We start from the raw sequence: 72,089 nt of genomic DNA on the forward strand, positions 1-72,089 counted from the left end.
GACTGTTGCGACCTCCTATCTCTTCTTTTTCCCGAGCGCACCTCCTGTGCCGCTTTGGATAGCCTGAGTTGTGTACTTGATCACCGAATAACTCATTATCTTGTTGGACATGAGTCCCTCTTCAACCATGCCGCCCATTTTTACTACTTCATTGAAAGATTTACCAACTGACGTCACCAGGTGACCAAAGTAAGTTGGCTCTAAAGTTTGTAAGAAGTAGTCCACCATTTCACCTTCCCTCATTGGTGGATCGACTCTTGCTGCTTGTTCTCTCCAACGAAATCTGAATTCTCTGAAGCTCTCTCCAGGCTTTTTCTCAAGTTTCAACAGTGTGAGACGGTTAGGGACGATCTCAAGGTTATACTGGAAGTGACCTACAAATGCTTGTGCTAGATCATCCCAGGTATACCACCTACTAGGATCCTGCCTCGTGTACCATTCTAGTGCGGACCCGCTTAACCTTTGGCCAAAATAAGCTATCAACAGCTCATCCTTTCCGCCTGCCCCTCTCATCTTAATACAGAAACCTCGTAGATGTGCCATGGGATCACCATGTCCCTCATATAGATCAAATTTTGGCATCTTAAAACCTGACGGCAATTGAACAACGGGGAAGGGATACAGATCTTTGTAGGCTACACTAACTTGGCTGCCCAATCCATGCATATTCCTGAAGGATTGCTCCAGGCTTTTCACTTTACGAAGCACTTTGTCCTGCTCCGGATTCTTAGCCGGCCTCTCAGTTTCTGCCGGGAGCTGAAGGTGAGGGGTGTAAGTATATGGCTCGGGTGCTTTGAAGGTGAGTTCAGGAGGATAGTATTAGTTGTCGTGAACCTGAAACACTGGTTCATCGGGTGATTTTTGCAATGTGGCGGGTGGAAGTGCCACGAAAACAGGAACAATTGGTGGAGGAGGGTTTTGTTTGGGTGGTGAAGCTTGGGGATTATAGGAAGTTTCCCCCTGATAGTATTGGGCAATGGGGAAGCTCGTTGATGGACCAGAGGAAAGGTGTTCCGGGGTCCGATCCGGTGAAAAGGTAGAGGTAGGGGGAAGTATTGTTGATGTTTGTCCCCTAGCCCAGGCTAGGTGCATCCCAGCTATCTCTTGTCTCAACCTGTCTACTTCCTCCTTCATCATTTGCATCTCTGTCTTTTCCTCCTCAACACTTTTGTCCGAACCAGACATACTTTCCAGAATGGGCCCTTTAGATCTTGTGTGGTAATGGTAATCTGCCAGAACATTCTAACGAGCTAACTGTTTTGAAACCTCTTTCTGAATAAACAACAAACTTGTTAGCGTTATAGTTTAACACATATTGCAATTTCACATTGAGGAATGCAATGTTACTAGGCAGTTTAACCATTTCTAACATGTTTTTGCTTCGACTGCATGTGTCATTCCAGCTTATGTCCTTTCTTTTATTCACTTTGCCTTTTTTTTTCTTTTTAGTGGTGGTCGAATCTTATGTGGATTGTCTACGTATCATGTTCCCGCATGAATCAGACCGGGCGTAGTTCTGCCACAAGTGCGGAAAATAAAGACACCATTTTTTGGATTTTTCAACCTTTACTAGCAAAACGTTTTATTATAAGACAAAACATTTTTGAAAGGAAATTAACAGGCTTGATACAAACTACAGAATTTTATGCCAAAACGGGAAATACAAACTCCTACGGACAACGGACTCTAAAGACAAGGAAGATACAGACTCAAACTATGAATGTTTCAGAGATTTGAATTTTGGCGCCCGCGGGGCGTCGTTTGGCTTCGCCGCGGGTTTTGGTGTAAGGCCCCTTCGCAGATCTTTCAAATCTTCCATGATCTGGTAGATATAAATCATTATTGAAGCAAGGAAGGTGGTGCGGGACATATCCTCACAAGCTAGGCACTTTATGGTGATCTAGTGCCCGATATCGTCGATTCTTCCCTTGATTCTGTCCCTTTCCATAAGCAATCGCTCTATTTGTTGATTCCGCGTCCCTAGCATTTGAGCGTTGTAAAGGAGTTGATCCTGAAACTCATTCATCTATTTCTCCATTCGGGCCATTAGATCATAGTAGTGCTTCCTATCTGCTCTGGCATCTCGGGCTTGTCTGACCATCCGCTCTTCGAGAGTGGATATTGTTTCTCTCAATAGAGCGATGCTCTTTTCGTAGTCCCTCTTCATTTGTTGCATAGACAGTGCTCGATGTTCTGCCTTCTTTATCCATTTCACCTGGATTCTCGCTAGACCAGCTTTAGATTTTTCCAGGTCTTCTTGATACTTGAGGACTTTCTTCTTCAGACCGTTTATGAGCTTTTCATCAGCCCGACTTCTCTTCGGGTTTCTGGCAACTATTTTCATTTTCCGGATTTGAGCTTTGAGGATCTCGCTTTCCCGAGCTAATTTGTTCTTCTCTCCTTCAGCAGCAACTTACACCTTGTTCTCAAATTTTAGATCCTTAATCTGTTGTTTAAGCTTGCCTATTTCGGCCCGGTATTCGCGCTCTTTGGACAACCAGTCCCATGGTTCTTGCGACGCTTCAACGAACTCTTGAATGTGAGGTTTTTTGGCTGGTCGTTCTGGATCATCTCTTACAACATCTCTCTTCCTGTACCAGGCGATATAAGCCGGTGAGACTTCACCTCTGGATAGGTCGCGCACTCGAGTGTTTACCGTTAAATACTGGCATTCATTCCATATAGAACGAACGACTTCTTCATGAAATTGGCCTTTGGTACCAACCTCGATTGCATAAATACCGAGATCTTCATCTGGGTGTACCACCTGATACCTCTCTAACTGCCTCATCACCCGGTAAGGCGCATAAGGCTGAATGCCTCGGAGTCCCATTAAGAGAAAGTAAGGACCCGTGGCGGGCATGTACACAATTTCTTCAACAGGAAGCCAACCTAGTGTCCACCCTATTCGTGCTGTTGTGATGGCGCGAAGGCAAGACACCCAGTCTTCAGACCCTTCTGGCAATTTGAGCCCTGAAACCCTCGTGTTATATCCTTCAATGCAACTTTCGTTTGTAGATCTATAGCCCGTATACTGAGGATGATGACACAAGTGCTCGATCATCCACATCTACAATAACAAATTGCATCCTTCAAAAAAATCTGCCCCAGCTTTACAGGCTGTGAGAGCTCGGTATATCTCGGACACTATCATAGGGGCAAGCGTGCTTTTGTTGTTGGTAATCAGGACCTTGACGACTCCATCCACCTTCAAATCAATATTTCTGTCTTTCCGAGGAAACACCACAATGCCCAAGAATGCTACCATGAAGGCTAACCGCCTATGTTCATCCCATTTTGTCCGATTCCCTCTGCTGCAAACCCCGCTTTCCAGATCGTTGAACCCTCCTATATGTCCATACCTCTGGTATATGAACTGCAAAGTAGAAAAACCCCAATCCAATTCAGAGTACGGGACTCCCTTGCTTATCTTCAACAGATCCATGAACTTGTGCGAATTGACGGCTCTTGGAGCAATCAGATATTTGTGTCTTAGCCCCTCAGTAATGTCCATATAACCTGCTACCTCTTCTAAGGTTGGGGTAAGTTCAAAATCCGAGAAGTGGAATACGTTGTGGGTCGGGTCCCAAAATGTAACCAAAGCCTTTATGATGTCACATCTGGGTCTGACGTTCAACAAACTGGTGAGACCTCCCAGATGTAGTTTGATCTTATCTCGCTCTGACTTTTCCAAATCCTCCCACCACAAGCGCAACTCCAAAGGGATCTTGCTCCTAACTGTTACCGGCAAACTTGGACCCGGGCTCATTCTGTATGTTTGTTTGGGGTGATTAACACTCATTGGACTCAAAGAAAGAATAAACTAAAATTGACACACATTTAAATAAAACTCCGGTCTTGCCAATACGACCTTTCAGCACTTCGAAGAAGATTTAAAGGCTGTGTTTTACCAATCGGACAAAACCTTGAAAATGACCAAAAAATGGTTATTCTCGCAAAAACAGCCTTCCGACGTCTTTTTAGGGACATTTGACTATTTTCACAAAAAATGGAATCACCCGACTTATTTATGACGAAAAATTAAAAATTTTGATATGTTTTGGCTATTTTTGCAAAAGGAGAGGTTGGACCCGATGAGGGTTGCCTACGTATCTCACATCCGATGAGAATCAAACCGGCGTAGTTCGGGCCATGAAAATAAACTAATTCCGACAACAAGACTTGTTTAAACAAATTACACTAAAAAAGACATTTTTTTTTCATTTTCACAAAATTTTGGGCAGAGTTCGCCGGTAACTCAGAATTATCTCTCTACACTGCTATTTCTTTTTTTTTTTTTAATATTCCAGTATTTTCAGAAGCCGGTCAGCATGCAAGTGTGCAGCAAATAAATGCGTAAGACAAACAGGATGCAGCAGGATGGTCTTTTCATTTCAGGTTGCTTGTCCTAGACGGACCCAACTCCTGTGTTGAGTCCCCTAAGTTGAGTGCACATGATGCAAATAAGCGTTCCTACTAGGGATCCGGCATGAAGTTTTGTTATACTAGGTTTATCCTGGGTGTTTGTTCTAGACCTGGCTTACCCGAGCGGACAACTCGAGCTGAGGATGGGAACTGCGTAACGGTAACCAAAAGATCATCCGGTTTTGCAACTCCTCTGAATCCTCGTTCTATTTTGGGATATGACACTAACAGAAAGAAGTCACGACCAGCATGCACTCCTCAAGAAAGAGAAGAGAGGGATTTCGTAGCAGTTTATATGTACAGTTCATATCAAAGCGGTAAGAGCAACATTTTGCACATTTAGGCTAAAACATGTAATAAAATCAGATAATAAATAAAGCCAAATAATAACAATTATTCTAAGCTCGAATTTTTTGAATCCTGAACCAGAGATTCTGGGTCCAATCCCCAGCAGAGTCGCCAGAGCTGTCACACCTCCTTTTTCACCTACACCCCCGCTAAGGGACGTAAAAGGAGTTTTTCCAATTAAAGGACAATCGAAACGGGATTTATTTAAAGGTTCAGAGTCGCCACTTGGGAGATTTGCAGTGTCCCAAGTCACCGGTTGAATCCCGAATCGAGGAAAAGAATGACTCTATTTAACAGTCTGCGCACTAGAAATCCGGATAAGGAATTCTGTTAACCCGGGAGAAGGTGTTAGGCATTCCCGAGTTTCGTGGTTCTAACACGGTCGCTCAACTGTCATATTCGGCTTGATTATCTGATTTTATACAATTATGAACCTACGTGCAAATTTTAACTGTTTACCGCTTTTGTTATTATTTATTCAAAGAATTACAACGTCGTGAGAATGCATCTCGAATTGCGCCACATAAGTGTACCCGCAATTTTCGATACGTTCCAACTTCGTTGAGATTTGGATTTGGGTCACATAAATGTGCACCCGAGTTTAGAAAGATAACATTATTAAATACGCGCCTAAAGATACTAACACGTTGTTATTTTGAGAAAAGTTGTAAAGTTCACTATGCAACCTGTCTCGAAATCTAAGTATTTTAATACGAACCTTGAAAGAAGGCCTCGCAAGTTAGGCATTTTATTTGGCGAAGCTCATGTCATTTGTTTTAAAAGGGTATCCTAAAACAAGCTATAATTTTCTACTTAACTTGTCTCTAATAATAAAAATAAAACCTAACTAATTGTTATCTTTTAAGAAGTACTACATCTAAACCTGCAAACTCCAAATAGTCTGCGTGAGAGAATCATAATCCAGGCCCAGCACAAACTGGACCAATCGCAGATATGGGTCCAGGCCCCAAACGGATATGCATGTCAGACCCAAGCCTGGGCCATTTTTTTCGGCCCTGAAGCTTACACTTTATGCAAAGGGGCTGTCGAGCCCCAGCCGTCAAATTAATCAATGCTTCAGTTCAATTGTGCACAAGTGTTCATTGGAAGTTTTAAACCATCAAGTTTAATTAACTAATTCAACGAATAATTATTCTAATTTTTTACCCCAGCCCTTATGCTAACCAAAATTACCAACTCGAGTTCATGTGTCTATCAGATTTAGAGCCGTTGTTCATGCTAGGAATTAACACGGACAATCATGAAAAAGCTTAACTTGTTGAGGTGATTAGCTACTATACCATGTTGTTCGTACAATTAGTCATGTCTAATTTTATACCGGTTTGAGATCCCAGCACCCTAAATATGGAAGCTATAGTAATTGACTATTACAATCCAGATTCACCTTTACATTAATGTCACAGTTAACTGAATTTACTATAGCAAATCCGAGTAGCTCATACAGTCCAATACATATTCATGGTCATATAATCAATGATCCACAGTCTCTCTAGTTTAATTACAAGACAAATTTCAGAAATTCTAATCGATACTAATGCGTATTTGAAATCTATAACTACAAGCTATACTAATAGTGAAATACAGAAGCAAATTCATATGATAACAGTGCCACATCATTTGATTTCATAATCGTTCAGATACATCGAATGAAACTTCAAGGCATTAGAGACAACAAGGTACTTGGTATTGATAATATAAGAAGAGGAAGAAGAGGGTCAGCAGCAGTAGCGGCAACAGAAATGGCAACTAGCAGTGCAGCCACAAATATCCAGCAACTATATACTTCCCCAAGTATAGAGCAGGAGTAAAAGGAAGACAGTTCTAGCTAATTTCAAATCCTAAACCAGACAAATAATGAAAAATAGCTATTCTTTTTTCAACTTTTTCAAGCTTTTTAGAATTCAATTTTTTCTTCCAGTTGAGTATTCAAGTTTCAGTTTTTTTTAGTCCCCCTAGTCTCCAGACCTGATCCCTCTCTTATACAGGTCTGCCCTCCTTTCCAACTTACTGCCCAACCCCCTCTTCCCACTAAAATCTGAATCATTCCACTTTAAACCCATTGTCGCACCTCCTTTTTACCGCGCTCGCGGGGCGCGTGGGGAGTTTTCTCCAATTGAAGGACAGTCGAAACGGGATTTATTTAATTATTTCAGAGTAGCCACCTGGGAATTTTAAGGCGTCCCAAGTCACCGGTTTTAATCCCTGAATCGAGGAGAATATGACTCTGTTATTTATTCTGCGAACCAGAAATCCTGAGTAAGGAATTCTGTTAATCCGGAAGAAGGTGTTAGGCATTTCCGAATTCCGTGGTTCTTGCACGGTCGCTCAACTGTTTTTATTATTGGCTTAATTATCTTGACTTTTACTAAATACGTTTTTATTGCCTGATTTTACTACCGCTTTTACTTATTGTTTATGACAAATTACACGTACGTATATTCGTATTATATATCTTTTATAATTACAGAGGATCATGCCACGCATACGTGTACACGATAAAATTGTCCATGTTATAGTTTTATTAAAAAATATATGTTCGAAATTTAAAATAAAATCAGGAACATCATCACCCTTGTATTTAGACAATGAACTGCACATCTCGGGTTATATTGAAATTATTTTTTGACATCCGCGGAGAAATCCTTTTTATTAAAATATTCGCTCGAAATTGCGCGTACGCATAATCCGAATTTGCTTTTAAAATATAATCAGGGTACGCGAACGCATCCCTAATTGTGCAAAATATTTGTAATGGTATTATGGATTTTCCACAAATTATTTATTATATCTACACATTTTATATGAAAATCCTGAGAAATTCACATTTTAAGGATGCCTTTAAATTATTTTTTTAAAAAGATTCACAATTTATTAAATGTTGCCCGTCGATTATAATTTCCGGGTATAGATTATATTCATCCCAACTATTCAAATTCAAAGTAAAGAATAGGAACATGATTAATACTATTCTTCACAAATACATTATATACATATACCAAAGGATGAATTGCATATGAAACTTATAAAAATGATTTATGAAGGGAAGAAGTATTTTTGAACAACTTTTATTTATTTATTTAGTGCAAATTCTATCTCTAATTGCCATTGATATAAAGTGTTGCAATTTGTGCTTGTACATCTCATCTTATTCTCATATATTTGCTTTTAATCTAACAGGCCTAATTATTTAGTTGATTCTGCTTATGGTTAAACGTAAGATATATATATAATCAAACCGATTGGATTCTCAATTTATGAGAACCCTTGTTACTAACTTTCACATTATAACATTCCTAGGCCATTTGTTATTTTAAGAAAGAGAACAAATCTACCTAATTGACTTAATAAAGTAATATTGCATACAACATTATTCACCCCTATTTTGACGTTTGCAAACATAGTGGAGGATACTAATGCAACTTCCAACTATTGATGTTAACCATAATCATTATTACGCCATATATGAATAAAATACAACCAATCATCATCTAGCCTTAATCCACAACCAAACAATCGAAATACACTAACCACTCATTTTCTTGATATTTCCGGAATACTTTATACCTGTCTAACAATGTCGTAAGACTTAATTAATAGCCAACTTCATGCCATATTCCCTATCTTAACAATTCAACCATAACTATACCTTAATGAAATTCTGGAATAGGTAATATTATTACAACACTTGTATGAATTTCAAAAGAGAATGATCAACTGATAATTAACATGTCAAGCATACTTCTATATGAAACAACATGAAACGAGAACTGAAATTTATAATAACAAACTTAGATAAATGGAAAAATAGAACTGCAATTCAAGCTTCATTGATTTATCATGCTGAATCTCTTTCCAACATAGAATTTAAGAGATAAGTACCTGGAAATGAAGGTAGAAGAAGTAAATTTTCAGCAGTTGCAACAGTAACAAAACCAGCAGAATATACCAATAACACAGCAAGTCTGAACAAGACCCGTTAACCCAGATGAACAGTGACAGAAACTTGAGGGAAAGATTTCAGATTCAGACTGAATAATATCCACAAAAACAAACAACGGACAGATTCTAGAAGGATAACATTTTTTTTCAGATTTTCAGTTTCTTCCTGTTTCGGATTCCTATTTCTGATTTTTTTTCTGTTTCTGTTTTCTTTTCAAATTTCTGTTTCTGATTTTTTCTCTCTTTCCTCTTCTTACAAAATAATCTGATTTCCTTTTCTTTTTCTTCCTAATCTGAATTTCAAAATCAGTTTCCTAAAAAAATCTGCCCCTCTCTTAAAAAAACTCTCTCTCAAACTCTTATCTTCAGTCTTAAAATCTGATCTTCAAATCAGATTTTTCTCCTAATATGACCTTAAAATCTCTGTTTGAAAACTGATTTCTCTCCTCCTATTCCCTCCTAAAATCTGATCTTAAAATCTGATTTTTCCTCTTCAATCTCACACTCTCTTTTTCTTCTTAAAATCTGCTTTCAAATCTGATTTTTTTCCCTTAAAGTCTGTCCAGCCCCCTCTATTTATACAAGGCTGCCCCTTTCTTTTTTAAGTGCTGGATGGACCCTTTTTTGTCCTTTTAAAATCAAAAAGTTTCCATTAAAAACTGCTTTTGAATAATTTAAATGATCCTATCCTGATTTTAAGCAGTCCATTACCCTTTGTTTCCCATTATCCCATTAAATTAAAAGCCATTAACAATCCATTTTCAGCCCACTATTATATCATATTACCCTTACTGTTTTATCCCAGAAATGTCCCTGACCTACTGTTTTCTACTGTTATTACTGCCTTAAATTCATAATCTAACAATACAGATTTAAAAATCTGTTTAAACAGCTATAACCAATCCTAGGATTAACACAGATAAAAGAAAAACATTGGATACCATGTCAGAATTGTTCTTACAGAGTTTAATAGGGTAATTAACAATCAAAAATTAAAACCAAACAGAATGTTGAAAATGATTCAGTTTATACAGACAGAATAATCAATGAAACTTAATCAGATGATTGTAGTTGACATTGATCAGCAAATAATGAAAGCAAGCAAATCAAATAACTTTAGGATTATTGCTAGACTCAAGGATTTTACAGAAACTGATTAATTGACATCAATCATTAATCGACCGATTAATTACCATAATTGACAAACAATCAGTTCTTCAAGTAGATGAACAGGCTGGGTCAATCAATATTAGTGGCAATAAGAATTCACAAAACAACTAATCGACGAATTTAATCGAGTCGATTACACTTATTATAAACACTCATAATCAACAGAAACAATGATATAATTTTGATCAACTAATGGAGTACAAGGTAGAATCACAGAATTAACTAAACAAATATGAAAAATTAAATGAGCTACTGAAACAGGCAATAATTTATACATAGGATACAAAAGAAATCAGAAGAATACCTTTGAATCTTCAAATCTATACGGACAAAAGCTTAACTTTGAATTCGGATCTTTTTGAGGTTGAACAGACTTTATTCGAGGTATTCTCAATTGAGAATACCTCGATTAAATTCTCTTAGACCTCAAACCTTCAATTAACTCGGACAAATCCCACGAGTTGGTATTTCAGTGTTTCACTTTTCTTTTAGGGTTCGACCAAATTTGGGTAGATTCGAAGGAAACTAAGGATGACTCAAAGGTGAGGGAGGCTTAGGGGTCATTTGGCGTTAGTTTGGTACTGATTAGAATGGCGCCGCCACCAGGGCATTTCATGGCGGCGCTAGGGTTCTTGATTTTGATTCGATATTTGAGGGGTTCCAGGCTGATTCGAAGGAAACTCATAAGGCTCTAGTGGTGAGAGAGGTCCGGAGGTTGAAAGGTGTGAGTTTGGTGGCTATTAGATGAACTAGGTTTTGGACTGCATCTTCGATCGGAGATTCGAAGACGTTGGCTGATATTTGGAGGATAAGGTTCAGGGATCTAGGATTGGGAAGTTGAGGTGAGTTCGGGGTGTGAAAATGGGGAGGTATGATCATCGTTCTCCGCCGTGAGGGCGGTGGCTTGAGTTCCGATCCTTTGGAGACTCGGGGAAGAAGAAAGGAGAGGGGGGTCTTGCCTGGGGTGTGGGGTGGGATTTTTGAGTTTATATACTAGGGTAATCAGTGGATCTTGGCCGTTAGATCAAATGCAATTTACGGCTGGGATTGCTTATTGAAATGAAACGACATCGTTTCATTTCCTTTAAGATCGGATCGGTCTATGACGGGAAACGGGTCGGGTGGACATTAATGCTTTTGGACCGTTGATCAATTTGAAATCAACGGCCTTCATCAAAGTTTCCCAAAACGGCGTCGTTTGGGGTATTTTTGAGACGGACTGGACCTGGGGTCGTTTGGTTTGGGCTGAGGGGGGGTAACTTGGTTTTGGGTCTGGATTTTAATCCAGGTCCAATTTTTATTTTACAACTTGTATATTTTTTATTTTCTAATTTTATTATTAATCAAAAATCAAAAAAATATATATATATCCTAATAAAAATTATAAAACAATTTTGAACCTTACACAAAGTATTAATTACTTTATAACATCTGTTTAACACATAGTCAAAACATTAATCACACAGTGACATATTTAAAATGGAACTAATGCATATTTTTTGTGATTTTATTTAAATTATCTTTCAAATGCATAATTAAATCCTATATGCATGCAACATGTATTTTATTTTAATTTTCATTTTATTATGACAAAGTAAACATTTAAGGACATAACACAAATATTTAACACCACGCAAATTCAAAAATTACACAGTAAAAGAAATTTATTTTATTTTTTGATTTATTTTGGAGTAGTTTTCGTAAGGCAAAAATCACGTGCTCACACCCACTAAGGAAAAACTTTTCCTTATTTTTAGCCTCCTCATTCCCTTTTGTTCCCCATTAATACTAATCAATTCATTAGTTTAATGGTATTTTAATACTTAGTGGACAGAACACTCAAACCACTCATCTCTCCCTGTTTTCAATTCCCAAATTACCCCCCTAAAATCTTTGAAATTGCAGCTATAGCCAATGCTCAATGCTCCTAAGTTCTGAATGCAGCCTTATGACTCACTACTATCTAGTTGACATTATCATACCAATACTGAATTCAAATCAGTTGTCAGATTCATTTCAGACCCTAGACAGTAGGATTCGATTCATCAATTGCTTAACTTGAATCAAACAGCAACAAAAATAAAGGCTAAGGCTATTAATGACCCAGAACACTCTTACAGGGCATGACACAGCAGGTTTAGGTGACAACCAAAATAGCAGCTATGATGAAGCAGTTCGATTGACCAAGCAATTCAGAACATTTCAAATGATCAAGCAAAAATAATGTGACGAACTGAATATGCCTACAGGCTCAGTACTAAGTTCAACTATACCAACAGGCTCGTTTCAATACAACATTTAGGACAGAAACAAAGTAGGAGGGGAAACAGACTAGCATGAACCATGAAATCAAAACCAACATTACACTACTATCATGTTAAATTAATATTCAGGCCTACCGGACTAATCGACGACACTTATTCAATCGATTACACAAATTATAACACATAACAATTACAGCAAACAGAAGCAAATGATAGAATTGGACCAAATAACAGGTCTGGTGGAGAAGGACAGAATCAAACGACAAGAATTGAAAAACCCATAAAACTACACTCAACAAAGTAAACAGAATAATCAAAACCAAAAACGGAATAAACAAAACAAAGAAAAATACCTCCAGAATTCGGAAACATGGGCAACCCTGATTTAAAACCAAACTCGAACTGTTTGGGGTCGAACGGACCTTAATCGAGTGTTTTCAACTGAGAACACTTCGACTAAGGTCCACTAGACATCCAACTTCCTTTGATTTAGACAAATTTCAGTTTTTGGTTTTCTAGGGTTCTTGGGGGTTCGATTTGGGGTTCGAGTGTTTCCAGCCAGATTCGAACCAAACCCATGGTGGTTTGGTGACGAGGGAGGTCAGGGACATGTCTGGTATGAGTTTGGGATTGGTTGGGGTAGATCTAGTTTTGCTCGAATCTTCGATTGAAGATTCGAGGGGTTTGAGGGTGATTCGAGGCCAACGGGTACTAGATCTGCAACGAGGGTGGTCAGATGGCTTTGGGGTGTTAATTTGGTAGTCATCGGAAGAGGTGAGGTTTTAGGCTGATTCTTCGCGTTAAGATTCGAGACGTTGGGTATTGATTCGAGGGAAACTGATACAAGATCTGGAAAGAGGATGTCGTGGGGAGGCTATGGTGTAATTTTAGGCGTGTTTGGACCACCGAAATCGCAGTGAGGCGATTTCCGATGGGCGGAGGACGGTGGTTGAAGGTGGCGGACATGTTTGGTCTCTGAAGATCAGAGATGAAGGTGGAATGGGGGGTATGGCTTTAGGGGCGTGGGGTAAGGGATTGGTCTTATATACGAAGGGGGTGTTTCAATCTCGACCGTTAGATCAATTAAGATCAACGGCCAGGATCAAGGAGGTTAAACCATACGGCGTCGTTTGGTTTAAGTAGGGGGGTCGGACTGAACCGGGTAATGGGTCGGGGTCGGGTTTGGTCAAAGCTTTGGGACCGTTTGATCAACTGAGATCAACGGTCCAGATTGAGACGCCTGAAACGGTGTCGTTTGATAGAGGCTGGAGACGGGTTGGATTGGACCTGGACATGGGGTGTGACTTTGGGCCTGAACATTTCCCTTTTTAACACTGGCCCAGTCCGGTTTCTTACCCTTAAAACTTGTTCCTTCTTTTTCTTTTATTTTCTTTTCCTTTTAAAAAAACTAAAATTCTAAGTTGAATTATAAATTAACTTATTAAAATACTAATTAGCTCTTAATAATAATTATCAAACATGATTAAGTACCAATTAAAATATATGATCACACAACTAGACCTTAAATGCCTAAAATGCAAAGTACATTATTTTTGTGATTTTATTCTTAACTTAACAAATAAACAGGCACGAACGAATGCAAACAATACAAAAATTCACAACAATTGCAAATAACACAAAATTTATTTTATTTTGAATTTTTTGGGAGTAGTTCTTGTAGGGCAAAAATCACGTGCTCACACATCTAACTTTTTTTTTTCTTTTTTTCCGGACAATACCATCTAACTGAATCAAGAAGAAAGAATTCTCTACTGACAGTCTCACATTGACAAACCATAACTTTGTGGTATATCGTATTAAATGATTTAGGGTGTGTGGTACGAAGGTAAATGTTTTCATGGAAAATGAGTGGTTGTATAACTTATTTTTCCCTTGTTTGGTTGGTGAATGAAAAGCTTTTTCCGAAAAATATTTTTTAGTGTTTGGTTAGAGAGTAGAAAATATTTTATAGGAAAATAATTTTTTTTATGTTACTCTCTTCCCCCTTCCCCCAAGTCCCCATGTTTCTTGTGCTCTCCCCCTTATTTCCAAACACAATGGTTTTTATATAATTGAGATAAATAAATAGAAAAAGGTCAAATATACCTCTATACTATTCGAAATAGTTTAGATAAAGCATATGTTTGAGTATCTATTCAATTATACTCTTACCGTTATACTATGACACCAATTTGCTACTAATTTAGACAAAGGGACACGCGGCAAGCTAAAAAACAAATAACTGACCCTCAATTTTAATACCTGAAAATCGGTAAATTACCCGACCCATTCCCCTCCATTGACAAAGGGATAAATAAACGAAGAATTGTGAAATTCTTGAGCACAAAAAAAAACCTTATTTGATGCTTTGTGTTGAAAAAACTAAAAATAGAAAAACTATTTTTAAATAAAGAGAAAGGAAAAAGGAACGGTGTCGCTACAATGAAAGATCTGTAATCATGGAAAACATTAAATTTAATAAATCGAATTACACAAAAATCTAATGATGGCTCAACATGTGACATATCGTGTAATTTGACATTTAAGACTTGTAGCCCATTTGGCCAAGTCGCAAAAATCAGCTTATTTTAAGAAGTGTTTTTTTTCAAAAGTATTTTTCTTAAAAGTATTTTTGGTGAGAACCAATTTGTGTTTGGCTAATTAGTTTGAAAAGCACTTCTGAGCAGCAATTAGTGTTTGGCCAAGCTTTAAAAACTGCTTCTAAGTGTATTTTTCTCAAAAGTGCTTCTCAAACAAGTATTTTTGGAGAGAAACTACTTTTTTCTGCTTCTCCAAAACTGCTTCTGTTTCTCCTCAAAAGCACTTTTTTCCTTCCAAAAGCTTAGCCAAACACCTCAATTTTTGGCCAAAAGTGCTTTTGACAAAAAAAAAGCACTTTTGGTCAAAAAGAAACTTGGCCAAACAGGTCGTTTAATACCAAAGATTAATATTTTTAATTTTGTATTAGATAGGTTTACCTTGACCCCTATTTCTTCCCAAATTTGGATGGTTGTTACCTATTGTATTATATCGTATTGTTACTTTAAATACAATGTTTATTTTGATTATTACTTAAATTTTATTGTATCTTATTGTTAAATCGGAAAAGGCCTAAAAATGTCACTCAACTTTCAGAAATGGTCTATTCATGTTATCCGTTAAAAAAATATTCATTTCATGCCAATGCCGTTACATATTTGGCACATCCATGCCATTATTAACTAGCAGCAGTGACATGGACGGGCCAAATAAAAATTGAGTCGTTAGTCAATAATGGCATGGATGAGCCAAATGTGTAACAGCAGTGGCATGAAATGAGCATTTTTTTAACGGATGGCATGGATAGACCATTTCTGAAAGTTGAGTGACATTTTTAGGCCTTTTCCGTTGTTAAATTCATCATTACCTAATGATAAAAAAATGTCACTTTATGAAACGACGAATTTGGTGTGGTAGCATCGTTTCCTTATTTTTTCCTCTCATCTTGCCCTTTATTATTATTAAATAATCATATTTTATCATTTATCCCTTTTTATATAATAATTCTACTCGGTATCCTATTTTTTCTTTATAATGTTGCAAGTTTATTATTCATATTGTTGGTGCATGACATCATGAACTGACGACAAATGAAACAATTTATCCTAACGTTGTATTCATCAAACAATACAATGCAGTACAGTATAATACGATACATTATGAAACGATATGTAACAACAATCCAAACAAGTTGTAAGCTATTTTTCTATTACTCGAGTGAATTAGGAAAGGAGAATGAAAAAGGAGACAATGAGAATAAAATTTATTACGAAATATTAGATAGAAACTCAATCCCCATTTAATTAGTGAAAATTAATTTCTCACCTTATCGAATCTATTATACCCAAAATGCACAATTAGTTTCCTAATCTAGGATAAGAGTTTCCCTTTTAGAAGATTAGTTTATTACAAGATTCGAGTGTAAATACACAATGATAATTTAAGTTTAAATATGTCAAATTATAACAGTCGTGATTTATTATATTCTTATCTATTTTCTAAATTTGTAAATATTATATTAAAGCGATTAAGAAATTAAAGATTAAAAGTAATTTTCATCATATTGTTATTAATTATTCATTAAATGAAAACTTAATGATAATATACTCAAATTCTTCTCATAATTACTATATAATTTTCAAAAGTTTTCTTAATTAGTGTGCCGGAAAAGTAATTTATAGAAGTTTATCTACTTTAAAATTACATAAATTTTTCTTTAATATGATTAAGAACATTATAAATTTTATCTCCTACTTTATATTCTTTTATTCTTTTTGAAACGAACAAAGTACTATTTTCCAAATTGATTAATCCAACGGTGATGATCAAATCTCAAGATGAGGTAAAAGACACAAGGGGATGGACCAAGCAATATTTTTTTCCCATCCTCATTATAAAACTTTATATATTCTTTTACCATTTTCTACAATATTCTAATTGTTAGGGTTCAATACTTCATTGAGGTTTTTATCAATCCCTAATCTTTCATTTTCCTAATTTGATTTTTTTAAGAATTGTTTTGTTGCAAATTCACAAAATCTCAGACATCAAAAAACCCTTAAAACACCTGTCAACAACATTTATTGAGCTGTCAAAAAACCAGCAACTTCTGTTCATAATAATTTTCATAAATTCTTTAACCCCCCCCCCCCCCCCCCAAAAAAAAAAAAAGAATAGTTTTTCACTCAATCTCAGCTGGGGTTCTTGTATTTTCTCCATAGCTGTTCAAGAAAAGGGAAAAATATAGGAGTATATTACAAAATGAAAGGTGGTGGTGGGCTTGAAGAAATTTTATAAACAGCACTTGCAAAGGTAAATAATTCCAATAAAACAGCTTAATTAGTATAGATTGCCATTACTTTTTTTTTTTTTGTTGATCCTTTTTCAGCTTTTATCAACATTTATTTAGCCTATCTATTTTTTCTCTCTCTGTATTGGTTCTTGCTATGTAAATGGAATTAGTCATTTCCTGATTAATGTAGGTTGTGCCTTGAAAACCCCATAAAATTATAGTAATCTTTTGAGTTAATGGAAGCTTTGGTCAAATTTAAATGATGAGTCTCAAATTTATTTCTTTTATTTTTTATTATTGATGACGGCGGTGTCCCGGCCAGCTTGCGTGCACCTCGACTATTCCACCGGTTATTTGCTATCTCCGACCAGCCCAACACAGGTACCGGGTAACTCTACCTCAAGGTTATAGATTGTATCACTTTTATTTTATCCTGTTTTAACTTTTCTTTTCCAGGTTTTTATCAGCATTTATGTAGCCTTTTTTTTTTTTTTGGATTATGGATTTAGATTTCTTTATTAATATAGGCTGTGCTTGTAAACCCCAGAAATTATACAATCTTTTCTGAGTTAATGGAAGCATGGTCAAGTTTAAATGATGAGTCTCAGGTTTATAAAGGAAATGAGAGTGGTTCTGGTATTAATCTTACAGTAGAAGTAAATGGCATTGATGGCTGTAGTAAGAATAGGCTAAAGAGCTTGTTTGATCAAGTTTTTTCTGTTTTTCTAAGTGAGGTAACTGAGAAAAAATGTGTAAGGCCTCTTCCAGTTATGACCGGTAGCGGGCAGCCTCTGGATTTGTTTAAACTTTACTGGATTGTGAGGAAAATAGGTGGATATGACCGCGTTTCGAGCAAGAATTTGTGGGGTTTTATTGCAGAGCATTGTGGGTTGGATGTTGGGGCTGTTGCATTTGTGAAGTTGGTTTATGTTAAGTATTTGGCTGAATTTGATCATTGGCTAAGGCAGTTCTGTAAAGATGGAAACTTGGAGAAAGGAGAGGGTGGGGTTATTCGCCGACTTGATTTGTTGTCAAAGGAGTTGGAGACAAGGTTTAGGAGGTTGTTGCTCCGTAGGTGTCAGAAAAAGAAAGATACTAATTTGCTTCCTTCGAAAAATGGTCAGGTTGATTTTGAAATGTTTACTGCTGAAAATGTTAATAAAACCAATGGTCACACAACACGAAGAAGTTACGGTGCTGAAAACAGGAACGGTAACCTTTACAATAGAGATGAAATATCCATTTCTAAGATGGACGATGACTATGTTTTTTTGGTATCTGCCGAGGGGATTGTCGAGAAGGTCCTTTATAAAGCACCTGACAAATCAAATAATGAATATGATGATGACGAAAATTTCTTTGCCCGCGATGGTAAAAATAAAGTGACATCTAACGGAGAGGTGATTCAGAGAGCTGCATCGGCCAAGAGTGTTATTGAGAATGTATTTGATTCTCGCAAGAGAAAAAGAGAATCTTCATGTTTCTCAGGAATGTTGAATTGGATTAATCACGCGGCAAAACATTCGAATGATCCTGAAATTGGAGAAGTCCCTGAATCTTCCAAGTGGAAAGGTCATACAAGCAACGAGTTCTGGTTCCAGGTCTTGTTGGTTAAGGAAGCACTGCTGAAGAGAAGGCATATTGATACAAATGCAGAGGAATCTAACCCCCAGGTATTTATCTGATCCTTATTCAATCTAATTGGGTGATCGGCAAATGTTTTTTTCACTATTGCTTTATCTTCCATGATTTTTTGTAGCATTGGCGAATTGCTTGTTACATGCCAGGGGCCTTTAAATATGATTTCTTTGTATTATTTTTCTCAGAAGTAATCAAAATGGGAATCACATCTATGGCTCATTTTACTTGTGGTCGACCAATGCCTTGAATTGGTGTTACATATATGTTACCCATGTTCTATCAAAGACTAGATAGTCGTTGTAGCCTTACTATCAGGGGCGATTACACTGTATATATAGGATAAATATCAAGTTTTAGAGGTATATAACGTGTATTGAACACCCTTTGTCGGGGATTTTTTTCACTTCTTTCAAGTTTGAACACCCTTGGGAAAATTTCTGGTTTCGTCATTGCTTACTATAACCAAGTCACTTGGCACATATTAGGCCAAAATGGTAAAGAGGTTCATCACTTCTCATAACAAATTTAGCGTATCACAACTCCAAGAACCAAAATTGATATTTTCCTTTAAAAGTTCCCCAAGGCAAAAGATCGATCCATATTGCCGGTATTTGGAGCTCTTTTCATCTTTTTTTTTCCCGTGTGGCTTTATGTCAGTTGTTAAGCACAACAACGGGTAAAGCTAAACAGATGTGGCTAAGTGATATTACCAACTCGGGCTCATTCGGGGTATTTGAACTTACAAATATCCTTCATAGTTGAATTTCAAAGGCTAGAACTACAGCTTATGCTCCTTCAGATGGGCTTCAACTTTTGGCTTTTATGTTAATCTTTACAAACCTAACTTTTCTTTGTTGCTGCACTTTCCTTTTTCTTTTGGCAACTTACTGATGTCCCATTAGTACGTAATCTATCTCAATGTTCAAAAGGTACATGCTACTAGACAATTTCCAGGTTAAGAGAGGTCAAGTTTGAGATGCACAAATTTCGACTTGAGTTGATGACTTACTTTTGTTTTCTGTTTCAAGTTTAACCCTCTGGGAGAGAGAGGCACTATGTCTGCACTTGCAACTCTGGCAGAACACAATACAACAACAACTACCCAGTGAAATCCCACTAGTGGGGTCTGGGGAGGGTAGTGTGTACGCAGACCTTACCCCTACCCCGGAGGAGTAGAGAGGCTCTTTCCGAAAGACCCTCGGCTCAAGATATTTTATGGTCTGAGATATTTTATGGTTTTGTACTTTTAGGGTGATTTGATTGCAAATAGAATTTAACTCGGCATGCTCCCATATTATAGAATTTTTATTTTGTTTTGTCCCTCCCTTCTCCTGGTTATCTCTCTTTCCATTTCTTTGCTGTGTTTTAAATAGTTAATTCCTTTTCTTAACATGGTATCAAGCCGAATCCATCCCTATTCTTGGTTTGTGTAATGTTAGGCCCCCATGTTATATTGTCCACGCAACGGATGTTCAGTCCTGGGTGTGCAGAGGGGTATTTAAGTGTCCCGCGTTGATTGAAGGAATGAGTTATTGTCTCCTTATATAGTCTTGAGGACTGGCAGTCCTCATCTGATGAGCTAGTTTTTGAGGTTGAGTTAGGCCCAAAATCCATTTCTTAGAAAATAGACATATCCCATCTCCTTGCTGAGCTGATGTTTGAATATTTGGCAATTTCCCGACGGTGTTATGCTAGTAAATCTTTCTTCTAATAAGGATCTCTCTTGTCCAAAGAAAAAGTAATGTACTAAAAGGATAATAAGCTGGGAAGCACCTTTTATCTCCGCTATGGCTGACCTAAAATTCTGCTACTGCTGGTACATTCATAATTCACCAAATAAATGTTTATGTGAATCCGAACCCATTGTGGTTTATTTTGTCACACATCTTTTCCTGGTAGTCAGAAATTTGAACGTGTACAATATGTCTCCTATGACTTCTCAAGTATATATCTATAGAATAGCGTTATCCGTTTTTGTCATGATGTAAATCAGCAGAAGAAGCAGAGGATGCATCCGTCCATGTATGAAGAAGAGAGACTCAACAATCAACCTGCAGAAAAACTAAGATGCAGCAAAAGGATCCCCGTTTCACCAAAACATGCTCCTTGTCCATGTTGTAACTCATGTTCAACCTCGCATAACAAAGCTGCAACTCATCAGAAGGAAGAAGAAGAGGATATTAGGCCAGATCTTACAAGTGTTGAGGTATCAGTAACCGAAAAAATTGATGACTCGGGGGATCAGCAAACACACCCTGAAGTTTCTGTGGGTCCTCTCCACCAAGCTGAAGTCCCTGAATGGTCAGGGGTAATTTCTGAGAGTGATTCCAAGTGGTTAGGCACGCGGATGTGGCCTCCCGAAGTGGAAACAACAAAATCTTTGGTTGAGTTGGATCCTATCGGGGAGGGAAGACGAAGTTCATGTGGTTGTCGATTTCCACAATCTGTTGAATGCATCAGGTTCCATATCGCAGAAAAGAGGTTTAAATTGAAGCTCGAGCTCGGTCCTTTGTTCAACCGATGGAGGTTTGATCGCATGGGAGAAGAAGTTTCACTTTCTTGGACATCTGAAGAGGAAGAGAGATTCAAAGATATGGTAAGGTCAAGTGCTACCTCGAATAACAAATGGAAGAATTCTAAGAAACTACTTCCATCCAAGACTAGGGAAAAGTTGGTTAGCTATTACTTCAATGTATTCCTTATCAGACGTCGGAGCTATCAAAACCGAGTTACTCCAAAAGAACTCGATAGTGATGATGATGAGATTGAGCTTGGGTCTGTCGGCGACAGTTTTGGTAATATTGCAGTTCATGTACCAAGCTCCAGGTCACTAACATGCGTCGAGAATAAGGTATGTACTGATCTGGAGTAACATATCATGGACATTGTAGCGAGCGTTCTAGTTGATACACACAAATATGTTTTCTTGAATTTAACAAGCAGTTATTTTAACTTGCTTGGCAATTTTGACAGACTAAATGAGTGCAGTTGCTGGCAAGAGCAAATACTACTCAGTAGACTGAAGTGATGATCTTATTATGTAAATATATATCTGAAATATTGCCAAATAGTGCATTGTAAAAGTTTAAACAAGTTGCATATAAGGATTCAAAGATTTTCTTTAATGACGCTTGATTGCTTAAGGGGAATGTCTAATCATATAAGATTAGACAAGATTAGTTAGTTTTGATTACATTCGAGATTGACTGAAGATACAAAATAGCACCACCACGACAACAACGACGACCCAGTGAAATATCACTAGTGGGGTCTAAGGAGGGTAGTGTGTATGCAGACCTTACCCCTATCCCGAGGGGTAGATAGGTTGTTTCCGAACACATATAAAGAATTAAATGAAAGAGTGTAGCTTGAGGTAGTTTAAAAAGATCATACAATCTTTCTGATTTATAGCTTGTTTGGCCAAGCTTCTAAAATCAACTTATTTTGCGAAGTGTTTTTTTCTAAAAGTGTTTTTTTTTTCAAAAGTATTTTTAGTGAGAAGCAGTTTATGTTTGGCTAATTAATTTAAAAAGCACTTGTGAGCAGCAATTAGTATTTGACCAAGTTTATAAAAAGTGCTTCTAAGTAAATTTTTGGCCAAATACATATATAACTCATCCAACTTGGCACCATTTTTTCATTTTGGCATTCTATCTCTACCTTGTTTCATTTTGGCCCTCCAACTCTATTTTATATGTTCCATTTGGCCCTCCAACTCTATTTCTTATGTTCCACTTTAACACAAAAGCTGAAACCAGTGCAAAAAATATAACGCGTGTGTATACATAAATCTAAGGTGTAATAAATATCCAATTAAATGTTGCCACCTGGTTTTTTCATCTATGTCAAACGGGTCAATACTAAAATACCTGAATCCGACTGTATTTTTTATGGGTTTATTTCATCTAAACGGGACAGGTATGAAATTAGCAGATGAAAGCTTTGCAATTTAGAGAATGAACATGGGGTAACAGTGGATGAAAAAATACGGTCGGGTTCAAGTATTTTAGTATTGACCTGTTTGACATGGATGAAAAAAATCAGGTGGCAACATTTAATTGGATATTTATTACACCTCAGATTTGTGTATACACACGCGCTATATTTTTTACACTGGTTTCAGCTTTTGTGTTAAAGTGGAACATAAGAAATAGAGTTGGAGGGCCAAAATGGAACATATAAAATAGAGTCGGGGGGCCAAAATGGAACATATAAAATAGAGTTTGAGGGCCAAAATGAAACAAGGTAGAGATAAAGTGCCAAAATGAAAAATGGTGCCAAGTTAGATGGGTTGTATATGTATTTGGCCTAAACTTTTCTTAAAAGTACTTTTAGGGAAAAACTATTTTTTCTGCTATTTCAAAATTGCTTTTGCATCTATTCAAAATCACTTTTTTTCTTCTAAAAGCTTGGCCAAACACTTCAACTTTTAAAAAAAATATTTTTTTCGAAAGAAAAAAAAAGTACTTTTGGCCTCGAAAAAGCTTGGCCAGCCAAACAGGCTATTATATAACTAGTTTGGATTGGTAGATTTGTATTTATGTTTGATATTTGTTAGGAACCTTTTTAAGTCTGTTTTAGAGAGTAAAAATTGCACGGGGTGCCATTTGGTCGCCCCCATTTAACCTATACCCATTTTTTTTTAAACTTTTAACTTGTACCCACTCTTTAAATAATTTCAGCCCCCTTTCTCCTCCTCCTTCATTTTCTTCTTCTTCTTCTTCTTCTTCTTCTTCTTCTTCTTCTTTCTTCTGCTGCTGTTGGTGCTGCACTAAAATGTGTGGTGGTAACATTAGCTTGCTTGTTCATGTCGAGAATCAATAGCAGTGTGAACCTTTGCATCACAGAAAGGCACGTGTCATTGAAGGTTGGGATTTTAATAGTATTTTTATATAAAAATAAATTCTGAAAAGCAATCCATGTATTACAATTTGCTTGTGCGAAAGGATATAGCAGACATATGTTACCAAATGCCGATCCGTCGAAGAGAATTCTTTGAAAGAATAGTTGTTTGTCTCTTAGAATACACACATTAAGAAGAAGAAAAACAAACACACAAGCACTAGAAAGAAAAGAGAACTAAATAACTTCAGCTCTACACACATTAAGAAGAAGAAAAACAAACACACAAGCACTAGAAAGAAAAGAGAACTAAATAACTTCAGCTCTAGAGCTGAAGTTCGACAGTTACAAAACAAAAACTTCAGCTCTAGAGCTGAAGTTCGCTAGTTACAAAACAAAAACTTCAGTTCTCGCCAGTAACAAAAACAAAAACTTCAGCTCTAGAGCTGAAATTCGCCAGTTACAAAACAAAAACTTCACCAGTTACAAAACAAAAACTTCAGCTCTAGAGCTGAAGTTCGCCAGTTACAAAATAAAAATTTCAACTCTAGAGCTGAACTTCAGGCCCGGCTACTAGAATGCTGAAGTTTTACGTGATTGTCTTTGCTACTTCAGTCCCGTATGCTGAAGTTATGCGAAAAAACAAGTACGCTTGTAATTTTTTTTGCAAAGTGGGTATAAGTTAAAACGTGACACAAAAAACGGGTATAGATGCAAATGCCCCTTTTAGAGATCTGTAGGTTAACAAAAAATGTAGAGAAACTGTAATGTTAAAGAATGGCAAACTAATGAGTATTAGAAGGTTAAGAGTCCAAATAGAACGAAATGAATAATAATGATAATTCATATAGTCGACAATTGCTTTGAGACTCAGTTTCTTTTTTATTTTGCTGTACACTTTTGAAGATGGTAGAATAAAGCACATCATCTCTGAATTCATATAGTTAATTCTAACTTACTACGAATTGAGTATAATTATCACCTTGACCGAACAAAGATGATAAGGTTACGACATTGATGTTACCCCTTCGTAGTCTTTTACAAAGTTTCAAAGAAAAATGTCCGATTAATACAGAATATATATATATTGATTAGAAAAGGTGAGAAAGTTTTAAAATGACATATCAAAGAAAAATGTCCGATTGAAATGACATACCAGAGTAAGATAATGCAAAAGTAATATTATTACATATCAATTTTAAAGTTTTTGAGATTGATAGGCCATTGAAGGAGAGATTAGTGTGTGAAAGGAACTGAAACACAAAATAGGACAAACAAAACAAAACCATTAATAAGACTACATTCCTTCGGTTCATATGATCTGTATTTAAAATTGGAAAAATACGAGCTATGTCTATTTATCTATAATTTCTTTTTTATGTATTTCATCACTTTATTTGCTACCTCATCCACGAAATTTCTTTTCCGTCTTATATCTAATGTTGCTAATTACGATTAAAATTTTGGAAGGAGATATTTATGCGTGATTCTTGGAGAGAAAGAACCTCATTTAGATGTGTTTGACTTATTTTGGTAAATCTATGATTAGTGGCTAAAGTTGGTAAGTTAAAACTTTTTTGAGACATTTCTGTAAGATTCCCTTTAAAAATTTTATACACTGTACATTATTTACACTCTTAAGAAAGACATCTAACCTTAATCGTAAGTTTGTCTAAATCACCTTTCATATCTCTCTTAAACGTCTCACTTAAATTACTATTCCATTATTAGAAGAGTAAAGATAGATTTGAAAAAAAAAAGTAAAAATTATTTTGTGATACGTCACATATTTTGAATAATCAATTTAACATATCAATATGACTAATATTTGGAATTGAAGGGAATAGTTACAACAATGGCTAACATAATACATTTGCCACTTCATGTATCGTCAACATCTACCAAAATGTGACCAACGTGCAATGTTATGCAGCTATGGCAGAGATTAGAATATCATGATTTGTATGAACAGATGAAACATTCACTAAGTTAAAACCCAGCAACTCCAAAAAAGCAATACATTGAGTCACAAACTCACATTTGTCAAGTTAGATATATTCTCGAACAGACAGATATCAGTTATGTCATTCTACAAACAGTATCTTCAATTTGAGTTTATACGAAATGATAGAATTGGTATACCCGCATTACAATTACACCCTCTCGACGATAAAGAATGAATTAGGCAAACATTATTACCCTGTTCCAATATACTCTGCAAGATCCTCCGTTATATTGGCGAATGGCGACTTTCACCCAAACCAAAAAAAGATGGGGCATTTGATGCAACAGTGTACCCGATGTTGATAAGGATTCTTCTCCTTTGTTCACCAGAACGGCAAAATCATGGTAGTGCACATGACCTGATAAACGGGTAAGCATCTGCACTTGAGATCAATCTGGATATAAGAACGAAAGATTCCAAGAGAATGAAATATTCAAGTGATAAGTTATCACGCACCTCATTAGCAATATAGAAACCCTCATCCAGATGAACGAAAAACTCAAGACAGATTATGTTATTCCTCTTCGGGTTGGAATTCAAGATCTAATTTCCTCTTTAAATGTGATCTGTCAGCGCTGTAGGTGAAAACAAGCTCAAGAGATTTATCATGATACCACATCAAAGTAGTTACAGGTCCATAGAGTGACTATTGACTAAACGATAACTTCCCACATCCAAAATCTTGACAACATTTGGTCGTGTCAGTATTAGCATTCATATAGTCATTCCCTAGCATAGGATCTTAAGAGCAATCATCTTAGTAGTGTTTACAAGACCTTATCATGACTATCATAGATATTACTATTTCTTTGACTACCACAGATAGTACTATTTATTTTTTCAGATATTACTATTCACTAGCAGTTAGCACACTGGGATATTTCCTTAAAAATAAATCCACCAAAATAACATCTGTTTTAGTTCGTTCTCCATTTTTCTGCAAAAACTTTATCTCCTTGGGGATAGCAGTAACCTGACCACTAGCTGAACACCCTTCCCTTCATTTTTTCCAGTTCTCCCCTGCAGATGTGGTTTTGAAAAACACAGGTCCCACTTATTGTGAACACAAAACCATGCAATGTATAGAAAATGCAAACAAAAAAAAAACAAGACGTGCATATGGTATGATCGTGCATAAGTTTAACATATCAAGAAGGCCAGATACAACGCCAAAACATTATCTGCTTCAGTTACCCAATTTTTCTATTGAATGAACAATTTTTGCCGTACTAAAGAAAAAAAGAAACCAAAATAATATAAATTAAAAGATTCAAACTCTTAATCATGCATTAATAATGAAATACATCCCAGACTTATTTCCCTTCATGATTTCCATGATAATCAGCGTAAAGAAAGTGCTACAGTCCCTAGTTAGATGATCTAATAAGACACAGGCTAAAAGAAATCGTTTAATAATACGTTGAGAATCTATAAAACTTTATTTCTTGAGCCCCACCAGTGTATGAGTTCATAGGCAATGGATGATCGTCTGTGCATAACTATGTCAGTACTCTACTCCCCCCACCCCATAAACACCCCCCCCCAAACACCACAATTTTAGACCAACAGGATGACACCAACGGCATATTACCAAAATGAGATCAAGAACAATGCAAGTAGCCTAAATGGTTAGTAAAAGATATTGCAAAGCATATCAGCTATACCTGTTAATGGTCGGTCTAGTAGGTGGTCTCATCCCAAAGACTGAGAAATCCAGTGACATGGGTACCTGTTCACTCCTCTCACCGGCATTTCCATGGTCATCCATCTTCTCTGGACGCATATTTGCCTCAAATCCTTCGCGCTGTGGCATCACTCTCCTTGACTTTCTTGGTGGAGACAATACTACAGGACCATCATGTGGATTGAACTCTGAAACCCTAGGGTTTGCGGATTCCCGCTTGGGGGGAGGTCTTGGAAGCAGAGCTGGTTCTGTAGGTAGAGGTCCTGATGAGAAGTACCTAATGAAAAGGGAAAGTTCAGCACCCACATCAACTGCAAGTCCGCAGACTACACAAGATAAAGAAGAAACGTACCTATGCTCCAAAGCTTGCTGTGCTGATATTCTAGCTTTTGGGTCGTATGAGAACATCTTTGACAGAAGATCTAAAGCATCCTCAGTAGCCGTTGGAAACAATGTTTTCAGTGGCTGTCCAGGGACATATTGGTACTCCACATAATCAGGCAAGTAGACCATATCAGCCCACTGCGAAGGCTTTGGGGTCCCAAAAGCCGCAAAAATCTTTCCCAGCTGATCAATATCACTGTTTCCCTAACATAGGCGCAGATTACAGAACAAATTATTGGTTGAAGCAACAACATGCAGATAGGAATAGTAAAGGTAGTACGTAAGTATGACAGAAGTTCAAACAATTATTCCATCAAAAAAATCTGGAAAATGGTGCCAGCAGTAATTTCTTGGTGTATTTGGAAAGAAAGAAACCAAAGGTTTTTTATGGCATTTCAACTCCAATCTACTCTCTCAACGCTGCGTGTTTAGTTGGAACTATCTCACCCATGTTAACTGTGCTGATATTTTAGTGGATTTTATTAGCTCCCTGATAGTAGCATAGGCTTTTGTACTGGAGCTAATTATCCTCTCTCTTTTGTACTCTTTGCATCTTCTTGATGCCCTTTAATGAATCTAATTTACTTTATCAAAAAAAAAATAGTTCAAACAATTATTGTGAAATTGGAAGGAACTTATCGCACTAAAGGGATCACCATAGGAACAAGGAAAAAAAGCTCAGTCTGGTTCCTGTAAGCAATTTGCTTTTTAACTATTGCTTCATTGTCAACCGTCCAACTGCATGTGAAGCTCTCTAGAATAAAACTACAAGGGACAATTGGTTTACAGCTTATTGAAGATGAAGAAGAAAATATATACATGTCTAACAGTAAAAGATGCATATAAAAAGAGTGTTTCTCCCTGAATGGAGAAAGTTATTAACAAAGGTTATATTATTGAGAAAACAAGACAGTCCAAGTTCAGAGTTTAACATGAGAAACTATTCCTGAGAAGAGCATTTCCTACATAGTACTATACAGAACATCAAATAAACCAGGTAGCTTGAGTCATGGAAACTCATGATTGCATCGACCAATTTCATATAAAAGGACAAGGATAATTTGTGAGAGGGATTGCCATGACTAGACATTCACCTGCAGAAATGGTCGACGCAGGAGGAGCTCGGCAAAGATACATGCAGCGGCCCAAACATCTACTCCAGGTCCATACTGCTTTGCACCAAACAATAACTCTGGTGCTCTATACCACCGGGCAAAGACCTAACATTACCCATCAGATTAAAAAGTAAGTGCTCTTTACAGTAACAGTAAAAGAAGTAGAGACAGGGGGCAAATGAATCAGGATTCTACTGCTACATATGCACTAATTTGACAACATCTTGGTCCAATCTCAGCTGCTCAAAATTTGTCGTATGCATACCACAGTAGGACAATTCTTAATTTTCCAAAAACAAGGTCATACCATCAGTAATTTGCACAAACATTCTTGATTACTGTGGAATGAAATGTATAGACTAAATAAAGTACATACAAATTTCGTTGAACAGTAACAAAATTGTGTACTGTTCAACACTAACTATATAAAAAGATAGGAGTAACCATGTCAAGTTTGATCATCTTAGATATAGAAAGGCGCAGTATCGGATAATATCTCATTTTTCCATTACGCGTTTTGATAAAAGAACAAAAAAACTTTGGTAAAGAAAAAATCCTCCAAAGAAAGTCCAATTCCCAAAACAGATACCTCCATATTTGTTTAGACAAGTGGGAGAAACTGATAACTCCAGTTCTATAAGGAAAATATCAAAGGCAATTTTAGTGAGTGGGATCATTCCAGGTTATTTTAGGTTTGATAAAGTCATGTCATGAATTTCCACAAGGAGAACCATAATATGAAGACAAATTAAAAAACTGCAATGAAGTAGCAAGATAAAAAGTAACTTCTGACAGGATACATGCTCCAAGAGTTATACCTGGTGAGTGAATCTTCTATCAGGGCTACCAAATAGACGTGCTAATCCAAAGTCAGCAAGTTTAAGCTGCCCATTAGGTCCAATCAATAAATTGTTTGGTTTCATATCTCTGTCAGGAAGAAACAGCAAAAATTTAAGGAAGTTGAACACAAGTTGGAATCTAGTGAAAGCGAGAATATACAAACGCATACCTATGCAAGACATATTTCTTGTGACAAAAAGCAAGTCCTTTCAATGTCATCTGGATATAAGATTTTATATCCGCAGGTGAGAGGAAGATATTCCTATCACGAATCACAGCCTCAAGATCTGTCTCCATGAACTCAAACACAAGATGCAAGTTTCCTTTGTGAGGGAAGGCATCAATCAATTCAATAACGTGAGGATCCTTCAGCTCTTTCAATAATTTTATTTCCCTAAGGGCAGTGAAATTCACCCCTTCTTTCTGTTTCCCAAGACGAATTTTCTTGATAGCAACAGTCTGGCCACTCTGCAGAAAATGAAATTAAAGCTTACATCAGATAAATCATTAACAAGCCTCAATCCAAAACCATCTGGGGTCAACTATATTGAGTCCTTTATATCCATTCCCCCTTATTCAAGCCCATTTCATCCCAATACTTCCAATTAATTTGTCTATTAAGGCAAATTGACCACTCTCTTAAACTAGAGGTTCTCAAACTCTCACACTAATCATTACAGCTTAGAGGTTATGCCTTGTCGCGATTAAGTACTAAGTGAGCTCCAAAACCACCAGCATCCATCTAAGATCTAGCACTAACAGCATTTTTTTTTTGGGGGGGTGCTCAATTCAAAAGCTTACAAAGCTCAATTTAACATTCAACTTTGCACGAAAAAATTTAAATGAAAACAGATTCCAAAATTCATAGACATCAACAAGAACAGTCAATAAACTATGATTAATCTCAAACTAGTTGAGGTGTAATAGCTTGATTAATTTATGCTGAACGACACACTACAACAAACCCTCCACCTTTATGGGGACAGGAATTGAGACTCATTTCCGCACTCAGGACTAGCTATGCGAAGATTGGAGATAGAAACAACAAACACGACATTAATTATAGAATTCCTTCCGCACCCAAGGGTGTCGCCTAGTGGTCAATGAATTAGGTACAAACCTTCGAATCCAGGTTCAAATCCCAGCCGAGACAAAAAAAAAACACTAAGTAACTTCTTCCATCTGCCTAAACTTTGGTGGACATAGTTACCCATATCTATACTGGTGGGAGGTAGGTCGAGTTGCATCTTACAAATTCTAGAATTATTGAACCCAAAGATGGAAAATGAAAAGCACAATCACACCCACGAGCTAGCACTAACAGCTTTTTCTATTTTAATTCAAAAACCTACAGAGCTTTCAATCAGTCAACATTAAAGAATGTTAAATTTCAAGGGAAAAACATCAACAATTCATAGAATTAACAATCAAACCATGAATGAAACAAAACCCTAGAAAATCTTCAAAACCAAATACTGCAAAAATGAAAAACGGAGAAAAACCCACAAGCGTTATAATAAGAAGTACCTTAGTATCAATGGCCTTGAAGACAACACCATAAGTACCTTCACCTAAAATTTCACGTTTTAGGTAACGATCTGCTACTTTTTTTGTCAATAAATTGTCTACTTCTGCCATTTTTACTTCTAATTTTTTATGTGTTTTGCATCTGTTTCAGTGGTGAACTGTTACTTTTATATAATAATCAGCTAATGGAGTATATAAACGACATACGATGAAATAGGTCTGAATTTTTATCGGATTTGTGAAATTGTTCACAAGGTGTTTGTTGTGTGTTTCAGTGAAGAAGAAAGAGGAAGAGGGAAAAAAGCAGGAGCGTATAACTCTGTTAGCGTTTCAATTTAGTGGAGATTTTCACTTTAATTTAAAAACATAAGTGTTAGTTTATTTATTTGTGTCTTCAGTCATTTCTTCTTTTTTCTTCTTCTTTTTTTATTTATTAATAAAATATGGATAATATTATCCTACTTTAGGTCCCTGTTTCTTTTGTCCAGCTACCTTAGTCCCCCAAGAATTAAATTTTATAAATTCAGAATATCAATAGCTAAAGTTATAAAGTTTAGCTGAAGTTGTATTTTATATGTTACATAGCCTTTGTTTGTGAAGAGTCTTTGTGATCTACTTTTGGACTGCTCGGGTAATAGTGAATACCATGTTAAGCCTCCAGTCGTGAGAGTTTGTCCAAATTTCTTTAGCAGAACAGATTCAATTTCATGAGGAGCTAAATCATTTCCTTTCATTGTCGTTATGTAGGTGGTGATATGCTCATGAGGGTCTGAAGTTCCGTCATACTTCGACACTTCAAGCGTTTTGAACCACTTCGGGATTAGCTCTGGCAACGCACGTGGCTTGTATGGCAATTGAGTATACTATTTTGAGTCCAGACCTTTCATTACTGGCTCATAAACCGTAAAAGTTCATTCTTAAAAGGATCGTTCTCGTTATTGAGGCTGGATCCGCTCCCCCTAGCCCCAACGAAGCCAACTTCACCCCAGGAGTGTTGTCGACCCTTTGTGTTGTTTGATTCACTGGAGCACCGGGAGGAATTGGATCTCGTCAGTTTGTGTTATTCGAAGCCTCCAACAATGCCTGCTTGAACTCCGTCATAACTTTATCTTGTCGCGTGAGGTGGCCTAGAATGATCGCTTGTTGCTCTTGCAAGACCCTTACCGCGTCAACGACATGTTCCTCATCAGCATCATCGGGAGTTTTCTACGGAACATGTCGAGGATATTACATGTCATGCACTGGTGTGGCGGCATTCACCTCATTGTGGGTGTCAGTGATTGAGTCCTCGAAATAAGGTCGATCTCCTCGAATCTCGGGGTTGTGCGTGTTGTTAATAATGCTATCTGCCATTTCTTATGATTTTTTCTACGACAAAATAATCAAAACACGTTAGTAAAAAAGTCAAAGATCAATTTAAGTGCACGGCTGTCTAGGCTCTATGGTGGGCGCCAAACTGTTTACCCGTAAAATGGCACGGTTGAATTTATACATGGTTTCTAGACAAGTGAATTAATTTGATCCTGAAATAATAAAATAATCAAAGAATTATGCAATACTTAGCCTTAGGATGTAGATGAAATAGCAGAAGCAACAGTTTTGGGAACAGGGTTTCCGGGTACAACAACAACGAAATCAAAAAGCAAGAAGATAAGATTGTATTAAGCTTTGTATATCATGTAGCATAAGTTTGCCAGAAAATTCGTGTCTTTTACAATGATAACTGAGCTCACTATTTATAGCTACATCTAGGGGAGGAGGTCCTAGGATCATGCACCTCTTTATTGTTAATTATGAAGGTCATTGATGAAAATGTAACGGTGAATATAAATGTCAAATTCCATGTAACTGGCAATCACCCTTAATGCCAGAGAATATTCTCTATTAAATACTACCGGGCGAAGAGTATTTATTACATCCTTATGGAAATGATAAATGGAACAGTTGCCTTCGGTCTTGGCCATCTCTGCGTCTTGGATTCCATGTGTCCCTCTTTTGGATGGTCACATATCATAGCATATTTTACCCTATACACATGGGTGACATCATTTTTATGTAATAACGTTATCTTATGTAATTTTTACAAATCTCAAGATTATAGATGTAATTTACATAATGTTATAAAGGTACTCACTATGCAAATTGGAATAATTAACTTAGCATTATATAGGAACTGAAGAATTCAAAGATATAAGGGCAAGAATAGAAAATAGCCCTGCAACTCCAACTACTCTAATTTCTCTATATCCCTAATCTTTTTCTTACCCTTGCCACTCACCAGCCATTTTCCTTTACATAAACAATATCCCTTTAATTTTGTGCTAGTAATATAATGTCTATCTTCTGGATGATAAAAGAAGGAACCTTGACGTAATTGGTAAAGTTGTTGCTATGTGACCAGGTAGTTACGAGTTTGAGCCGTAGAAACAACCTCTTATAAATATGCAGGGTAATTAAGGTGGCGACCCTTGTGGTTCGACCTTCCCCGGACCCCGTACATAGCAAGAACTTACTGCACCGGGTTATCCCTTCTTCTAGATGATAAAAGATCATCTCTTCTAGAGTTGCTGAAGATCAACGTCTGAGGATGACTTTCTTTTATACGTTATTTTTGCACGTTAATGGATCTAAAGGTTCGTTGTGTTTTACTATTTTCTCATGATTTAAAGTCTCGTGAGTTTGATGATTAATTTTTATACCACAAATTTTTCTTGATTGCATTTGTTCCATAGGTTTTCAATCTTTTTAACTATCCACTTTCTTTCTAAGGTCAAGAAGAAAGTTCGAGGGCTCTTAATTTTTTGCTGTCTTAGGCCTGAGATGAGGTGAGAATTGGGTTTATTTACTTATATTTTTATTTATTTCAGACACAATTGTTTACTCTCCATTTGTCTTCTGTCTGTATCTAATCTCCTTTACCAAGCCTAGATAAAGGAGAATTGCAGTAGGTTAAATTGAGCGGCATAAACAGTAATAATTTATATAACCGTCTTCAACTTATTTGAGACTGAGACATAATAAACAGATTTTGAGCTACAAATAAGACTGTTTGAGTTTTGGCTTTTGCTTTTTTCAAAAAGAAAAAGCTCACTTCACCAATTTCTCGCCATTTAAATTTCATGAATTCAATCTTTAAGCTTTTAAACATTAAATTTATTTTACTTTCAAAAATATATTTACTAAAATTTTAGTAATTTTTCACGTATATATTTATGTTTCGTTATTTACGCTAAAAATGTTGAATTTAGAATCCATGGGACAAAAGTCGGACCACATCAAATCTATTGTATACATTACATTTGTATAAGAGATTATACTTGAACACCTAATACAAATTAAAATGAAGGTAGACCCATTTTGAACTGTCCATTTTTCCCATTATACAAGACTAGTGTGTAGAAAATTTGTACAGCAAGCTCATTAATTTTCTTAATATTCGTTTATAAATTTAGCTTAATGCAGCCATATTTAGACGTGGATATGGCAAGAAGCTAAAATATCATAGATATATTAACTTCTTTTATCAACTTACTTGTCTCGATTATCAAAAACCGAAAATACAAATTAACAAGAGTCAAGAGAAAACTCTCAATATATATGGGGAACGAATTGAAGTTCTAGAATGGAAGTCTAAGTCTATACTGTCAAAATAGAGCTTCCCTAATTTTGTGCGACTAACCGAAATCGGGACGGAAGATCACGGCCTGACCTTAGTTATATCAGAACATGGTACGGAGCTGGACTGGTGAGCTCGTGGTTCAATGGCCGATCAAAATCGAGGTCAGCCGTGATCGAGACCGAAGCAAACAGGAGATCAAGCAAGATCGAAAGAGGCCTGCTATGTCGAATAACAGAAAGCTGAGATATCCGTGATCGGGCGAGGATCGTGGCGGAAATCTCGGCACATATCGAGTCAGGATCGGATATTTAGCCTATCATGAGATTTACTTCTGTAATTAGAATTATACCATAAATATGATTCATCTACTATACAAAGAGGGTCTTAACCATTTTGTAATCATCATACATTCAAGCATAACAAGGCAATATATTATATTTTTTCTTGCAAGCTCTGTTGTTCAAGTTCATATTTTTTAATAACATACTCAGTTGGTTCGAGTGCAGTCTAGTTCGAGGGTCACCGTTGTTCATCACATTGGTTTGCTTTATTTTACTGTTAATTCCTAGCATTAATTCTTATATTTATTAGTTTGTGCCAAGTAAAATCACATATCCTTAAAACCACTTATAAGTTTAATTGTTATCCGATTTTAAGGATAAACACTAAGGTATAGGTATCGAGTTATTCAGTTTTATAACCAAATTGATCACCCAAAATTGGTTAATTAGTTTCCTTTTACAATTTGTGTGTCTTTTAGGTTTATAATCAATTGTTGAAACTACAAATAAACTTTTCCTCAAAGTTGTAGAAATTAATTATCATACACTTGCCACTCAAAAACAATATTGTCACATTTTTTCAAAGAATAGAATCAATTTTTGATAATTCTAAATCAATATATGAACAAGAAAGATTTTAAAGATATCATTGTGAATTTGTGATTGATTTTTTTTTTCCGTCTTAAATTGAAGATGGAACAATTGTAATATGCACTCGTGGGGTAACAGTATCACGCTCGAAATAATAGGTCTCTGAGAATAATTATATATATCTAATTTTGAATATTAATTAACAACTGACTCTATAATTATCTAACCCACAAAATTAAGATATATCCCGTGCTTAAGTGATCCACACTAATCCGTATTAACTGATCTTGTTTAGACTCTAATTTTTTCGTACTATATGTTAATGATTAGTTAATCTCCTTACACTCCTATGCCCAAAGACAATTTCTCAAACATACACTACTGAATAGACTTTGTAATTATGCCCCTCCAACAATATTTAACAAACATTACATTTTGCAAAAAATAAAAATATTCAACTCATGATTTTAGAGTGTCTTTGAGCAGATACAGACTATTCAACATTTGTAGGCTTGAGAGCATACCTAACATTAGGGAGCTCTTCACCCTTAAATACGCCTTAAATAAGTCGGACTTTAATACGGATATTAAAGACTGGGGGGTGAACCCAACCAAAAAGGAAAAAAAAGAAAAACAAAAACAAAAACAAAAAAGAGTACAAATTTTTAATTCCCGGTGTCTCCACAGTTCTTCATCTCCCAAATTATTACTCAATCCGTCTCAAATTATATGCCGTATTTCTCTTTTACATTGCCCTTAAGAATTACTAATTAGAAGGGTTTTTTTATTATTTTATTTTTATTTATGTCTTAAGATATAATATTTTTTTATTTAATATTTATTCTATTTTGTGCTATCTTCATCTTCGAGAACTATTACTACTAATGGTAAAATGAGAAAAAACTCATTAATTTTGTCTTGAATTTATAAAATAATAAATAATTTGAGACAACTATTTTCCTGATACATACTTTGAGACCGAAAGAGTAATTATCGTCCTTGTACTTTTTTATTTGTGCTACTTATCCAATGTCTACTTTTATTGGAAAAATCAATTTTGCTCGCTACAATGGGAACAATAAACATATAAATAATGTTTTCATAGGTGGTAGAGGAATATTGTATTGGAATTGTTTCAAGATTGTGTAATGGTGGCAATGCCACATGTCTAGGTGCTAAAGGCAGTGACACGCCTATTAAATTGTAGTCTTTCTTAATGCCTTGGGCTAAAATAAAAAATAAAAAAAATTATATCATTTTCGTTTGACTTAATCACGTGTTTGAGCTGTGAAAGCAACCGTTAAAGCTTGTAATAGAGTTGTCTACATCATATTCTTAGGAATATGATCCTTTTTCGGACCCTGCATGAATGTGGAATACTTTGTACATGAACTGCCTTTTTCATATATGTTTCAAATATATAATAAAATCTTTGACATGTAATTTTATGCTCCTTGGATAGTGAAATTGAAATACATGTTTGAATTTTTTCAAAAAGGTTAATACTCAAACATTTTTCCATGGTTACGTCTGATTTGGATATGATATATTTATCCTAATTTGTAATTTTATTTTCTATAAGAATTTGGTCTCTTGAGAATTTAAATGCACTCTCACAAAACTAGCATTTTATTATACACGAAACTTTGATTTTAAAAAAAAAAAATAGCTACTAGTATATATTTTTAGATATGGTGTATATAGAGTACTGATGGTTAATATAACAACTTTTAAAACTCATGATTTATTTTCTCTAATAAGTGGCACCTAAGGGTGTTTATGGTTCGGTTTGGGTAGGTTTTTTCCTAAAAAGAAACCAAATCAAGTAAGTCAGGTTTTCAAATATTGGAACCCACCCAACCCAATGGAGTCGGTTTTTTATCGATTCGGTTTATGTCGGTTTTTTCGGTTATTTATCAATTTTTTTAAAATATGAAAATGCTCTTTGTGAAATCTATCATTTTCAAGATATATTGATGATAATTGAATCAAATGATGATGAAGAATTTAAGTACTCAATTAAAAGTCGATTACTTTTAACATGAAATAAATTCTTGTACTTGGTAAAAAGAAAACTACCAATCAAACTAGAATGTAAAGATAAAGAATTAGATTATTATAATAGCAAAGAACTAGACTAAAAATATAAATGACTAATATGTACCATAAAATTTTAGAAACTTTATATAAAAATATACATATATATAGGTGTAATAATAAATTTAAATAGCTACGTTCGTTTTTTTTTTTTTATAAAAACCAAAGCGAAACCAAATTTTAATTGATTTTTAAAATTCAAAACCAAGATCAAACCAAACCTAAAAAGTATCGAGTTTTTTTGGTCGGTTTGGTTTAGTTTCCCGGGTTCTTATGAACACCTCTTATATCGGGGTTAGCCGTAAAATTGATGAAGTTACTCATCTGCCTTTTTGTATTTGGAGATCTGATGCTTTTCTTTGATGGGCGGGTTAGATTAGCATCCCTCGATCATAAGTCTTGACGTATCATATAACTTATTACGTGACTCAGTATGTGGTGTCAATTTTAATGGTTCTAAATCTAGACCATATGTTAGATCTCCGTAAACTCCATGAAATTTGAACTTAACCGATGAATATTTAACCAGCTGAATATTTGCCGATATATATTTGTCATTCCCTCTAGCATTTTCTTTATGATATCTAAAAGATATATCACAGTTGATGCATTCTTTGTCCCATAGTAACACCAAGTTTTCATGTTTACTACTAGTTTTTCATTTGATGTGTATTTCGCACTCTTGCAGTATCACCAAGTGAGGTTTGTGCATTCATAGATACACTTCTATAGCCTCTTTTTCAAATGTATTTTACTCATAACAATGAGTGACATTCCACAAAATAATTTTCAAGTAATCTTAATTGGAAATGTTCAATGAACTTGAAGTGCTCATTCTGTTATGCTTCTCTCTTTTCCCAAACTCTAGTTCTCTTTTTTTTTTTTTTGAATTTGTGTAGCGTCTGTAAGTAAGAAATGGTTCTTGGTTCATATATATAGAGTTCTTGGCGTATATGCATCCCCTACCTCTCTTCTTAATTATTGGTGTGTTTCATATCCTAAAGATAAATTAGAGATGAAAAACTCAAAATTTCCAGTTGAATTATTTAACACGTTTTTTCTGTCACGATCCGGATTTTTCACTCTCGAGAATCGTGATGAAGCCTACTCGTGAAAGCTAGGCAAGCCGACAATTACAGTTTTACTACCATTATTATTAGCCAAACAGGAACAGATAATAGTTAAAACAAGATAATTAAGAAATGCGAAAAATGATATAACAGTGCCACAATTAAAATACATAACTACCCCATAGATCTGGTGTCACAATCCACGAATGACTAAGATTCACTACAAAATAAGTCTAAAAGAAGTACAATTGTTCTCGAAATAGAAGAGACAACAGAAAACTAAAGCGAGGAAAAGGGGGACTTCAGGCTCTGCGAACGCCAGCATTTCTACCTTGGTCTCCCTGGACTGAAGGCAGCTACCTCAAGCTACTCACCGGTCTGGCACCAAAATCTGCACAAAAAGTGCATAGTGTAGTATCAGTACAACCGACCCCATATATTGGTAAGTGCCGAACCTAACCTCGACGAATTAGTGACAAGGCTAGGACACGACAACCATATAACATGTGCAGTTAAGTCATATACGAACAGAACAATAATAACAGGAAATAACAGATAACGATGGGAAGGGGAACAAGCTGCGGGGAATATCAGATTCTAACAGTAATTCAACAAAGAAGCATAATAAACACCATATTTGTATCAACAGAAATAATGAAACAGTAACACGTGCATGACATCACCCTTCGTGCTTTTACTCTCGTCCTCACCATAAGAAAACAACAGAAACGACACGGCATCACCTTTCATGCATTAATTCTCATAATCATGGAACGGCATCACCTTTCGTGCATTAACTCTCATAATCATGGTACGACATCACTGTTCGTGCATTAACTCTCACAATATCGGCACGACATCACCCTTTGTGCATTAACACTCATAATATCAGCACGACATCATCCTTCGTGCATTAACACTCACAATATCGGCACGACATCACCCTTCGTGTATTAACACTCACTCACAATATAGGCACGACATCACCCTTCGTGCTTTACACTCCTCCTCACCCACACAATAGTAACAATACATCCCGGCAAGGGAATCAATAATAGAAACAATAACATCCTGGTAAGGGAATCAACAATAGAAATAATAACATCCCGGCAAGGGAATCAACTATAACCAATCTCGTTTCAATAGTTAAATTCACGAAGTAATTCTCAACTTGAGTCAATACTCAACAATGATCAAATACTCATCAATATCATAAGACTTGCTCAACATGGAGAAACATCTTTTTAAGCATGAACAGTAAGTGATAAAAGGCATAACTGTCATAATTTAAGATCCACTTGCATGTTCAACACCAACGCATAGATACTCATCACCACACTTATACGTCGTACTTAACACTAACATGTAGCAAACAAGACCACAACACCTATTCCCCCAAGCTATGGTTAGGCCAAACACTTACCTCAATTCCACAGATAAAATCAAGCCTCAATTACCGGTTTACCTCTCGATTCCACTTTCAATTCGCTTGTATCTAGTCATAATGTACTTAATAACATCAATAAATGCTAAATAAACCAATTGTAATGCATGAATATAGATTTGCCATTATTTTCCCCAAAAAGTCAAAAATCGACCTCAGACCCGCTTGGTCAAAACTCGAAGTTAGAACCAAAACCCGATTATCCATTCACCCACGAACTCAAATATGCAATTGTTTTTGAAATTCGGCCTCAATTTGAGGTCCAAATCTCCAAAATTCAAAAATCCTAATTTCTACCAAATAACACCCAATTTCTCATGAAAAACCCTAGATTTTGAGATGAAATAGATTGAAGAAAAAGATTTAAGATTCATTTACCTATGATTTGAGGAAGAATTTGCTCTAGAAAAATCGCCTTTAGGAGTTTAGGTTTTGAAATTTTAAAGAACGAAGTGAAAATCCAGTCTAAATGATGTTTTGTTCAGGTGCAGATGTCGCAATTGCGAAGCTCACAAATGTGAGACAGGCTTCGCAATTGCGAACCTGCTGCATGTCTGCTCCCCTCGCAATTGTGAGCAATTTGTCGCAATTGCGATGACTGGCCCCTCCCTGTTGACTTCGCAATTGCGAAGTGGTGTTCGCAAATACGAACAAGTGCTAGCCTGGGCTTCTTCGCAATTGCGATAAAGCCCTCACAATTTCCAAGCATGTTAGGCTCGCAATTGCAAAGTCTGACCTCACAATTGCGAGATCAGAGCCTGCAACAAAAATACCAGCTGCAACAGAAATTTTCTAAGTCCAAACTCACTCTGTGGCCTATCCAAAACTCACCCGAGTCCTCGGGGCTCCAAACCAAACATGCACGCAAATCTAAAAACATCATATGAACTTGCTCGCGCGATCAAATCATTAAAATAACATCAACAACTACAAATTTAACCTCAAATTCATGAAATTCATAAGATAGTTCAAAATTTCTATTTTCTCAACCTAGGGTACGATTTATATCAAATCAGCTCCAATTCTTACCAAATTTCACAGATTCGACTTAAATATTATTTTTAATCTGTACCTGTCTCCGAAACCAAAATATGGGCCTGATACCATTAAGATCACACACCATTTCATTTCCAAAAGTCCTTATATTTTTCAGCAAACAATTTTTTTTAAAAATTCTTTCTCGGGCTAGGGACCTCGGAATTCGATTACGGGCATACACCCAAGTCTCATATTTTACTACGGATCCTACGGGACCGTCAAATCATGGGTCCGGGTTCGTTTACCAAAAATGTTGACCAAAGTCAACTTTAATCAATTTTAAAGGCCAAATTCAATATCTTTCTTAAATTTCACACAAAGGCTTTTTGGAGATGCGCCCAGAATGCAAACGCAAATTGAGGAGAAAGAAAACAAGGTTTTCAAGGCCTCGGAACCCGAATTTGGGTTCTAAAACAAAAGATGACCTTTTGGGTCATCACATTTTCTCTTCATTCCTTAATGATGTTGTAACACCCAAGACTTTAGACAGAGTCTCACACCGGCAATACACAATAGTGATGCTGGGTATATAAGTTAACATGTCTTAGACCTTAGTGACGCGTTTTAAGTCCATAAAGGCCTAGGCCCAGAGCGAACAATATCACTAACGGGATGGTCTGCTACAAATAGTATCAGAGTTATTCTCGTGTCAGCTATGCTGATGGTGGGTCAAAGTACAAATAAGTTTAGCCAAATCACAGTTAGGTGGGGCAAACCTCAGTGCTGAGTGTAGGCGAATCCCATGCAGTGGGGCGAACCTCAACGAGGACGCTGAGTCCATAAGAGGGAGTGTATATAACACCTCAGATTTTAGACAGAGTCCCATATTGGCAAAACATAAGAGGGATGTTGGGTATATAAGTTAACAAGCCTTAGAACCTAGTAACACGTTTTAAACCCGTGAGGGCCTAGGCGGAGAGCGAACAATATCACTAGCGGGCTGGTCTGTTACAAATGGTATCATAGCCACTCTTGTGTCAGCCTTGCCGATGTTGAGTCAGAGTTTAACTGAGTTTATGCAAATCTCGATTGGACAGGACAAACCTCAGTACTGAGTGTAGGGGAATCCCATGCAGTAGGACAAACCGCAACGAGGATGCTGAGCCCATAAGAGGTGGTGTATGTAACACCCAAGACTTTAGACAGAGTCCCACATCGCCAAAACACAAGAAGACTCTGATACCACTCTTGTGTTTTGACGATGTGGGATTTATCTAAAGTCTGAGGTGTTACAAATACAGACTGTTCCTTTCTAAAATAGGAACCAAATAAATTTCACTTCGTATGAAGTACATCTCCAGCTTTCTTTGATACTTTGTAATACTCTAAAACTTTAATGTAAAAGATTTGAGATCTTCCTTTGTTCTCTTTACTGTCTTTTTTAAAACTTTATCTTCTCAGGTACAATATTAAAAGGGTAATGTAATATCGCAACCAGTGTTTTCATCTACTTGCAAATTTACTTACATCTTTCTGCAGAGCTCACTTTTGAAATATGAAAACTTGACTTGAGCCCTCACTATGGCACAACTCAGAGTGTTCATGGTTCGATTTGGGTCAGTTTTTCCCTAAAAAAAACCAAACCAAATAAGTTGGTTTTTCAAATATTAGAACCAAACAAAACCAATTGAGTCGGTTTTTTATCGATTCAATTTATGTCGGTTTTGTCAGTGTTTTGGGTTTTTCAGTTATTTATCGGTTTTTTTTTCTCTTAAATATGAGACATACACTACCAAATGCATATTCCGGCGACTATATTTTCAATGTAACACTATCAAATCAATTGCTCTTGAAGAAATATATCATTTTCAAGAAATATTGAAGATAAACGAATCAAATGGTGATGAAGAAGTTAAGTACTCAATTTAAAATCGATTATTTTTAACATGAAATAAATTTTTGTACTTAGTAAAATGAAACTACCAATCAAACTAGAATGTAAAGGCGAAGAATTAGATTATTATAATAGCAAAGAACTAGACTAAAAATACGAATGACTAATATGTACTATAAAATTTTAGAAACTTTATAAAAAATATACATATATATATGTGTAATAATAAATTTAAATAGCTACTTTTATAGTCGGGTTGGTTCAGGTTTTTTGGTTATTTTTTTATTAAAACCAAAACCAAACCAACTTTGATCGGTTTTTAAAATTCAAAACCAAAACCAAACCAAACCTAAAAAGTATCAGTTTTTTGATTGGTTTGGTTCGATTTTTTGGGTTCTTATAAACACCCCTAATACCGGGGCTAGCCGTAAAATTAATGAAGTTACTCATCGGCCCTTTTGTATTTGGAGATGTGATGCTTCTCTCTGATGGCGGGTTAGATTAGCATCCCTCGATCATAAGTCATGATGTATCATATAACTTATTACGTGACTCATGATGTGGTGTCCATTTTAATGGTTCTAAATCTAGACCATATATTAGATCTCCATAAACTTCATGAAATTTGAACTTAACTAATGGATATTTAATCAACTGAATATTTACCGATATATATTTGTCAATCCCTCTGGCATTTTCTTTGTGATATCTAAAAAATATATCACAGTTGATGCGTTCTTTGTCCCACAATAACACCAAGTTTTCATGTTTAGTGCTAGTTTTTCATTTGATGCGTGTTTCGCGCTCTTGCAGTATTACCAAGTGAGATTTGTGTATCCGTAGATACACTTCTATAGCCTCTTTTCTAATGTATTTTTCTCATAACAATGACTGACATTCCACGAAATAATTTCCAAGTAATCTTCATTAGAAATGTTCGGTGAACTCGAAGCGCTCATTCTGTTATGCTTCTCTTTTTTCAAACTCTAATTCTTTCTTTTTTTGAATTTGTATAGCGTCTGTAAGTAAGAAATAATTCTTGGTGCATATATATAGAGTTCTTGGTGTATATGTATCACATACACATCTTCTTAATTATTGGTGTTTCCTATCCTAAAGATAGATTAGAGATGAAAAACTCAGAATTTCCAGTTGTATTATTGACGAGTGTCTAGCGTGTATAAAATTTAAACTCGTACTCTATCAAATTATAGTATAGAAAGATGTCGAACCCACAAAGATTGGTTTATTTATTCTACAGACGTTTCTTGTTTTAGTTACTATTTGAGAAAACCAGGAAGAGTTGAGTTGTGAATTAAATAATTAAAATGCATGAATAGAGCAATAGAAAATATTTTTTTCACAAATATAATAAAAAGGTGTTAGGATCATAACTTCACTTAATATTTCTACTATATAATAGATAAAATTATCCTTTAATTTCTATTTCTCACAAATGTATAAATACCTCTCACGATTATATTTATATATCATTACTTAAGTTGAACAATTAATTGCAATTCTCTCGGTTATACAAATTAATCGTCAAAATAGTAATACTAAATAGTCATAAATATATGTTTAAACTAAAACTTGCTCTTTTTAGTAAGTCCCTTTCGGTTACCCTATTTGTTATAACTGATTACTACAATATTCGCCTCTTTGGATTACAAATAAGTGTAGAATCAATTTTAACATATAAGAGTTAGATGTCACTAAATAAAAGTTAACATCTATCAATACCAAAATTAACTATATTATTCTTCCGCCTCTTTCGATTACAGAATTAGTAAGAAGTTAATATATAGTACGAAATAGATATATGTTAAACAAATTAAATAACACCTAACTATAAAGTAGATAAAATTCAAATGAAAAACTTCAGCTCAAACATGTGAAATTGAGGGATAATATCTATTGTTATATAGAAATATTAAGATCCATCACTCTCCCAACACAAGAAAAATTACTCCATAATGGAGTTAGTACTGACAATGAAAATATTCTTGCTTATTAAATAAGAAAATAGAAAGAAATATTCAAGAGGATAATTTTCCCCTATTTAATTAAAAACAGGTGCTAGAATAATTTCCAACATTATAATTTACTCGGAACTAGAAATGAAGATACTGTAATAGCTAAAAGAAGAAAAGAAAGTAATGAAAAAAAAAACAAGGAAAAGAAGAAACTCTCCTCTCAATTCTCTTTCTTCATGAGAAGCTCAATATAACACTATTTATTGATGGAATAGTGTATTATGTACATTGATTTCTCACATATATTTCCCAAATTGGCAACTTACAAGTGCTTGTAGTTGTAAAGTTTGTTGAAATGTAATATTCCAAATCGGCAGGTGGACATTTGCTTGAACTTTTTTTATGTGCACAACTACTTTCATCATTTGTAAAGTTGCATACACCACTTTACTTTTAATTTTTCAGCATTACAGTTCTTCTTTGTAAATTTGAAAAGTGAACTTTTTCTTTTCATTGTTCATTTTTTTTATTAGTTTAATTATTTCCTGTAAAGAAAGAGAAAAATATTAGTACTAAAAATTAGATTCTAGCTCAACTTATGCATGATATTTTTCTCTTATCAATTATTTAACTTGTTTTTTTCTCTCTATTCCATAATGATGCTATAATACCCCATACTTTAGGCAGAGTCTCACATTGGCAATATGAAAACTTGACTTGATACAAATGGTATCAGAGCTACTGACAACAAAAGATTTAATATCTTAAAATTGAAAAAGTTAAATTTCTTGAGTAACATCATGTTTAACCGGATTTTATGCACCTTTTAATTAATTTTTGTTATCTATTACTTTCGTCCCAAGTCATTTGATTTATCTTATGCTTTGACATTTCACAATTTCAAGAAAAACGAAAATTGTAATATTGTTTGATTGAAAAATGAAAAAACGAAGAGGGTCAAAAGTGTAAAGACATTAATAGTTCAAGGACTCAAAAGTGTAAATTAGCCACTGCAAAAATAACACAAGAAGTCCCTCCTTTTGATCATTCATATCTGAAACCGCCCTATTGTTAATTTTCTCTACGTTTCCTCTTACTTCTCACACCTATATATATATACCTAATAAAACCCATACTCTCAAATCCTAGTTGCTGTTAATTTTCAATCTGTAAAAGCAAAAGAGGAAAAAGAAAAGAAAAAGGAAAAAGGGAGTAATCAAAATCATGTCTTCCCCTAGCAAACGCAGAGAAATGGACTTGATGAAACTGTAAATTTTAACTCAAAATTTAATCTTTTTTTGATGGGTATTTTTATTTTGATTTTGTGTGTAAATGGGTTTTTGTTTTCGTGAAAAAATAGGATGATGACTGATTACAAAGTAGAAATGATCAATGATGGAATGCAAGAGTTCTATGTGGAATTTCATGGTCCCAAAGAGAGTAAATTCTGTTTCTTTACGCCTTTTTTCTTTTGCTCTTTTTTTTTTTTTTTGGTGTGTGTGTGTGCAAATGCGTATTTATGTGTTTTTATCTGAGCGAGGTCTCTTTTTCTTGATTCTGGGTTTGGTCATTTATTTGGTTAGCTGTATTTAGCTGATATGTCACTGATTTAGCTGTAAAGATAGGAACTTCCACTACAGAGAACAAAAAGTAGGTTGCTGTGAAGTTCAATTTTGCACCCAAAAAACTTGATTTTCTGTGAATATTTTGGTTCATGTTATGTTGTTGAGCACTATCAGTCCATCAAATATGCTTCAATTCTAAACTAGTTGGGGTCAACTATATGACTCCGTTGTATTTGCTCCAACTCTATTCATGTCATTTCATTCCTGTTGTAGAGTACTGATCACATTAATTAATGTTCACTTGCGAATTAGCCGTTTGGACTACATTTGATAAAGAATTTTTTGGAGTTGTTTTGTTGCTCTTACTCAATTTAAATTATTTTTCAGATTGCAAATTAAGAACCCTGTTTCTATGTCTGTCTTTGGATTAGATTTATATATTTTATAGATTACTGTCCTAGTTCCTTGTTATTACACGGTGTGTCATTCTTACAAGTAGTATTGGCTCTATTCTTGTACTTTTGTATTCCTAGATCTTTGTTATTACACTTTGTGCCATTTGCTTCAGTTGTCCTATTACCTTGTTGTTATTGTTTGTTTATTGCTTCCTTTTCACCGTTCTTGAGCCGAAGGTCTATCGGAAACAACCTCTCTACCTTCATAAGGTAGGAGTAAGGTCCGGGTACACATTACCCTCTACAGATCCTACTTGTGGGATTTCACTTTTTTTTTTTTTTTTTTGTTGTTATAGTTTACTGCGGCTGCAGTGGTAGTATGCGAGATTGTTGATTAGTGTCAGCTGCTTGCTTATTGAGATTGTTTTTGGAAGTTTGATCACAAAATGACCATCTTTACTTGGTTCTAACAATGTTGATTCTCGATGCTTACAATAGGTCCTTATCAGGGAGGTGTGTGGAAAGTGAGAGTAGAGCTCCCTGATGTCTATCCTTACAAGTCGCCTTCCATTGGTTTTATTAACAGAATTTACCATCCAAATGTTGATGAAATGTGAGTGGTTCTGCAAACTATCTTTGCTTATTAGTTCATTTTCTGGCACTTAATGCCACACCTGTGAAAGACACGTCATCCTAATATACATTTTCGTGTTCTTTAAATTTACAGGTCAGGTTCAGTTTGCTTAGATGTTATCAATCAGACCTGGAGCCCCATGTTTGGTAGTTTGGCATTCTACAGTTCTTCGTGCTTCTAAGATTCTTTTGCTCGTTCCAGTGATACTTTTGGGTTCAAGAATTCATGTTTATCTTTTTCATTTTTGCAGATCTTGTAAATGTTTTTGAAGTGTTTCTTCCCCAACTTCTTCTATATCCTAACCCATCAGATCCTCTGAATGGCGAGGCTGCAGCTCTCATGATGCGTGATCGTACTACTTATGATCAAAGGGTGAAAGGTAAAAACCTTCAAATTATCAATCTAGCACTCGCAGTGGATTTGACTTGTGTGATGCCCTGAATGGAGCATATACATATTTTAGTTGCCTTGCCTATCACCAATTTTTGTTTGCACGCTTAGGATGTGATGTAATGTTTAGCTTGAGTAAGCTCGTGTGATATATTTGAAAGCTTTTCCTGACCCTTTTGGGTAGAAAATTGGTGTTTGCCAGGAATACTTTTAATTTGGTTTGACTTGTATCCCTTTTGTTATCTATAAATAAAGACTTGTATGATTTTTGATAACCCATAAAGACTTGTATGTTAGTATAGGAATAAGTATGATATAGAGAATGTCTAGTTTTAGAGAGCTCATAATTTGCTGTAAAGACAAATTTGGTTATCAATAGTGATTCATGTAGAAGACCTCGCCTAGCGTGGGATTGAGGCATTGTTGATAGTAGATAGCATCGCCTATCACCATAATGCTGTAAAATCATTGATTGATGAAGATCTGGTCAATGCAGCAAAGAAAGTGCCCATGGACCATTGATTTCATGTAGTTGGGCCCAGCTGAAAGATGGAAAGAGCAAGAGATCCTAAGTGCTCATCACAACGTATTTTATATGCGGTGCTTACGCAATATTGCATGTGTATGTATGTATATGTGCACATTGTATGTATGTGTGCAACGAGCAAGCTAGCTAGTCTAGGTTGAAGCCTTGCCACATGAAACGGGCTGTGCATATGCTAATGCTAGCCTCCCAACCTGTTTTGTGGCCATAGTCCATGGGAGGCGCAATTGTGGTCGGGAGAAAGACAAGAAGATGCAATCTCTGTACGTACAAGCACCTAAGTACTACGTGCAAGGGTGCAAGGAAGCGTGTAGGTTTTTTGAGCATGTGACCATGGGTGTAGGCTGTGCTAAAGGAGACTCAAGGTAAGAGTAGTTTATGGTTTTACTAGAGACATGAATGCCACATCGGCAGCTACTAAATGTTGCAACTTGCTATCTCATAGACGGAACAGACGAATGATTTTAATATATCTGCTCCAACTAATAGGGTCTTTGCTATATGACATTGAATGTCAGGAAAAGACGAGTGCGGCTTGTTTGAGACAGTTTCTACATGTATAGATGGTGTGAGGATAATGGTCGATTAAGAATATGTGTGGCACATGGAGTTTGAAGGTAACTTGAGTGCGGTGAGTTAGGGGCTGTTGGATGCTCAGTAGAAGGGTACAGACTTACACGATTTGGTGTTAAAATGATTGCCTTTGTGAAGGTACTTACTACAATGTTTTTGTGGCAAATGAAAACCTAGGGAATTGCTTCATTTGTGTTGAGTAAGTTAGCAGACAAGATGTAGTTTGAAAGGCGAAACAAAATCAGAATCTATTTAAGTTTTTGAATCAGATGGTGGTGTTAGAGAGCAGATGATGCTATGTCCATATATCCTTTCATGTGGTAAGAAATATAAGGAAAGAAACTTATTTTATGGCCATAGTTCTCATTCAAATGTATCTGCTAGATTTGGAATTAAATCCAAATGTAAATGGGATATTTGGCCATCTTGTTGCCTTTAGCTTAACTTTGCCCGTTTTTCCTTTTTATCGGTGTGTCTTGTCACTCTTAGCTACTGCCTCCAATCCACAAATGAGAGGAACCCTCTTTTAAGTCCAAAACGAAAGCTCAAATAACCTGCATGATGTCATCTCTATTCAAGTTGTGTAGTTTTTGGGTTATCTCAGTTTTCCCTTTCAAAATATATAAAGTTTCGAATTTGGTTCCTGGTGGAATATATGATTCATTCCCCCCGCCCCCCCGGACCTACTGTGAAATAAAGCGGCTTCTGGCATTCCTGGTGGAATGTATGATTCATCCTTCAGGGTACACATCCTGCATGACCTTGACCTTCAATACCAAGGCTAAAGATTTCTATCCTTAACTGAATGATTTTGGTTCATGCCCAATTGCTGTTCACATTTGCCAATATTCCAACTTTTGGTGTGCCCTTCAACTTTACTATAACGTCGATGCTGTGCCTTTGACTTCGGAACAACGATTGCTTTTCTGGCCTTAACTTTGGCTCTTCTTTTTGCTGTTATGAACCCTTCTCTCATCTGCTGCCATCCCTAACTCTCCACCTCCCCGGATCTTTTCTACCAGGCGCACACGCTATTAAGGGGTTACGATGGAAAGGGCTTAAAACAATTTAGCGAAAGCAGCTATAAGCACGAACTCAGAACTTTCATTGGTTAAAAAAAGATTGGAAGCGTTTCTTCCACGAATTAAGTTATATTATATCGCTTATTCGGTTGACGTGTTGGCTGTAAAGGGACTATGTCTTTACCGGAACGTTTGTTGAATCATTAGAAGACAGATCTCCACTTTAACGAAACTCAAACAGCTAATTTTTCGTTTGTTTCTACTGATTGCCTTCCTAATTGTCCATTAGATACAAATGTTTGTACTTCCTTATCCAAACACTTTATTTTGTTGAAGAATTAAGTATCTGGACTGGTTAGATGCTGTTATAACACCTTTTGGTGCTGTTTTTGCTCTTTACCTTTTCTATACCTCATTACTCCGGTTGAAAAAGTTCGACTGCCTATGGTGTACCTTTGATGTATTCAACCTTGTGTTAAGTTACACCAGTTCACTTACCTTTTCTATACTTTTGATGTATTCAACCTTTCTTTCCAAATTATCAAGAATTTTACACCAGTTTAAGTTGCCTCATTACTTATGGTATAAGATATATTTTCAGAGTATTGCGAAAAGTACGCGAAGAGTGAAGATGCTGGGGCTGTACCTGAAGAAAAATCTAGTGATGAAGAGGTAAGTGAAGAAGAATATGCCTCCAGTGATGAGGAAGTTGCTGGCAAAGCAGATCTCTGAGGGATTGAATTATGGACAATATTAAACTCCCCATTATCTGTACATGATATCAAGTTCTCTTAAGATAAACATATCCTTTCCATGATTCACCTTGAAAAATAGTTATGTTGCTTCTATCATTTAATTTGTACTGCTATTGTGATTACATTCATCTGAGCTAAGGGTGTTCATCGGTCGATTTGGTACGGTTTTAAAAGATCTCGGTTTGGTATTTACCTTTTTGAAGGGAAGCCTTGAAACAACGGTTAAGTTGTCTTCGTGCGACCTATAGGTCACGGGTTCGAGCCGTGGAATCAAGCATCAGAGTAGGCTGCCTACATCACACCCCCTTGGGGTGCGTCCCTTCCCTGGACCTGCGTGAATGCGAGATGCTTTGTGCATTGGGTTGCCCTTTTTTTATTTACACTTTTTGGTTTTAAAAATGTCATACTAATACCGTATCGAAATAAATTGGGAGAAATTCAAAAATAGTCAAATTTACAAGTGGTCATTTAAAAATAGCCATTGTTTCAAAAGTAATCGAAATTTAGCCAATTTTCATGTAAAAATAAATCTGAACGATTCAAAATCCGGAAAATACTCCAATATAATATACTAGAGTTCCAGCATAAGTATACTAGAACTCCAACATATTATAATGGAGTTCCAGCATAAGTATACTGGAACTCGAACATAATATACTGGAGTTCCACCGTAATATACCGGTCCAGCATAATATGCTGGAAGTTCATACACAAGTGCTCCAATCTCCAGTATATTATGTTGGAACTTTCCACGTGTTGGAGTTCTAGCATAATATGCTGAAAGTTCATATACATGTGCACCGATTTCCAGTATATTATGCTAGAACTTTCCGTGTTGCAGCAAAATATTGGTTATTTTTCAATGATTTTACAAACGTTGGATATTTTAATGATTAGTCCGAAAACTGGCTAGCCCGTGTTATTTTTACGATTTTTTGTGGTCGGGTTACTTCAGCATTACTCTTTAAAGTTATATTCAATCAACCAAACTTGTAATCGTGATTCATGAAATTAATTTTTCAGACTCAAACAAAAAGAAAAGAACTAAAAGAGATCAAATTAATTCAAAACAAGTACTCGTTATTTGATTGAAAAGAGAAGTATAGAAAAAACATGAGAAAAAAGGCCTAATATATCCCTCTACTTCGGATATTGTTTATATTTAACCTTTTTTATACTATCCAGTCAACTTTACCCCTACCTACTATCCTGCTAAATTTACTCCTACCATCAACAAAATTTAAAAATTACCCTTTGATCTGTTAGTTAAACTAAATCTCTCAATTTCCTTTTATTTAAATCTCTTGTTGTTCTACTTGCTCCACTATTTTCAGAAATTACTATTGATGTGAATGCTAAAGGTACTAGACTATACAAATTATTCATGGATATTTTTAATTACCAATACACCCACTTCTCTTCTTGTGATAATGAGTTTGGAATTAGTTTTAAATTTAATTATTTTTCAACTATATGCACACATAGAATTCAATAGATCTATTTATTACTATGTATTATATTTACTGTCTGGTTAGTATAGAATTCGATCGACTAACTTAAGAGTGCACACTGCGTAGACATTTGATTAAAGCAAAGTGAATTCAACAATATAAAGTCTCCAAGGAACTTCAACTTCTATCACTAATACTAGCAAAGTCTCCATACCTTTGGTGCAACAAATTCATTAAAGTTGGGGTGTTGTAAATACTTTTGAAATTTAGACAAGCTACGTAATTTAGATTCTTCAATTTACTATATTTTGTTTACTAACTATTGTATTATTTTAACATTTCTTTCTCTGTTAATTTTCAATTAAGAAAAGAGGTAAATTGCCAATTATTTCGAAAATAATGGATCAAGAAGAAGAATATATGACTTAATTAAAATAATTTGAAAGATTCTGGGTCACTGACGGACTGAGGGATAATTTTTAAAAGTTTGCTAATTGTAAGGGTAAATTTGGCTCTAGAGTATAACATTAGGGGCCAATTTGGTTGGATAGTATAATAAAAGCTAAATGCGAACAATATCCCAAAATAAAGGGATATATTTGGCCCTTTTCCCAAAAAATATCAAGACGTAATATTATTAGAAGCCAAATGTCATGAACTACCCAATTTAGAAAGGATATGCTTGCAGTCATTGAACAAATTAAATTTAGAATCACCGATTAATTTAAGAATTTTTACCTCCTATAGCAAAAATTAACACCTTATTTATTTTAAATAAATACCATTTTAAAAAATTATATTTTATAGACACCTTTTAATGTTTATAGCAAAATATCTAATTTTGGTTACCTCCTACCCCTAAGCCACTAAAAACGCTATTCAGTTACACTATTTTCTTTCTCTACCTATTTTACTTTGCGGGAATTTGCACAAACAAAAGAGCAGACCGGGTACCCACGAAGAGAAGTCGGGATGGCACCGTTGACCGGCAAAACTGGCAGCAACAATAGAGATGGTTCAACGAAAACGATGGTGGTTGATCAAATCACTCAGTCCGTTCAGTCCACCTCCAATCTCCTCCGTCTCATGCTTCAGTCCTCTTTTGCCCTTGTCCTTTTAGCTATGTTTCTAATTTTATTCCACAAAAGAGTACTCTTCTACAAATAATCGGCACCCTACTATGCAATTGCGCCGATCAGCTTCTGCTACTGATACATCCAATTTTGCTGTGCCTGCTATCTTTGGCATAGGGTCTCCAATGGCTGCATATACATACATGTTGGAAACAGTGAGATTCAGGGTTTTTGCTCGACGGCGGATTCGCCGGAACTTAGGGTTTGTTCTTGAAGAAAGACGACTGAGTTTGGGTTTGAGCAACTTGATTTTTTGTTAATATATTCAATGTATTTTCAATGTATCACGCTGTTTTTTCATGTATTTCATTATATTCATTGTCTTTTTTTTCATTGTAATTCAATGTATCTCGCTGTATTCCATGTATTTTATTGCATTCACTGTCTTTTTTTTTATTTATTGTATTTCAATGTGATGTATTCATGTATTCAGATGTATTGTATAATTTCTCCGAAGATTGCTATGTTTTTGGGGTATTTTTCGGTTGAGAATCTTTTTTTATAACTGGAAATACAAAATTTGTGTGTTGTAATTGAGTTTGTTGAGTTATATTAGGAGTCTATTATGTTAGTTGATTCACTTTCCGTTTAAAAACAATGTAATCTCATGTTTCACGCCGTGAATATAGTCGAATACAATAATCTATCCAGCTGTAATCCCATATTTCACGCCATGAATACAGTCGAATACACTCGAATATAACAACTGATTAGCTGGACTTCCCTGATTCACACCTATTTTTGCTATTGTATTCATGAATACAGTAGCTTAGATACATCAAATACATCTTATAACCACAAAAAAATATCTATAATCCGTAATATAGTAAATAATATCTATAGATGGCTAATTACTACTAAAAAATAATATTTTATGAAAATTTCCCTTTAATCTACAGTGTTTAATACTATAGAAATCACACAATAACTAAAGGGTTAGAGCAAATACTTTGATTAGGACTAAAGATACTCATGAACAAAAAAATCTTGGGTTTAAACTTTTTAGTCACAAGAAATGTGCGTGTATTTGTGTGCATTTACCTGAAGTGGAGCAGTCGATGTTGAAAGTTTTAATCTCCTGAACAAGGTCGGTTAAGAAATAAGGGCACAAAAGAAATTGTATTATAGCTTAAAAATTAAACGCCATAAGGGGAATAAGCTATTTTTCACTTTACAATATATTTGAATTATCCAAATATATGAGATTTTTGACATTCTACATAGGGGTCAAATGTTATGAATTACTAAATTTAAAAGGAATATGTTTGCAGCCATTTGATAAATTAAATTTAGGACAACAAATTTCATTTACTATGTGTAATACTATGAAAATCAAACAATAACTAAATGGACAGAGCAAATTTTTTGACCAGGATTGAAGATACCCGTAAATAAAAAAAGTCTCGTATTTAAGCTTTTTAATCACAGAGAAAAAGAGTGTGTGTTGTGTTTACTTGAGATGGAGCAATTTGTAGTATCCTTCTATTCTTTGGTTTTCTCTGGTTTTCCATAAACAAAGGTTTTGAAGAAAATAATTGCAAACAATTAGCTATAATTGAAGTTTCAAATAGTGTATAGAAAAGTAAAAATCCCAAAATCGAGTGAAATAAGCACTTTTTCTCTTTCGAATACATTTGAATTACCTAAATGTATGAAATTGTAGACATTAGTGGTGAACAATGGGACTATTACATGATAAGGATTTAGAGAAAACATGTACAAAACAATTATTTACTTAAAAATAGATTTGAACTATTCAAAATTTATTAATAAAAATTTAACGTTATACTTGGTGGTAAAAAGTAAAATTACTATGCGATATGAAAATTTTAAAAATTATTATGTTAACTTTGAATATTTCTTAAAATATTATATCAATTTTTGTAAATGGTAGAGATGTGCACAAGGTGGCTCGAATATTATCGTCATAAACAAGTTCAAAACTTTTTCCTTAAGTCTCTAAATACCCTTCTTTTCCAGACTGCTATAGATTTTTTTTTTTTTGACGAAAATCTAAATCTATAGATGGAGACCCTTTTCCTATGTAGATCCAAGAAAACTTCTGCTCTGCCTTATACATATTGTGGATGGTTTTCACCGTGCAAAACAATGGATAACTTGTCGGCTTCCAATACTATACCTTGATGAATGTTAATGCACGTTGAGGAACTCTCCAGATTCTGTACCTCGGATTGCTCAAATAGTTGAGATGCAACTGACTTTCACCTGCTCTTTTTCTTATTATTTTCATTAAGCGAGAGAGGAAGCTCAAACCAGCCTATTTGTCGCTGATAGAAGAGCCTTGGAGGTATTGCAAAATTAGCAGCCTCTTTGAAAGATTAAATGTGAGTGTTTTCTCAGGTGGTGAAGCAAATTTGATTGTGTCCTTGAGTGTTTTATCTCGGTCTTCAGCCAAGTCATATGATTCTTGTCGAGCATTGCAACTTTGTAGCACCCATTGACATGTTTTAGTTTGGGAAATTACGGCGAAACAAATCCTAGAAAAGTGTTGGAAACAACAAAGGAGAAAAACACGACCAATGTTCATTATTCTTTAAGAAACAGAAAATTACCCTGCTGGTGGTGGCGCTCTGGTTACCGAAATTGGCTCTGGTTCTGGATTCGGCGGTCTCTCACGTGTAGGTGGTCTTAATTCCCCTCCTTCGATCCATGTATCTCTAATTTGCTTTTGTATTCGATTGCAAAGAGATTATAATTGTGCCATCGTCTGCACGCAAAAAATGAAATTACTAGTAATTCTTAAGCCATTTTTATACTTTGAAGATTCGTAAAAAACAATTGATCCACTTTGTCACGACCCAATTTAGGATCATGACCGGCGCATAGGAGCAAGTGCCCCCAAGTAAGCCTCATCGGTATTTTACAAAAAATCAGACAGAATTTTTCCTATTTTAGGACTATCCAAAAGTTTACCCTGTCTCAAAATCAGCAACAAAACCAACCTATATCAACCAAATATCTCATAATCTTCATCAACTAATCAAACAGTTATTCACCACTGTTAATTAATCACTTGCAACATGGTAATCTTAACTTCATCTCTAAAATCTAATACTAGTCATGGGTCTAATAATGAACGAATACTCATGACACTAATAAAATGAATATGGAGCGACTCTAAGAGTTCAAAAGGAGAGAACATAATAAATAAATAAATAAACTCTTCGCTCACGCGAACAAATGCGGGGCTCACCAGGAACAATCAACTCGTATACTCTAATTAACAAAATCCTTGCTCGCGTCAACTGTTGTCTCTATAAAAAAATTAGCGGGGAGTGAGTCGCTAGCTCAGTGAGTAATAATACTTAACCACAAACGTTTCTAATGGGGACAAGTCAGAAAACATGTCTATATAATAATAATCAGAAGTTATCATAAAAATAAATTACCTTCTCAAAACGGTAAATATAATCAGTCTATTCATGTGCTTCTTGTAACAGAAATCAATTTAACAAATCGGTAATAAACTCGGTAAACACTGTCTCATTGCAAATCTTTATGTTTGGGAGGTTTCCAAGAAAGGATCATGTAATATGTATCACTGTGTGGACCCCTTCGTAAAAGGAGTCAAATATAATTGTAGGTCCCTACTCGAGGGAAAATTGTAACTGTATGCTAGTTCTACCTTCCCACTAGAGAGGGCTATAACTGTAATATGTAATCTATATGTACAAGGTGCACCAGGTCTAACGAACCTGCCGTTAGCTACGGGATCCTTCAAAGTCTCCTCCCATCTATACTTGTCTTTGTAATCAGTAAATACTCGTAGGAAAGCATTTTCAAAATAGTACAGGGCATTTCAATTCTTATCAAATCATGTAATCCCATTTCAGTAATAGTAATCATATCTCAAATAATAGTAAAAACATGTCTAGTAACAGTGAGAATATTTTAAATAACTATAGATATCTCAAGTAAATTATTCGGTACCATATCAAGTAAAGGACTTGTCTCACATGTAAATTTCAAATATTCGGTAACACCTTTTATTTTCAAAATAATGTATAAACCATGCAGGTTATGAAAACACAAATTACGGTAAGATTACTACTCACAGTACTCGTATTGAAATACCAAGCGTGTCACCTCGAGCAGTCCATAAGACTCATTCAACTACCTATATTATCACAAAATCGGTCTATATATCAGCTTCGTGAACAATTAACATAACTGGTCTTATCATGACATTCCCTTTTTTTTTCCTCGAAAATATAGCTATTGATTCTTTGTTAATCAATTTAGTAGTACCTAAATCAATAAGAACTACAATTTTCTACTTATTCTTATTTATTTTGGATTGATACCATGATACTTCTATATACAGAGACAAGGTAAAAGGAACTGATTTAAAAGGATTGTATTCATGTTCTTACGTAGTGCTTTACAAGCACTAGTGGTTCTTCATTACGCTAGATTATTTGTTATGAAATTAATAAAATACTTATTCATCTAATTCAAAATTCATATTTGTGCTAAATCAAAAATAACTTATCTTTTCTTGTTTCTAATTAACGAAACAACCGTTAAATAGGCTAGGTTGAGTAAATTTTTACTTACTTTGTTCTTCCCCACTTTATAAATTCCTTCAACTAGAATAGATAGAACCTTCCTTTCTTTTTCCTTCTGCTGTGGTGAATAGCTTCTGTCGAAGCTTGATATGCTTCAATACCTAACCCTTTCTTTTGTTTATCTTGATGCCGTGAGTTTTCCCTTCCCTTAATCCCTTTTAATTTGATTAAGATTTCACCCAAATCTCCTTTCTCTATTTGTCTGTTGCGTACCCTTTCCCTTAGCCCTTTTCTTCTTTTTTCGTTTTTTGCCAGATTAAAATCTGGTGGGCTTCGACCCTTTTTGTGCATTTCACTATTTTTTTTGGTTAGTTTGCTAAATGACTACTATATCCTTGTTTAAAATTATGGGATATTACATTCTCCCCACCTTATAAAATTCGGTCCCCGAATTTAACTCAAGTACACACCTGTAAACTGAAATAAATGAGAATATTTGACGCGCGTAGCATCTTCTACTTCCTAAGTAGTTTCTTCAATGGTATGATTTCTCCATAAGACTTTAACGACACAATTTCTTTTGATCGTAATTTTCTTTTTTTGTCTGTCAGCAGTAGCGATTGACTCTTCGTCATAAGTTAACTTCTCATCATATAGTGTAATTGGTGCTTCACGTACATGGGAGGAGTCCAATATACTTTTTTAATACAGGATAAAGACATGAAATACTAGATAATAAAAACAATTACTCAGAACTAAACGGTAAGCGACGACTCCCATCACTTCAAGTATCTCTTATAATCTTATGAACCTTGGATTCATCTTTTTTCTTTTTCCAAATTGCACCACGCTTTTTATAAGAGAGACTCGTATGATCACTCGATCACTAACTGTAAATTCTAAGTCTAATTTTCTCGTCTGTACAAGAGTTTTGTCTGCTTTGTGATGTAAGTAATACCTGTCTGATTGACTGGACCTTATCAAAAGTTTCTTATACTACTAAATTTGAACCTAAACTTTAGCTTCATTTGTTTTTAATCATCTAATAAGGGAGCGACATCGTCATAGAGTTTCATACAATGTCATCTTAATACTCTAACTGAAGCTATCATTGTAGGTAAATTTAGCTTAACGTTGGGAATCATCTCAACTACCTCCAAGAGAAAATATTCAAGCTCTCAACATGTCTTCCTAGATTTGTATAGTAATTTCAGACTATATATTTGTCTGTGGATGAAATGCATTACAAGGATCTACTCGTGTACTCAATAATTCTTGAAAAGATTTTCAAAAGCGCGAAGTAAATTGTGATCCTCTTTCAGAAATAATGCACAATAAAATCCTAGAAAGTCGGACAATTTTCCAATTTATGTATATCTGTGCATATATCACTTTACTATAAAAGTATTGATAAATAAGAAGTATGCTTACTATGAAAGCCTATTTAAAATTTCCAACATATAACTTCTTATTGTTTAAAGTAGTTATGTCATAGAATTCACTATAATTATTTTTTATTTCCACTATGAAATCTCGAGTCGTTGTAGTGGTCTTTCAAGTTGCAAATGCTTGCCTTGACATGCCAACAAGTCAAATAATTAGAAACAAATTAAGAAAATTAAATAATTTGTTCTATCTTTTCTCACAAATAGAATTTTCTTCTAGTCATGGTACATCTTATTGAAACCCGAATGTATAGTGTATCAAGAGTTGCGAGCTCATTACGAATAACTCGTCTTAACCCATCTACGTTTGGTACACGTGACCAGATGCCTAGTCAAAGAACACCGTCACTATCAATAATCATATCCTTGCTTTAACTACCCAGGACCTCATCACGTACATAGTCTCTCATCTTTATATTGAGTGGCCTTTATATACTCTACTAGTGAATACCTGGCTTTAACACAAGCCATCAATGTCTTTGAATTCCCCATAATAAATTTGATATTGGTATGCTCTAGTTTATGCATATCTATAGCCAAAAATCTCCAGCTATATGTCCAAACTATCTATAGATTTTCTGCTCAATGCATCAGCCACAACATTCGCTTTCCCAGGATGATATAAAATAGAATAATCTTAGTCCTTGAGAGGTTCAATCCATCAACACTATTTAAGATTCAAATCTCTCTGCTAAAATTTTCGTTAAGCATTTACGGTCAGTATAAATCTCGCAAGTTTTATCGTATGAGTAGTGTCTCTAAATCTTTAGAGCAAATACCATTGCGGCCATCTCCAAATCATAAATAAAATAGTTCTGTCGTGTTTTATTTATTTATTTATTTATATAGTTGTGTTAAAGCACAAGCTATCCCAATCATTCTACATGATAACACATCCCAATTTGACTTTTGAAGCATTACATAATATCGTGAATGCACTAGAACTTGATGGTAAAGCTAATACCGATAGTGGTCAAACATGTCTTGTGCTTCCAAAAGCTCTACTCACATTTCTTCATCCACTGAAACTTTGAATTATCTTTTTTTTTCTATGTTAACTTGGTAAATGGCGCCATTACTATGGAGAAATTCTACAAAAAATAGCTTGTAGTACCCTCCTTAGCCTAAAAAGTTATGAATCTCCATAGAAGTAGTTGATCTTTGCCACTTCTGAACTACTTCTATCCTATTAGAATCTTCCATAATACCATCCTTAGTTACAATATGCTCGAGGAATTGATGTAGCATCCAATTCCATTTATATGCTATATCTATTTGTTTTGATCATTCTGAATGCCACGAAGACTAGCCAAAATTCATGCTTAATGAGGGGTATGAAAGGAAAATAAATAAGGCTCAGAAGGGGTAAGGAAGGATCAAGTGTTTAGGTAGCAGAACAAAATGCCTTCGTCATTCCAGTCTTCAAAACATGCCAAGTGCAAACAACACAATTTAAATTCGTAGTCTCTTCTGATGGTGCTGGACTTGACAATTATATTCAACATCTGTTTGTTCAATTGTCACTTCTAAAGCACCGTTGGGCGACACTCTCGTTCTCATTATTATGAACGACCCTCATGTCAATTTGGCGAATCTTTGCTTTTTCAACGGTTTTCTTTGTGTTTAACTTGCCCCAGTTCCATATGACTCGGGCTCTAAATAATCCCAAACCGTTCTTATTTCCTTTGAATGCTTTGATCACCTTCCGAGGGTTTTATGATTAACTTTTAAGATTAGGCCCAAACTGGGTGTGCATGTCATGTCCCTAGAATCTGCATTGAACGAAATGATAAAAGGACTAAACAAAAAGACGACTGGAAATAACAAAAGACCGGCTTTGTATTAGACTACCGGCAAAATGGTATGAATAACAAAATAAAACAAACCAGAACAAAATCCTAAACAACCCTGACAAAACTTAAACAGACCGCTATGACAAAACAGAAAGATAAGCGGCAAGATATTAAAACAATCCGAATTACAATCCTAATGATCCGAACAACAGAAATGACAACAAAATAGGCCACCACAAGCTTCTCTCTTGTTAACCAAGGAACAGAGCGTCCTTCCACTTTATCAAGACTGGCATCTTAGCCACTGAGCTTTGCATCGATACTGCCAAGACCATTACCAGCTTCAATATCATCAACATCGGTCAACAAGTTCTCAAGAGGATTCGCGTGCTCCCTGTCACTGTCATCGATCACAATTGCCCCTTCCTGAATCATTCTTTCTATTTCCTTTTTCAAAGAACGACAGTCTTCAATGCTATGTCCTTGGACATTAGAGTGATACATGCATCGTACAGCAGGATCGAATCCTTTTGCATATGGGTCTGGAGTATAGCCAAGGAGCGGCTCAATCAGTCCTGAAAGCTTTAGCTTTTCAAACAAACTTGCGTAGGACTCCCCAATTGGCGTGAAATTGTTTCCTTGCCTTTGTTTTCCCCCATGCCCCTGTTTTCTAGGGTCGTTGGGTGCTTGAAAACGTTGTGAAGGCAAGAATGCATTACGTGGTGCTGGCTCTCGCCAGCGTAGGGGTGGGCATCGGTCGGTTCGGTTCGGTTTTCAATATTATCGGTTTTGCCTATCGGTTATCGGTTTACAAATATCATAACCCGATAACGAAACCGATAAGATATTGGTTATCGGTTATCGGTTAATCGGTTATTGATCATTATCGGTTCGGTTATCGGTTTACCCGATAAGGTAAAACTAAAACTAAGATTGCTGATTGCTGAAACGCTAATAATTATACAAAGTAAATTTTGTACAAAGTTTACTGGAAGTGGAAGCTGCTATATATGACACTTCAAGATAAACTACAGCTGAGTAACAAGAATCAAACTACAGCTGCTATATTGAACACTAATAACGACACATAAAAAAAATATGATAACAGAAAACTGCACACAAAGCTGCACATAAAACTAACATTTCTCACAATAATTTCAGTTTAAAGTTAAACTTCTCACTGAATAATTTCAGCACACAAAGCTGTACATTTTTTGCCTCAAACTAAACATACCCAGTACGGCAGTACCTCAATTGCCTGTGCATACAAAATGCAAACAGCTCAAATTCCAATCTAACAAAAATAGGAGATAAAAAGATCCCAACTTTCACAACCCAAAAACAGATGTATACACAGTAATGTCCAAACTCCAAAGTAATAGTTCAAACACATTAATAACAATGCAAAGTAGTATCAACCTTAGGATTAACAAGTCCAATTGTCCAAAGTCCAAACATAATACATAAAACAAGATGACAATAACTACATCTTACTTTCCACCATCCATCATCACCTTCTTCAATCCTTTCATAGTCACTCCAAACATGTGAGATAGCTTTGAGACCACAAAGTCGAGGCATGGACTCTTAGTCTTCTGAAATAGCAAATGGAAACAAGTCTGAAGCAACTATGTTTCTACTCAAACATATGTAAAATTTCTTAAGTTGCAGCTTAAAAAAAAGGGCACCAATAAGCTAGTTAACTCATAATATCTTTTACTCATACATCCAAGAGTGAAGGCTGCTCTGCCACTGCGCGACACCTTCAGGAAACCAAAGAGCAATTTCCTTCTTAGCGCTCTCAACAGAATTGTGGCTATCAACGAAGCCATAAAAGAAAAGGTGAACTTGGCACAAATGCCATTTTCTGTTGCAATGCTCAATTGTTCAGCACTATGACTTTTGGATAAAAATCATTAACAGAGAAGTTGTCAACTAAATTACATAACATCATTCAGCAGAGAAGTTGTCAACTGAGTTTTAACATGGTGTTAGGAGACAAATGTACGTTATAGCAAACACTAAACTGGGAAATTAGATGTTTTACCTCCCAATGTCAATAGCATAATCATCACGAATGGTGCCAGCAGCAGACTCCAACGGGTTTGTTGCTCCAATTATCTTCCTACCGGTTGTAACTACACTCTTACCTGCCCACACCATAACAAGAAAATATATTAAGCAAGTAATATTTGTAATCATACTATGTATAACATATACGTTGAATAATTAACTTACCAAAGTTTTAACTTACAACTATCTAAGATTCTACATATCATCATCGCACGGTTCATTTCCAAGATTGGCAAAATCTATGACAATATATATTAACAAGTCAAACAACAAAAATATTAAATAAACTATTTATAAAAATAATATACAATCAAACAAATTAAAATATTGCTACCTTGTTCTAGTTGCTCGAGAACATCTAAATCTTCCTCAACACTTACAGGTAATGGCTCACTTCGAAGCCAATCTTGAAGGCACAAGAGAACTTCCACCAATTTAGGAGTCAATGAACTCCTAAATGAATCAAGAATACGCCCTCCAGTGCTAAATGCACATTCAGATGCAACACTTGAAATAGGAATAGATAATACATCCCGAGCCATCTCAGCAAGAATGGGGAATCTAGGTGAGTTTACTTTCCACCAAAGCAATATATTACCGTCTGCTATTTCATTTTCAACTTCTTCTGTTAGATATTTTTCCAATTCTGATTTAGAATCTGAACCTCCAATCCCAGCTTTATGTCTTTTTAATTCTTCAAAGAAAGAACCAAAAGATCCTTTTGTAGTTTCCATTGTGTCCAATGAAGAGTTAGATAAACATGAAGAGGGACGACAAACTTTATCTTTTGAATAAGACTTTACATACTCATCAAACAATGAAGTCATGTATGTATGTACTCCCTTCGCGATAATTGGCCCTTTCTCTTCGAAAGTGCAAAACTAACAGAATCAAACTTGTACCGAGGATCCAAAACACATGAAATGAAAATCATTTTGTTCATTTTTTCTGGATCACCCCAATACTTATCAAATTTCTCCTTCATCTTCTTTGCCATTAAACCCAACAAAACATCTTCATTTAATATCAATTGTTTCAAGTAAACAACAACTTCACAAATTTCAAGAAAATGATGATTTGATGTAACATAAAGTGAGCCAGATACCTTTACAGTAAGCTTATAAAAGATTTCAAGAAATTTTGTCAATTTCTTTACATCCTCCCAAATCACTACTCAAAAGTGTACCTGCAGGACTTCCATTTACAATATCAACAAACTCAAGATGATGTGACAAGCCAATATCATGATCAACATATTCTAAAATTGCACTCTCATATTCAATAGCCCTGTTCAACATTAAGTATGTAGAATTCCACCTTGTAGGAACATCCAAACATAAAGATTTCCTAACTAGATTTCCTTCATCACAACATTCCTGAAACTTTTTCCACCTAGCAGGAGACTGCCTGATATATCTCACTGCTTGCCTAATACGTTCAATAGACACAATTGATTCTTTTATACCATCCTGAACAACAAGATTCATAATATGAGCCATACACCTCACGTGAAGGTGCTTACCATTCATAGAATTGGTCCCCCATTTAGTTAACTTCTTAGAAAGCTCCTTCACCGTCACATCATTTGAACTAGCATTATCAACTGTGACAGTGAAAATCTTTTGTAACCCCCACTCTTTCAAACAATTAACAATACTATTTGCCATATCTTCCCCCCTATGACTAGAAATTGGACAAAAGTTGACAATTCTTTTATGCATTTTCCATTCACTATCAATCCAATGAACAGTAATACACATATAATTTATTCGTTGTAAGGAAGTCCAAGTATCAGTGGTAAGGCAAACTCTCTGATCTTTAAAAAGCTTTACCAACTTACATTTTTCATCATTAAAAAGATCAAAACAGTCCCGAGTCACAGTTCTACGTGAAGGAATTCGAAAAAAAGGTTGTGCAACTTTCATAAAATTCATAAAACCTTCCTTTTCAACAAAGCTGAAAGGAAGTTCATCAACGATCACCATACGACACAAAGCCTTCCTACATTGTTCTTGATCAATTTCCAAGGAACAACGGCTACATCACCCTTATTATCCCCCGGAATAGGGTTAAAGCCTAGTTTTGATTGACTTTTTGCAACATCTAAAGGCATTTTTAAACACTTGGCCATATGTGTAAGGAGTGATTTCGTACCATTATCTTTTGAATCGGCAAAATATTCTCTTTTGCAATGTTTACAAACACCCTTTTGATTTCCTTCCGGATCAATAATTTGGTCGAAATATTCCCATGCAACAGACCTCTTTTTTCTTTGTTTTTTTGCTTTCGATTGAACTGATTGAGATTGTGATGTGGCATTTGAATTAGAAGCTCCACTTTCACCAATCACCTTATCAATCATGATATTTTCAGCCATGTTTTTGTGTCACTGTGAATTTGATTTAAAAGAAATCAAGCAGCGATACAACATTTTAGGAAGAAATCAAGCAGTGTAGTATAAATCAGTATTCAATAGAAATCAAGCAGTGATACACTGTGAATTTATACAATATTTTAAAAGAAATCAAGCAGCGATACAACATTTTAGGAAGAAATCAAGCAATGTAGTATCAAGCAGTATAGTATAAATCAGTATTCAATAATCAATAGAAATCAAGTAGCGATACACTGTGAATTTATACAACATTTTAAAAGAAATCAAGCAGCGATACAACATTTTAGGAAGAAATCAAGCAATGTAGTATCAAGCAGTGTAGTATAAATCAGTATTCAATAATCAATAGAAATCAAGCAGTGATACACTGTGAATTTATACAACATTTTAAAAGAAATCAAGCAGCGATACAACATTTTAGGAAGAAATCAAGCAGTGTAGTATAAATCAGTATTCAATAGAAATCAAGCAGCGATACACTGTGAATTTATACAACATTTTAAAAGAAATCAAGCAGCGATACAACATTTTTAGGAAGAAATCAAGCAGTGTAGTATAAATTCAAGAAACCAAACATTTTAGGGGAACCATTTTTCGAGCTTCATAAAAAAGGAAAATATGCAAAATTTGATTTCTAAGATACCAAACTAAGACGAATTCAGAAATGGGATATGAAACACTAACCTTAGTGCAACGCTCTGCCGGAAAAAGATATACAAAACTGAGTTTTGACGGGCTCAGTCGTGTGTCAGTGACTGCGTGAGTCATGAGGCAGAGAACTGGTGAGGGCTTTACTGCTTCAGCCGTGTGGCCGGTGGCGGACTGGCAGAGAACTGGTAAGCTTGACTGAGGGGCGAGCCGGCGAGGGCTTCAAGCACAGGTCACTTGACCAGTTGACCGAGTGAGTGAGGAATGACAACGGCGGAGAAAGCAAAGCTGAAACTGAAAGGCGAAAGCACTATATGATAATGAAATAATCAATAATGAAACCCTAGTATTAGTGTATTACAGTTACTAGACTAAAGGGTAGACTAGTAAATTAGTAAACCCTTATTGGGTTATCGGTTTACCCAATAACAGAATTGATAAACCGAGCCCGAACCGATAACCTAATAAGAATTTTTTTTTTACCCGTTACCGAACCATTAGCCCAATAACCCAATACCGATAACCCAATAAGTAATTAACGGTTCGGGTTATCGGTTTTACCCGATTTATGCCCACCCCTACGCCAGCGGGGGTGACCTAATGGTTGACCCTGCGACCGGACCTTGTTCGGAGGATAATACTGAGGCGAATTATATGGAGCTCGGGGGCAGGCTTGGGCATGATGGGCTGAAAAGAGTGGATTTGATGGTGGGTAGTAGGGTTGTGGAAGGTTGTATGGAGTGTGTAGATAATTTGGATGACTGGGCCTGGGCTGGTAGTAAGGGGAAGGACCTCTGAATTTGGACCCAGTACCTGCTTCGACTGATGCGACCTCGAGCGCACCTCCCGCGCCGCTCTGAATAGCCTGGGTCGTTGCCTTGAGCGCTAAGTAATTTAGGATTTTGTCAGACCTTAGACCCTCCTCTATCATGACCCCTATCTTTACCACTTCATTGAAGGATTTCCCAACCGTTGTCACCAAGTGACCAAAGTAAGTTGGATCCAGTGTTTGCAAGAAGTAGTCCACCATTTCTCCCTCTTTCATGGGAGGATCAACTCTGGCCGCTTGTTCTCTCCAGCGGAAACCAAACTCACGAAAACTTTCCCCAGGCTTCTTTCCAGTCCTCAGCAATGTGAGACGGTCAGGGACTATCTCGAGATTGTATTGAAAATGACCTGCGAAAGCCTGCGCCAGATCATCCCAAGTGTACCATCTGCTGGAATCCTGCCTGGTATACCATTCTAGTGCCGATCCACTCAGACTTTGGCCGAAATAAGCTATCAGCAGCTCATCTTTGCCACCTGCCCCTCTCATTTTGCTACAGAATCCCCGCAAATGCGCCATGGGATCACCGTGCCCTTCATATAAATCAAACTTAGGCATCTTGAACCCAGCCGGGAGTTGGACGTCCGGGAAAGGGCATAGATCCTTGTAGGCCACGCTGACCTGGTTGCCCAATCCGTGCAGGTTCCTGAAGGACTGCTCCAGGCTCTTGAATTTCCTCGTCACCTCATCTTGTTCGGGGATTTTAACCGGCTTTTCAATCTCTGCCGGTACCTCTAAGTGCGGGTTGTAGGTATGGGGTTCTGGTGCATGAAATGTGGGCTCAGGGGGATAGTATTGCGTATCAGGAGACTGAAACAATGGCTCGCTGGTCGTTCTGTGCAAGGGGGCTGATGTGGGTCCCACAAAAGTGGGAATATCGGGTGTGGGGAGAGGTTGATGGGGTGGTGGAGCCTGGGAATCATGAGGGCTTCTTTCTTGATGGTAACGGGGATTTGGGAGGCTTGTTGAAGGGCCGGAGTGAGGGTATTCCGGCATGTGCCCCAATGGCTCAGGGCTCTTTTGTGCTTTGGCTAGAGCTAGCTGCATTGCATTCATCTCTAGTCCCATCCTTTCTATCTTTTCCATCGCTTCCTTTAACAACTGGCTCATCGGCCTTTCTTCCTCGGTACTATTCTCTGAAGTAGTCATGCTTGTTGTTATCGGTCCTTTGGATCTAGTTTGGTAAGGGTGTGTTGCCAGAATTCTTTAACAACTAACTGTTTGAGATTCGGAAAACAACAAACTTGTTAGCGTTTAGAGTTTAACAGATTTGATAACAACACATTGAGGATGCAATGCCCCTAGGCAGTTAACCGTTTCTAACATGCCTTGCTTCAAACAACATGCGTCATCCCTGCTTCAAACAACATGCGTCATCCCGGCTTGCTTATTTGCCCCTTTGAAGTACTTTTTCTTTATTAATGGCGGTCGAATCTTATGGAGATTGCCTACGTATCATGACCCCGCATGAATCAGACCTTGCGTAGTTCGGACAAATAAACGATAAATAATAATAAAACATTTTTTTTTGAATTTTCAATTTCATAATAAAACAAACTTGATTACAAAAGTTTAAAAACTAACAATACTAACAGATTTTGACAAAAGACAACAAACGGTCTCGAAAATCAAATAACCCGCATACTCTAAAAATATTACAAGCTCAAAACAAAAGGCCAGCTCCCTTTCTCCGTTTGACAAATGCAACCAAACGGTTATTTTTGCAAATGTGGCCCTTGTCAAACTTCACATGAATTTTGAGGCCGGGGAGGATTATTTTGACACTTTACAAACTTGTCCATTCTTTTACGAAAATACCCTTTCGACAACTGAAAGATACTCTAAGGCTATTTCGGCAAGAACGGTTTAAGACGTGGCCGAAGCTGGCTCGACTTATTATGACAAAATTCAAACGGTATTCACCTGACCGCTTACTCTTTGTTTTTTTTTTCTTTTCAAAATTACAAAAAAAAACTGGTGTTGCAAACACGGCCCTTCAGCGCCTCGGGGACGAAGATTTTTAAGACTGTGTGGGTCAACTGGACAAAAATCCTAAACATGACCCAAAAGGTGGTTGTTTATAAGTTGGACATCACCCGACTTATTTATGACAAAATTAAAATTTTGACATGTTTCTTTTTTTGTTTTTTTTTATTATTTGTTTTTGGTTTTTTAGCAAAAGGGGGATTGGACCCGATGAGGGTTGCCTACGTATCTCACATCCGGTGAGAATCAAACCCGCGTAGTTAGGGCAAATAAACTATTTTTGAGAAGACCCTTTTCCATTTTCTATTCTCTTTTTTTTTTTTACAACAAACAAACAAACTATTATTTTTCATTCATAACAAACTAACAAAAAACATAAAACATTCCTTTTTTTTTCAAAATTTTGGCAGAGTTTCAGCACTACTTGGACATTGATTTTTTTTCTAAAAATAAGTAGTTATATCTCTACACTGTTATTTTCTCCTCTTTTTCACTATTTTTTTTAATCTGTGGAAAATGATGAAAACATACAAAATCTTTTGAATTTTCATGCTTTTTTTTATATGTATTTATTTTTTATATTTATTATTATTTTCAAAAATGTGGCATGGGAAACATAAGGATTTCCAAGACATCTTGGATTTCGCAAATGTTCCCCATGCGCTTTTCCCAACATGTGAAGCATGGGGGACATAGGGAATTCCAAGACTTCTTGGATTCCACAAATGTTCCCCATGTGCTTTTTCCCAAAATGAAGCGTGGGGGACATAGGGAATTCCAAGACTTCTTGGATTCCACAAATGTTCCCCATGTGCTTTTCCCAAAAATGAAGCATGGGGGACATATGAAATACCAAGGCTTCTTGAATTCCACAATGTTCCTCATGTGCTTAATTAACATAATAGCATGCTTATCTAGAAAATCGTGCAACTTTCTTATTTAACGTGATCAGCATGATAAGGAATGTCATTTGTCCGCAAATATAATTGGTCCGCCAAATGACCCATTCACCCTTGAATAAATACAACATGTAGCACATAGGATGCCCAAAAGATGGTATATTATTTTCAGGTTGCTTGTCCTAGACGGACCCAACCCCTGTGTTGAGTCCCCTAAGTCAAATGCACATGATGCAAATAAACGTTCCTACTAGGAATCCGGCATGAAGCTGAGTTATTCTAGGTTTAAAACCTGGGTCTTTGTTCTAGACAGTGTACCCGAGCGGACAACTCGAGCTGAGGAAAGAGCTCCTTTTCGGGAACCAAAAGGCCAGCCGGCTTAGAAACTTTCCGAGCCTCTTTTAATTTAAGGTATGACACTAACAGAATAGGGAGTCTCAACCAGTAAGCACATCACCGGAGGTAAGAAGAGAAAGGTTTCGGCACAGTTTATATACAGTTCAAATAATATCAAAGCAGTAAAAGCATCATTTAGCACATTGAGCCCAAACAAATAATAAAATCAGATAATAAATAAAGCCAAATAATAACAATTATTCTAAGCTCGAATTCTTAACCCTGAACCAGTGGTTCTGGGTGCTAATCCCCAGCAGAGTCGCCAGAGCTGTCACACCTCCTTTTTCCGCACCCGCAGGGTGCCAGGGAGTTTTTTTCCAATTAAAGGACAATCGAAAGAGGATTTATTTATTAATTTCAGAGTCGCCACTTGGAATATTTAGGGTGTCCCAAGTCACCAATTTTAATCCCGAATCGAGGAAAAGAATGACTCCGTATTACAGTCTGCGCACCAGAAATCCGGATAAGGAATTCTGTTAACCCGGGAGAAGGTGTTAGGCATTCCCGAGTTCCGTGGTTCTAGCACGGTCGCTCAACTGTCATATTTGGCTTGATTATCTGATTTAATACATGTTGAACCTATGTGCAAAATTTAACTTTTAACCGCTTTTATCATTTACTGTTATTTTTATCAAGAATTGCAACGTTGTGAAAATGTATCTCGAACCGCATTACAATCAATGTACCCGTGGTCGTTGACACACTTTGACTCCGTTGAGATTTGAATTTGGGTCACATCAATGTGCACCCGAGTTTAAGGAAATTAAATTATTAAAGGCGCCCAAAGCAACTAACATATTGTTATTTTGGAGAAGGCCGTAAAATTCGCTAAACGGTCTGTCCCGAATTCTAAGTATTTTAATATATACATTTAGAGGGCCCCGCAGCTTATGCATTTTTGTTTGTCGAGGCTCGTCTCATTCATTATTATTTTTTTTAAAAGGAATTTGCAACGTCATGGAAATGCATGTCAAACCACGCCACAATCAATGTACCCGTGATTAGAGACACATTTCGATTCCATTGAGATTTGAATTTGGGTCACATAAATGTGCACCCGAGTTTAAGAAAGTAATTTAATTAAATCGTGTCTAAAGAGACTATCGTGTTATTATTTTTGGGAAGGCCGTGAAATTCGCTAAACGGCCCTCCTGACTTCTAAGTAATATTAATACATATATTTTTGTGAGGGCTCCGCAATCTGTACATTTTTTATTTTGGCGAAGCTCGTCTCATTTTTTATTATTTAAGGGCAAACTTAAAACAACTATGATTTTCTACTAGTGAAGCCGTCCGAGATTAAACAAAAACAACCATTCTAATAGGTAATAATATCCATGGTAAAAATGGTAATAATATCCATGGTGAAAATGAAGAGCAATTCAACAAAGCCCATACACAAACAATGCATAGGAAATCCATATCATTTTTCCATTCCATTTAAACAAATATCACAAGTTTGGAAATGCGTATGCACCTGTTTGAAGCAAGAACAACAACCAACTGGACCGACAACTGTCGGAAACCTCTCCAACGACGGAACCTCGATGTCAAGCTCAACGATATCAGACCGGAAGCCACGAGCACAACCCAACGACGACCTCGGACGGACTGCGCGACGACAACGAAGAAACAGCGGTCACTGGGCACG

At 35.9% G+C, this 72,089-nt stretch overlaps 3 protein-coding genes across 8 annotated transcripts; 2 read left to right on the top strand and 1 right to left on the bottom strand.

Moving 5' to 3' along the window:
• Nucleotides 1-16,673: 16,673 nt before the first annotated feature.
• Nucleotides 16,674-21,764, top strand: LOC104237888 (AT-rich interactive domain-containing protein 2). 4 transcript variants are annotated; one of them, XM_070153141.1, is made up of 5 exons: nt 16,674-17,018; nt 17,321-17,379; nt 17,546-18,671; nt 20,633-21,490; nt 21,613-21,764. In XM_070153141.1, the coding sequence occupies exons 3-5, from the start codon at nt 17,571-17,573 to the stop codon at nt 21,619-21,621; spliced, it is 1,968 nt and encodes a 655-aa protein (XP_070009242.1). In that variant the 5' UTR covers nt 16,674-17,018; nt 17,321-17,379; nt 17,546-17,570; the 3' UTR covers nt 21,622-21,764. The 4 variants fall into 4 exon arrangements, with proteins under 4 accessions (XP_070009242.1, XP_009790418.1, XP_009790417.1 ...); XM_009792116.2 differs by having other exon boundaries at nt 17,526-18,671; nt 20,633-21,764; XM_009792115.2 differs by having other exon boundaries at nt 20,633-21,764.
• Nucleotides 21,765-25,485: 3,721 nt separating this feature from the next.
• On the bottom strand, nt 25,486-31,391 carry LOC104237889 (cyclin-dependent kinase D-3-like). Of its 3 annotated transcripts, none has more exons than XM_009792121.2 (8): nt 31,037-31,391; nt 29,679-29,977; nt 29,488-29,596; nt 28,649-28,774; nt 27,523-27,758; nt 27,151-27,447; nt 25,943-26,061; nt 25,486-25,863 (listed from the first exon to the last, which is right to left on the bottom strand). In XM_009792121.2, the coding sequence occupies exons 1-7, from the start codon at nt 31,145-31,147 to the stop codon at nt 26,001-26,003; spliced, it is 1,239 nt and encodes a 412-aa protein (XP_009790423.1). In that variant the 5' UTR covers nt 31,148-31,391; the 3' UTR covers nt 25,486-25,863; nt 25,943-26,000. The 3 variants fall into 3 exon arrangements, with proteins under 3 accessions (XP_009790423.1, XP_009790422.1, XP_009790424.1); XM_009792120.2 differs by having other exon boundaries at nt 25,486-25,844; nt 31,037-31,363; XM_009792122.2 differs by lacking the exons at nt 25,486-25,863; nt 25,943-26,061 and adding an exon at nt 26,342-26,506 and having other exon boundaries at nt 31,037-31,363.
• Nucleotides 31,392-46,067: 14,676 nt separating this feature from the next.
• Nucleotides 46,068-51,037, top strand: LOC104237891 (ubiquitin-conjugating enzyme E2 4). Its single transcript, XM_009792123.2, has 6 exons — nt 46,068-46,254; nt 46,347-46,426; nt 47,445-47,559; nt 47,674-47,726; nt 47,831-47,959; nt 50,711-51,037. Exons 1-6 carry the CDS (start codon nt 46,211-46,213, stop codon nt 50,839-50,841), a joined length of 552 nt encoding a protein of 183 aa, XP_009790425.1. The 5' UTR covers nt 46,068-46,210; the 3' UTR covers nt 50,842-51,037.
• The last annotated feature ends 21,052 nt before the right edge of the window (nt 51,038-72,089 follow it).

Source organism: Nicotiana sylvestris, chromosome 8 (genome assembly GCF_000393655.2).
Source record: "Nicotiana sylvestris chromosome 8, ASM39365v2, whole genome shotgun sequence".
Taxonomy (NCBI): Eukaryota; Viridiplantae; Streptophyta; class Magnoliopsida; order Solanales; family Solanaceae; genus Nicotiana; species Nicotiana sylvestris.

Bases quoted from the DNA above. Each gene is read 5' to 3' on its own strand.
- LOC104237891 (XM_009792123.2), top strand. From the start codon at position 46,211: ATGTCTTCCCCTAGCAAACGCAGAGAAATGGACTTGATGAAACT. The intron at 46,255-46,346 runs GTAAATTTTAAC...GTGAAAAAATAG, and splicing joins GAAATGGACTTGATGAAACT to GATGATGACTGATTACAAAG. The intron at 47,560-47,673 runs GTGAGTGGTTCT...TTAAATTTACAG, and splicing joins CATCCAAATGTTGATGAAAT to GTCAGGTTCAGTTTGCTTAG.
- LOC104237889 (XM_009792121.2), bottom strand. From the start codon at position 31,147: ATGGCAGAAGTAGACAATTTATTGACAAAAAAAGTAGCAGATCGTTAC. The intron at 28,775-29,487 runs GTATAACTCTTG...GGGTAATGTTAG, and splicing joins ATAGAAGATTCACTCACCAG to GTCTTTGCCCGGTGGTATAG. The intron at 27,448-27,522 runs GTACGTTTCTTC...CCTTTTCATTAG, and splicing joins CAGCAAGCTTTGGAGCATAG to GTACTTCTCATCAGGACCTC.
- LOC104237888 (XM_009792116.2), top strand. From the start codon at position 17,571: ATGGAAGCATGGTCAAGTTTAAATGATGAGTCTCAGGTTTATAAAGGA. The intron at 18,672-20,632 runs GTATTTATCTGA...GATGTAAATCAG, and splicing joins CAGAGGAATCTAACCCCCAG to CAGAAGAAGCAGAGGATGCA.